General features: G+C 35.0%; 4 protein-coding genes, 2 long non-coding RNA genes and 1 pseudogene across 16 annotated transcripts; 4 read left to right on the forward strand and 3 right to left on the reverse strand.

Annotated features, from left to right (window-relative positions):
- Positions 1-21,176: 21,176 nt before the first annotated feature.
- On the forward strand, positions 21,177-25,200 carry LOC140176917 (nuclear pore complex protein NUP62-like). Of its 7 annotated transcripts, none has more exons than XM_072208486.1 (7): positions 21,177-21,414; positions 21,509-21,631; positions 21,755-21,832; positions 22,637-22,691; positions 22,846-22,933; positions 23,012-23,110; positions 23,575-23,828. In XM_072208486.1, exons 1-5 carry the CDS (start codon positions 21,406-21,408, stop codon positions 22,863-22,865), a joined length of 285 nt encoding a protein of 94 aa, XP_072064587.1. In that variant the 5' UTR covers positions 21,177-21,405; the 3' UTR covers positions 22,866-22,933; positions 23,012-23,110; positions 23,575-23,828. The 7 variants fall into 7 exon arrangements, with proteins under 7 accessions (XP_072064587.1, XP_072064588.1, XP_072064586.1 ...); XM_072208487.1 differs by lacking the exon at positions 23,575-23,828 and adding an exon at positions 24,442-25,200 and having other exon boundaries at positions 21,271-21,414; XM_072208485.1 differs by having other exon boundaries at positions 21,271-21,414; positions 23,540-23,828.
- Positions 25,201-28,535: 3,335 nt separating this feature from the next.
- LOC140176918 (uncharacterized) lies at positions 28,536-31,798 on the forward strand. The gene is made up of 4 exons (XM_072208491.1): positions 28,536-28,940; positions 29,567-29,702; positions 30,286-30,379; positions 31,405-31,798. The coding sequence occupies exons 1-4, from the start codon at positions 28,825-28,827 to the stop codon at positions 31,710-31,712; spliced, it is 654 nt and encodes a 217-aa protein (XP_072064592.1). The 5' UTR covers positions 28,536-28,824; the 3' UTR covers positions 31,713-31,798.
- Positions 31,076-35,014, reverse strand: LOC112729017 (nuclear pore complex protein NUP62). Of its 5 annotated transcripts, none has more exons than XM_029290459.2 (7): positions 34,784-35,014; positions 34,567-34,689; positions 34,372-34,449; positions 33,507-33,565; positions 33,262-33,349; positions 33,085-33,183; positions 31,076-31,721 (listed from the first exon to the last, which is right to left on the reverse strand). In XM_029290459.2, the coding sequence occupies exons 1-7, from the start codon at positions 34,790-34,792 to the stop codon at positions 31,668-31,670; spliced, it is 510 nt and encodes a 169-aa protein (XP_029146292.1). In that variant the 5' UTR covers positions 34,793-35,014; the 3' UTR covers positions 31,076-31,667. The 5 variants fall into 5 exon arrangements, with proteins under 5 accessions (XP_029146292.1, XP_029146294.1, XP_029146290.1 ...); XM_029290461.2 differs by lacking the exon at positions 31,076-31,721 and adding an exon at positions 32,352-32,558 and having other exon boundaries at positions 34,784-35,010; XM_029290457.2 differs by lacking the exon at positions 31,076-31,721 and adding an exon at positions 32,352-32,586 and having other exon boundaries at positions 34,784-35,010.
- Positions 35,015-53,566: 18,552 nt separating this feature from the next.
- On the reverse strand, positions 53,567-54,739 carry LOC140176919 (inositol transporter 1-like; annotated as a pseudogene).
- A 1,593-nt stretch (positions 54,740-56,332) lies between these two features.
- Positions 56,333-57,791, forward strand: LOC140173186 (uncharacterized). Its single transcript, XM_072209997.1, has 3 exons — positions 56,333-56,567; positions 57,237-57,345; positions 57,436-57,791. The coding sequence occupies exons 2-3, from the start codon at positions 57,267-57,269 to the stop codon at positions 57,789-57,791; spliced, it is 435 nt and encodes a 144-aa protein (XP_072066098.1). The 5' UTR covers positions 56,333-56,567; positions 57,237-57,266.
- A 608-nt stretch (positions 57,792-58,399) lies between these two features.
- Positions 58,400-60,328, forward strand: LOC140176920 (uncharacterized). The gene is made up of 3 exons (XR_011868164.1): positions 58,400-58,494; positions 58,621-58,753; positions 59,908-60,328. It is a non-coding gene; the product is annotated as an uncharacterized lncRNA (long non-coding RNA).
- Positions 60,329-63,898: 3,570 nt separating this feature from the next.
- LOC140176922 (uncharacterized) lies at positions 63,899-65,530 on the reverse strand. The gene is made up of 2 exons (XR_011868166.1): positions 65,410-65,530; positions 63,899-64,756 (listed from the first exon to the last, which is right to left on the reverse strand). It is a non-coding gene; the product is annotated as an uncharacterized lncRNA (long non-coding RNA).
- Between the last annotated feature and the right edge of the window lie 5,404 nt (positions 65,531-70,934).

Genomic DNA, 70,934 nt, shown 5'->3' on the forward strand with positions numbered 1-70,934 from the left:
AAAAACTTAGAAAATCCTAGAAAATCCTAGAAAACCCTAGAAAACCCTAAATTGCATCTGATATCTTACGTTCTTTTTGTCACTTAGAACTACTTCAACTGTCAGCACTTCAGTTGCTGCGATTGCTGCTCCCAAATTGCCATCTGAAATTACAAGGAAGACTGTGAAAGAGATATGTGATGCATTTCTATTCTTTCCTTGTTCCTTATTTTATGTGCATTTGGCTTAGAAAATTGAATTAATTGATAAGTTAAGAAAAGAATTGTACTTTTATTGAGTGTTAAACACGACTTACTGGAATATATTGAAAAGAATTAGAATATTACATAAATGATATAAACTTATTTCAAATGGATTTAGTATAAAACTTATTGAAAAGAATTGGAATATTAATGCTGCTCCTACACAGCTACCTCAATTTTATGTTGCATCAAGTCCTGGTAAGTGACCCAAACAAGCCAGCTAAGGATGTTACAAAATACAATTAATCAAAGTGCACAGAGAAGATAGAGAACATACAAAGTCCTTAAAATGAAGATTTTCATCACCAAGAAATCATGTTCTCCCTGCCAACAAAAAAGTAAACTAACAAGTATAAACTACAATCTATGCCAAAATGTATAAAAACTATAATATCTATAGTAAAATCGTTCAAAATTGAAGGAAGTCAAACAATTTAAGGGGCATAGAACAATAGTATGTTTCGTAACACACATTTCCATTTTTTTAAATTCAATTTAAGAAACTTTAATTCAGATATGAAATGAGTTAAATCAAAAGAGAAAACAAAACACTACCAGTATTGCTAGAGTATTCAAAACCACCAAACTGAGGAACCGAAGAAGGACATTCCGAAGGAAAAGTAATCGAAAGCCTTTGGAACAAAGAAGCGTGCAAATCCCTTCCTACACCACCACAGGTCGTGGACATTCTGCTTCCTCTCTCTTTCCACTTCACATCGAATTTCCCATTCTCTTCATCTTTCACAATTGAGAGATTCGGTAAGGTTTCTTCGAAGACCTGCAACATTGGCTTCCGGAGTTGTTCCTCATTGAAACACGATCGAACCAAACGAAGTTCCATCAACAATCGCTCGATGTCAACATCACGAACCACCCTAATTGCACTGATTTGACGCTCCACTGCCACAAACACACAGGTAGAGTTTTAATGAAAATAAATAGTGAAAACTTTATGCTGATCAAAAAATTTGTTATTTGATCTTGTTGTACCTTTGATTTCAAGCTCCTTGAATTGAGGTTGCTGCGTTTCGGTTTTAAGTTCCTTCAATTGAGTTGATTGTTTGACCATTTTCTTCGCTCTAGGCCTTGGAAATTTTGCCTTTAATATACTAAAAATAACCCTAAAAAAGCCTAAAAAATCCTGAAAAACCCTAAAAGATCCTAGAAAACCTTAGATAACCCTAGAAACTTTAGAAAAACACTAGAAAATCTTAGAAAAATCCTAGAAAACAATAGAAAACCCAAGAAAGTCCTAGAAAAACCTTAAAAAACCCTAAAAACCATAAAAAAAATTCTAGAAAAACCTAAAACCCTAGAAAATCCCAGAAAAAAACCTAGAAAACCCTAGAAAATTCTAGAAAACCCTAGAAAACACTAGAAAAACCCTAGAAAATCCTAGAAAAGTCTAAAATCACTAAAGAAACCTAGAAAACCCTAACAAACTATAGAAAATCCTAAAAACCCTAGAAAACCCTAGATAACCATAGAAAACCTTAGAAAACCCTAGATAACCCTAGAAAACCTTAGAAAACCCTAAAAAAATCTAAGTATCCTAACAAACCCTAGAAAATCCTAGAAAACCATAAAATACCCTAGAAAATCCTAGATAATCCTAGAAAATCCAAGAAAAATCCTAGAAAACCCTAGATAACACTAGAAAATTCTAGAAAAATCCAAGAAAACCCTAGAACACCCAAAAATCCTAGAAAAATACTACAAAGCCCAAAAAACACTAGAAAATCCTAAAATACCCTAAAAACTATAGAAAATTCTAAAAACCTTAGAAAATCCTATAAAATTCTAAAACCCCTAGAAAATCCTAGATAACCCTAGAAAACCCTAGAAAAATCTTGAAAACCCTAAAAAATCCTAAAAAATCCTAAAAAATACAAGAAACCCTTAGATAACCCTAGAAAACCGTAGAAAAACACTAAAAACCCTAAAAACCCTAGAAAAACCCTAAAAAACCCAAAAAAATCCTGAAAAACTCTAGAAAATCCTAGATAACCTTAGAAAACTTTAGAAAAACACTAGAAAACCCTCGAAAATACTAGAAAAACCTTAGAAAACTCTAGAAAACAATAGAAAAATCCTAGAAAACCCTAGAAAAATCTTGAAAACCCTAGAAAAATTCTAAAAACCATAAAAACCCTATAACAACCTAAAAGCCCTAGAAAACCCTGGAAAATCCTAGAAAAACCCTAAAATATCCTAGATAACCCTAGAAAACCCTTGAAAAAAACCCTAGAAAATCCTAGAAAAATCATAGAAAACCTTAGAAAAGCCAGAGAAAACCCTAGAAAATCCTAAAAAATATAGAAAACCCGAAAAAACCCTCGAAAATCCAAGATAACCCTAGAAAACCCTAGAAAACCTTAGATAACCCTAGAAAACTCTAGAAAATCCTAAAAAATCATAGAAAATCCTAAAAACTCTAGAAAAACTCTAAAAAAATCCTAAAAAACTGTAAAAAGTCCTAGAAGATTCTAGAAAACCCCAGAAAATCTTAGAAAGACTCCTAAAAAACCCTAGAAAACAATAGAAAAACCCTAGAAAAATCTGGAAAACCCTAAAAAAAAACCTAAAAACACTAAAAGTCATAAAAAGAATATGGTTGGTCTAACAAGCAGTCATCAATTGCATAGCCATAAAGGAGTCTCATTACATGAATAAAAGATAAATTGAGAATTGCAAACAATCATATGCAAGACACTTATTACATTATATTTAATGAAGATGGATTAGAGAACCTAAATGGTAAGGCAAACCGAAGCAAACTAAGGCCTTCATTCTTCCATTTGTCTTTAATTAAATTCAAATGACAAGCAAATTAAGGCCCCAAAATGTTAACTAGTTCATTCTTTTATAAAGCAGCAAGGTTTAATCATACATGATAAACCATTATTTTATGATTTATATTGTGTTCAAATGAGTGGTTTTATCAAGTCTTTCACCCACTTATTCATATGATTAGCATGATATTACAAGTCCTTCCCAAAGTTGTTCTATGGTTCAAAAACTTGCTTCCTAGAGATCTTTTAGTTGTGAATTTGTATTCTCTTTTATACCATTCGATGCTGTGATCTGTGTATTAAGTGTTTCAGGTTTCATAGGGCAGGAATGGCTTAGAGAATGGAGAGGAAGCTTGCAAAAATGGAAGGAACACAAGAAATTGAGGAGATGACCAGCGAGAAGCGACGCAGACGCCTGGCTCACGCGGCCGCGCGAAATGGATAAAATCATAGCAACGCAAACGCGTGACTGACGCGAGCGCGTGGACTGGTATCTGCACGAATGACGCGATCACGTGGACGACGCGGTCGCGTGACATGCGCGATCTGCAGAATTAACAGAAATCGCTGGGGGCGATTTCAGGCCATATTTTGACCCAATTTTCGGCCCAGAAACACAGACAAAAGCAAGGGAACATGCAGAGACTCAACACACATACACATTAGGATAGTTTTTAGTTTTTAGATATCGTTTTACTCCTCCTCTAGGTTTTCTCCACATTCATAGGATTTTAGATTTTTGCTTTTGCTTTGGATATTGAAGAGTCATCACCTCCGTGGAAGAACTATTCTAGTTTGTTTTCCCCATTCTCTTACTCTTTTTTAGCTACTTATTCCTTTTGCTTGGATATTTATGTTACAGTTAGATTTATCAATACAGTTTATCACTTTCCCCTTTATTAATTCCGAATCTTTATTTTATTAATCATGTCTTATTCTATTATTTCTGCAAGCGTTTTATTCATGTCAATGGAGTCAATGGAGTAGACCTCCCACTTGACATGGGGGTTGATTAAAAGGAAACCCCCGAGTTGGAAAGCTTAATTGGTAATTGGGCGTTGTTGGCCTGTTCTTTATTTACCAACGCTAAACCTTCCCAAGGGAGAGGGTTAGGACTCGTGAATAAGAGCTGGCTTAACTACTTGACTTCCCTTCATTCGTTGAGGGTTAACTAAGTGGAAACAACAACCTATTACTAATTAAGTGAACGCTCAAGTGAGTAATTAAACTGGAAGTTGTTGGCTAACTTTGTACTTACTAACGCTAAACCTCCCCAAAGGAGAGGACTAGGAGTTGCAAGTAAGAGTTGGCTCAATCACTTGACTTTTCCTTATTTAGTAAGGGTTAACTAAGTAAAAACAATGACCTTTCTAATACTACACCGGAGAGATTCCAACAAGGGTGGAGCTCCCAATTGATCATTCCCCCAGTCAAGGCCTTTTAATTAGAATATATAATCTTCGCGTAATTACAATCATTTATTTTCTGTCACTTAACTCTCAAAAATTCTTGGAAAATTCCTGATTAATGAATTAGCACCCTAGTCTGCAACTCGTTGGGAGACAACCTGGGATTCATACTCCCAGTATTTTTACTTTAAACTTTGTGACAACCCTTTTTAAAATTGATTAAGCGGATTTTAGTCGATTGAGAACTATACTCACAACGTTGTTTTCTCTAGAATTTCTTAATCGATCAATTTCCGCCACGTCAATTTTTGGCGCCGTTGCCGGGGAGTTGCAATAGTGTGCTACTTCTTGGTTGGGATTTATTTATCTGTATTCTATTTTATTGTGTTTTCGTTACCATGAGCTATGTGTTTCTTCCATTGAATGATGCGTTCACTGCCTGATCCGAGCTTAGCCGCTTTTGATCCTGAAATTGAATGAACTATTTCACGTATTAGGCGAGCTCGACGTCGGTTAGCCTCTGAGGGTGGTGGAGTGATTGTCATCGATTCACCAGCCTCATCTGAGGGCGACTCTGAACCGCCATTTGAGGAAGAAACAAACCCCTCTACTACTGATTCGGTTGATTCACGTGCAGGTAACATGGCAGCACCTAGAAGAGTTACTATCCAGGAAGCTGGAGCCCCAGATTTTACACTGCATCCGTATCAAGTGCATCACCCAGCGGTAGCTGCAGATTTTGAACTAAAGACTGCACTACTCAACTTGATGCCCAAGTTTTAAGGCTTGCCTGCTCAAGAGCCTATCAAGCACCTTAGGGATTTCCAGGCAGCCTGTTCTACTGTTAGGCGTAATGGTGCAGATGAAACTTCTATTCTATTAAAAGCCTTCCCGTTCTCTCTTGAGGAAAAGGCGAGAGAGTGGTACTACACTCAACCTGGAGTGACTGTTACTAACTGGGATACGCTTAGAAGAGAATTCTTGGAAAAATACTTTCCAGCTGAAGTTACTGATAGATTAAGAAAGGAAATTTCCATGATTATTCAAAGCAAATCCGAGACTCTCTACGAATATTGGGAGCGCTACAACAATCTCCTGGAAGCATGTCCCCACCACATGATTGACAAGTTAGTGTTGCTCGGCTACTTCACACAGGGCATGAAGCCTCAAGATAAGACCACATTGGAAGGTGCTAGCAATGGGTCTATGAAAAAGTACAAGACCACTGATGAAGCATGGCAATTGATCAGCGACTTAGCTGAATTCATTAGGAATCACAGGCATAAGCAAGGCCACTCAAAAGTTGTTGCAGAGGTATCCTCTAATAGGGAAACTACTGCTCTAACCCAGAGTATATGTGAGATGACCAACTTACTGAAGCAGATGCAGTTAAATCAACAACAAGCTCAACAAGCTCAGCCTCCCCCACCACAACAAGGCCAACAGTTGGTTTCACAAAGAGTATGCGGGATCTGTGCTGATTATAATCATTATACTGATGAATGTACGCAGCTCCAACAGGAAGACAACACTGTGGCAGCCACTTATAACTTCTATGACCGCCTAAATCAAGGATACAATCAAGGTGGCAACTATAATCAAAGTGACAACCACAACCATGGATGGCAGGACAATTCCAACCAAGGTTGGAGAGATAATTCTAACCATGGTTGGAGGGACAATTATAACAGAGGAGGCAGAGATAACAATGGAAACCAGAGGTGGAATAGCAATAACACCATCAGACAGCAGAATCAGAATCAACCTTACTGGGCACCTCACCAACGACAGCCTCAAGGATTACCGCACAACCAACAACAAGTTCCTCAGATCACTTATTCTAATTCTTCATCACACGACGAGATGCTCCGTTCTATTGCACAAGGACAGCAAGACATGCATACACAACTGAACTCTACTATAAATGGTCTAACTGCTACTTTACAAGCTCTCGTCTCTCGGTTAGATTCACCACCTAATTCCACTAATCAACCTTCAAGCTCCAATGGAATTCCTTCTCAAGCCCTACCTAATCCCAAGGGTGGCATCAAAGCCATCACTCTGAGGTCCGGAACCACATTGCAGGAGAGGAACCAAGAGGAGCCAAGTTCACCAGAACACGTCCCAGCTGAGGATGTGGTGGAAGTAGAAGATGCGGAAGAGGAAGAGGACATACGGGACATAGTTGAAGAAGAAGTAACTCAACCACAGGATGATACACCAAAGGATATAAAGGCTGAAAGCAACGCCCTCCCTATCCCCTTCCCACAACTTGCAAGGAAGCCTAGAAAGCAGATGGAACTTGATCCCAAGATAGTAGAAATATTCAAAAAGGTTGAGGTAACTGTTCTCCTTTTTTATGTTATTCAGCAAGTACCTAAATACATAAAGTTTCTAAAAGATTTGTGCATACATAAAGATAAACTTCATGAATTAGGAACCATTCCTTTAGGTAGCTCCATATCTGCTTTAATGGAAAATATACCTGAAAAATGTAGTGATCCAGGCCCATGTATGGTTATCTGTACCATTGGAGGCGTAATCTTTTCTGACTGCATGTGTGATTTAGGAGCGTGCATGAGTATTATGCCCTTGTTTATATATAATGCTTTGAGGCTACCTCCCTTAAAAAGGTCGGCAGCTCGTTTTGTGTTAGCAGCTAAAAGCATTATTACAGTGGTTGGAATTGCTGAAGATGTGTTAGTGAGCATTAAAGGGCTCACATTTTCCATTGACTTCTATATCTTGGAGATGCCCCAAAATGACTCAGGAAAGCCATCATCAATCCTGCTTGGGCGACCGTTCTTGAAAACTTTGAAGTTCAAGCTGGATGCCTTTTCGGGAACCTATTCTTTTGAGATAAATGGTAGGACAGTGAGCTTCAATCTGAATGAAGCTATGAAGCATCCTCTGGAAGATCATTCCATATTTCAATGCGACATTATTGATGAAATTGTAGCTGCAGTTCACCAGGAAGAAATGGAGGAGAAACACATGGAGAAGATCCAAGTGTGGGGACACCCCCTGAACATGCTAAAGATTCCTTGCCTTTCTCACCAGTCCCAGATAATCCAGAGCCCAGCCATGAGCAGAAAATGGAATTAAAGCCTCTTCCTTCACACCTCAAGTATGCTTACCTTGAGGACAAGCAGAAGTTTCCAGTTATCATTGCAAGAGAGCTCACTTCCCAACAAGAAGAACAACTACTTAGTGTATTGAGGACGTATAAGAAAGCAATTGGGTGGAGCTTGGCGGACATAATAGGAATCAGCCCTCAAGTTTGTCAACACAGAATATTCTTAGAAAAAAGAGCAAAGTATGTCCGTCAACCTCAAAGAAGATTGAATCCAACCATCCTAGAAGTTGTCAAGAAGGAAGTAACCATACTACTTGAAGCAGATATCATTTACCCCATTTCAGATAGCGAATGGGTCAGCCCAGTACAAGTGGTGCCCAAGAAGTCTGGGGTCACAACAATAAGAAACGAGCATGGAGAACTTCTAACAACAAGAGTGCAGAATTCATGGAGAGTCTGCATTGACTATAGGCATCTCAACCTAGCCACTCGCAAGGATCATTACCCCTTGCCATTCATTGATCAAATGCTTGACCGCCTGTCAGGTAAATCTCATTACAACTTTCTAGATAGTTATAAAGGTTATTTTCAAATCTATATAGCCCCTGAAGATTAGGAAAAGACTACTTTTACTTGTCCTTTTGGGACCTATGCTTATAAAAGAATGCCCTTTGGCTTATGCAATGCACCAGATACTTTCCAAAGGTGTATGATGAGTCTTTTCTCTGATCTCATTGAGAATTGTATGGAAGTTTTTATGGATGACTTTAGCGTCTATGGTGATTCATTTAGCCTTTGCTTGGATAGTTTATCTAGAGTATTAGAAAGGTGTGTTAGTTCAAACCTTGTTTTAAATTATGAAAAGTGTCATTTTATGGTAAAACAGGGAATTGTTCTAGGACATGTTGTTTCTGATACTGGTATCTCTGTGGATCCAGGAAAGGTGGATGTTATTTCTAGTTTACCTTACCCCTCCTCTGTGAGGGAAGTCCGTTCGTTCCTTGGCCCATGCAGGTTTTTACAGGAGATTCGTAAAGGACTTCAGTACGATAGCATTACCTTTATCCAGACTACTGCAGAAAGATATCGAGTTCAAGTTCAGTGAGGATTGTAAACAAGCATTTGATAAGCTGAAGACCGCCCTGACTCAAGCCCCAATTGTGAGAGGACCAGACTGGAATCAACCATTTGAAATCATGTGCGATGCCTCCAATCATGCAGTGGGAGCAGCACTAGCTCAGCATGACGGTAACGATCCTTTTGTAATTGCTTATGCATCTAAGACTTTAGATGGTGCTCAATCTAATTACACTACTACTGAAAAAGAGCTTCTAGCTATTGTTTTTGCTCTGGATAAATTTCGAGCCTATTTACTTGGTACTAAGGTAGTAGTGTACTCATACCATGCAGCTCTAAAATATTTATTGGCTAAAAAAGAGTATAAACCAAGGCTAATACGTTGGATACTGCTGCTGCAAGAATTTGATTTAGAAATTAAGGATAGGAGTGGTAACCAGAATTTAGTGGCAGACCACTTGAGTCGCCTTGAGCACATCAAGGATGACTCCATTCCTATCAATGACACTTTCCCATTTGATAGCTTACAGACAGTATCTGAAGTAGTTCCTTGGTATGAACCTGTAGATTATCTAGTTAGTCACACTTTCCCTCCAGATTTTACCAAGCATCAAAGAGACAAGGTGAAAAGTGAGTCTAAATATTATATATGGGATGACCCCTACTTGTGGAGGTGTGGTGCTGACCAGGTAATTAGAAGGTGTGTGCCTCAATCAGAATCCCAGTCCATTTTAGAGGCCTGCCACTCATCTGAGAGTGGAGGACATTTTGGCCCTCAAAGAACAGTTAGAAAAGTTTTAGACTGTGGTTTCTGGTGGCCTACTCTCTTTAAAGATGCTGCTAACCTTTGTAAATCTTGTTCCCCTTGCCAAAGGTTTGGTAATATATCCAAGAGGGATGAAATACCTCAACAAAGCATGCTTTTCTGTGAAATTTTTTATGTTTGGGGCATTGACTTCATGGGTCCATTTCCAAATTCTAATGGTCACCTTTATATACTGTTAGCTGTAGATTATGTTTCTAAATGGGTGGAAGCAATTCCTACCCGCACTGATGATGCTAACACAATTGTTTCCTTTGTTAGAAACCATATTATTCATCACTTTGGATCACCACAAGCAATCGTGAGCGATTAAGGCACTCACTTTTGTAACAGGAGACTAACAAGATTACTGAAGAAGCATGGGATAATTCATAAAGTATCAACAGCCTACCACCCCCAGATTAATGGGCAAGCCGAGGTATCTAACAGAGAGATAAAACGCATACTGCAGAAGATAGTCAAGCCTCATAGGAAGGACTGGAGCACCAGGCTCCAAGACACGCTGTGGGCATATCGGACAGCATACAAGACACCAATCGGGATGAGTCCTTTCCGCTTAGTTTATGGAAAGGCCTGTCACCTCCCAGTTGAGATAGAACACAAAGCCTTCTGGGCGGTGAAGGAATGCAACATGGATCTTGCAGAAGCCGGAGCTGAGAGGAAGTTGCAACTGCAAGAATTAGAAAACCTTCGACTAGAAGCTTATGAGAACTCCAGGCTGTACAAAGAGAAGGCGAAGGCTATGCATGATAAGAACATCAAGAGGATGGAGTTCCAACCTGGGGACTTAGTCCTCCTTTACAACTCCAGAATGAGGCTCATGCCAGGCAAGTTGAGGTCCAGATGGGACGGTCCCTATCGAGTAGAGAAGGCAGAGCCATACAGAGTCTTTCACTTGAGCCATCCTTCAAGCTCTGAGCTTATCAAGGTCAATAGACATCACTTGAAGTTATATCATGGCGAGAAGATGAAGAAAAAGAAGGAGCTAGAGATTTTCCTCCTGAAAGATCCACCCACAGCAGAAGACTGAGCTAGTGAAGCGTCCAACTTAAGGACGTTAAAGCAGAGTGCTGGGTGGGAGACAACCCACCATGGTATGATCTTTCCGTTTAAGTCTTAGTCCTCCTTTTAATGGCTCTTCTCATAACTTCTGCATATAGCCTACAATTGCATTAGCATCTGCATATTGCATTCTGCATAAAAAAAATGGTTGGCACGCGACAGCGTCGATGACGCGTCTGCGTCAGAGGAAAATTAGGAAAAAAAAGGAAATTAAACAGCAAGTTACGCGAGAATGTGGCTGGAGGCGTGCCTTAGGCACAAACACACCCACGCAAACGCGTCCCTGACGCGTCCGCGTCGTTTGCGAACCCAGCCCATCACGCGATCGCGTCACCCACGCGACCGCATGATCCCGCGAAATCGACGTAAAAAGGGTGTATGGTAGAATGTTAGGCTGAAATCGGGCTGGAACCATGCTTGTAGCACAAGCCCTACCACGCGAACGCGGACTCCACGCGTCCGCATCGTTTTTAAAATATAGCCATTCACGTGACCGCGTCACCCACGCGACCGCGTCACCCAAAAATTTGGCAAAAATGAATATCGAACAGAGTTGCGCGACCACAAGGCTGCTCTCGCGCTAGTAGCACGAATCACTTCACGCGAACGCATGACCCACGCGTCCGCGCCACTTCAAAAACACGCTACCCGCGCGAACGCGTGATCCACGCGACCGTGTCACCTACGCCGCACAGCTTCTCCAGATCCGGCCAAATATCTTATCTTTTCTTTTCCCAAATCCTAATCTTTTTTTCCTTCTTCTTTCGTTTTTCTCCCTTTCCTCCTTCTTTATTCTTTCTCATTTTTTTACTTACTCCCCCCCCCCCAATTCCTTCTCCTTCACCATCATCATCAAGGTTCTTTTCTTTTCTTCTTCTCTTATCTATTTTATTTTTATTTTCTTCTTCCCTCCTCTTATCTATGTTTTCCTTTTCTTTTCTTTTAAACCCTTTTTATTGGTGTTGCATATTTATTTGGGTATCTATTCTCTATATTTTGCTTGTGGATTATTAATGAATTGTTTGACAATTAATATTATTTCTTGAAAGGGTTGCTTGCATGTTCAAATTTAATACTTTCAACAACATATTTACCATGCATGCTACGTGTTTGTGAAAAAGCCCGTATGGCGTTATGGAATTTTTTAAATTACTTTATCCTACTACTCTACCGCCTACTTTTCACAAAACCCCTTTCCATATTTTATTAATTGAATTTAATTGTCAATACAAACAGATTGTTAGTTTGAAACACTTGATAACCAAATTAGGCAATTAATGCTTGATATATGCTACTCATGCCTTTGCCGGCATGCTAATAAACATCTTGCATTTGCCATACTATGCCCTAGCTATATTTCTATTAATGAACTGATTGCATGGAATCGCGACCATGTCTTTCGTTCTTTATTTTCCTTACCTGGGCATTGGTTATCACTTATAGTGTCCTCTCCATTGCTCTAACCCTTAGCTTTAAAAGTTACTTTCTTTTTCCCTTTTCAGGATGGCCACCAAGAAAAGAAAGGAGAAAATCAATCCCAAACCACCAGCAAGAAGAGGAACAAAATGAGCATTAGTGGCAGAGCCATCTTCAACAGCGGTAAAACCCTCAACAAAAAGAATCAAGAGGATTATTAAGGTGGATGAAAAAGAAAAAGCCTTCCGAGCAAAGGACATTGCAAGGTTTACTAACCGTTACTGCGAGCAGATGTTCCCCATTCTGGCAGAAAGGAATTATAATAATGAACACCTTCTCATCCTTCCATCCCAAATTGCCGAATTTGTTGAGCCCCGCATTGAGCGAAGACACTGGGGATTCCTACAGAGACAGCTACGGCAGGTTAATCTTTCATGGGTAGTTGAATTCTACTCCAACTTTCACACGCCAACACTGCAGTCTGTCTATGTCCATCAGAAGCAAGTCCCCATCACTGAAGAGGCTATTCAACAAGCTTTAGATCTTCCCCCCGCCCCAGCAGGCTTGGACGCATTTCAAAAAGCCGCACTCAAGCGCGAGACATACCAATTTGACTGGGACGCAGTTCTCAAAGTTATAGCTCAACCTGGTAGCAGTTGGATCTTTGGATACCATCGATCCAGACCTAAAGGGATCTCAGCTTCTGCACTTACCTTGGAGGCTCGAGTATGGGTACAAATTATGTCCCATTACGTCTTTCTGAGCACTCACGAATCCTCCTTCACTGCAGACATGGCTGTTCTACTCTGGTGTATCCTTACAGACCAACCTCTGAACTTACCAAGACACATCCGGCAGGCCATGGGCCACATACAAATTGCGGGCAACCTACCTTTCCCTGCCTTAGTTTCAGACCTAGTCTCTGCCGCCGGAGTATCCTCCAGAGCTGGGGACACCAAAGCCATGCTTCCACAGGATGATCAGTACGTCCCTAACGGAAAATATATCAGACTTATAGCAGCCACTACCAGCCAGCCTACAGAACCGGCTGACGACATTCCTCATTCCACACCACAAGCACCTTCAACAGATCAGCTGCTCCATCAGATACTTGAGAGGTTGGACCGGCAAGAACAGAAAGCAAAGCTAAGAGAGCGCCGTAACCAGCGCCGATTCACATACCTCAAGGAGCTGCTCACGGGAAACCACCCACCAAAAGAAGATCCGGACTCCACTTCATTTACCAGCACAAGGAGCCATGACGGTCCCGACTGTGGAGATACTGCTACCAGCCCACCTTTGTTCCTGACAGATGGCACCGAGGACGGTGCAAAGCCTTAAGTGTGGGGAGGTCGGTCAGTACCTGACTTCCGGAGGTAATTTCTCTTCCCTAACATCAATAAAGTAGGATATTTAGTTAGTTTTCTTTAGCATAGGATAGATTGTTTAGAAATAGGATTATTTGCATACATATTCTATTTAGTTGAAATATAATAAGTTTCTCTTAAGACCCTATTTTTGAAAATTTTCACTAATTTAAATCAAAACTTCTTATGTAAAATTTGTTTGAAGTTATATTTAGAACATAGTTTTTGAGCCTAAGAACACACAACCTGTGAGATTTGAGCTTATTTATATGGTTACACTATTTAACCATAAATATTTTATTCCTGTGTGTTTAACTTCTCTATGATTATAATCTTTATTTTGTTTCATCCTATATGTCCCATGTTTAATATGTTCTATACATGCATAGGATTGAGGCCATTATTTGTTTAGCTCACTTATCCCAAATAAGCCTACCCTTTAAATCACCTTTGTTAGCCATTTTGAGCCTTTTAATCCCATTTGTTCTATGTTTTACCACATTACTAGCCTTAAGCGGAAAAATAATTAAATACCCCAAATTGAATCTTTGGTTAGCTTAAGATAGAAATTGTGCGTTGATTAAGTATGGGAAGACTGTGGGAACATGGGATAATGAGGGAATGTATCATGTTTCTAATTTTGAATATTGGGAAATTTGGGTACCTACTCATGTAAAATAGAAAAATAAAAATCCCTATGCATTGATATGTTATTTTAGTTTCTGTGTCCTAAAAAAAATTTAAATAAAGGGACAAAAATCACCCCAATTCTAAGTCAAGTTAAGCTCCAAGATCAATGCATAGGTAATAAAAATCAAAAGAAAAGTTGATACATGAGTATGTAATACGAAAATGAAAAATTTCTGGGTAGCTAGGCGTGATTCTAAAGTTATAGAGAATGTATGTATACTAGGTGAGAGCTTAGGTTAGTCAAAGATTCATATTTTAGCTCACTTAGCCATATATATATATATCCTCACCTTTACCTTAGCCCCATTACAACCTTAAAAAGACCTCATGATGTTTGCATTGGCACTTTAAATATTGTTGATTGGTTAGGAGTAAAACAAAGTTTAGAAAGCATGATTAAAGAAGGATAGAGTGATTACCCTATACACTAGAGAGATTAGAGTGCACACACACCATCAGTGAGGGTTCAATGCTTGATTCTATGTTCCCTGCTTTCATGAGCTGTCTTCTTACAAATTTACTTGCTTTTACTGTATGATTCTAATTAGTGGAATCTGATCTATATTTGTCTTAGAGAACTTATTTGTTTTTAACCGAATGGACAAAATCATATAGTTACATTCAAATATATATATAGGTTGCATTGCATTACATTACATGAGTCTTACATGTCCCTATTCATTCATATTTATCTCCTTCAACTAAGCATGAGGACATGCTAATGTTTAAGTGTGGGGAGGTTGATAAACCATTATTTTATGATTTATATTGTGTTCAAATGAGTGGTTTTATCAAGTCTTTCACCCACTTATTTATATGATTAGCATGATATTACAAGTCCTTCCCAAAGTTGTTCTATGGTTGAAAAACTTGCTTCCTAGAGATCTTTTAGTTGTGAATTTTTATTCTCTTTTATACCATTCGATGCCGTGATCTGTGTATTAAGTGTTTCAGGTTTCATAGGGCAAGAATGGCTTAGAGAATGGAGAGGAAGCTTGCAAAAATGGAAGGAACACAAGAAATTGAGGAGATGACCAGTGAGAAGCGACGCGGACACCTGGCTCACGCGGCCGCGCGAAATGGAGAAAATCATAGCAACGCAAACGCGTGACTGACGCGAGCGCGTGGACTGGTATCTGCACGAATGAGGCGATCGCGTGGACGACGCGGTCGCGTGACATGTGCGATCTGCAGAATTAACAGAAATCGCTGGGGCGATTTCGGGCCATATTTTGACCCAGTTTTCGGCCCAGAAACACAGACAAAAGCAAGGGAACATGCAGAGACTCAACACACATACACATTAGGATAATTTTTAGTTTTTAGATCTCGTTTTACTCCTCCTCTAGGTTTTCTCTACATTCATAGGATTTCAGATTTTTGCTTTTGCTTTGGATATTGAAGAGTCATCACCTCCGTGGAAGAACTATTCTAGTTTGTTTCCCCATTCTCTTACTCTTTTAGCTACTTATTCCTTTTGCTTAGATATTTATGTTACAGTTAGATTTATCAATACAGTTTATCACTTTCCCCTTTATTAATTCCGAATCCTTATTTTATTAATCATGTCTTATTCTATTATTTCTGCAAGCGTTTTATTCATGTCAATGGAGTAGACCTCCCACTTGACATGCGGGTTGATTAAAAGGAAACCCCCGAGTTGGAAAGCTTAATCGGTAATTGGGCGTTGTTGGCCTGTTCTTTATTTACCAACGCTAAACTTCCTAGGGGAGAAGGTTAGGACTCATGAATAAGAGCTGGCTTAACTACTTGACTTCCCTTCATTCCTTGAGGGTTAACTAAGTGGAAACAATAACCTATTACTAATTAAGTGAACGCTCAAGTGAGTAATTAAACTGGAAGTTTTTGGCTAATTTTGTACTTACTAACGCTAAACCTCCCCAAATGAAGAGGACTAGGACTTGCAAGTAAGAGTTGGCTCAATCACTTGACTTTCCCTTATTTAGTAAGGGTTAACTAAGTGAAAACGATTACCTTTCTAATACTACACCTGAGAGATTCCAACAAGGGTGGAACTCCCAATTGATCATTCCCCCAGTCAAGGCCTTTTAATTAGAATATATAATCTTCGCGTAATTACAATCATTTATTTTCTGTCACTTAACTCTCAAAAATTCTTGGAAAATTCCTGATTAATGAATTAGCACCCTAGTCTGCAAACTCATTGGGAGACAACCTGGGATTCATACTCCCAGTATTTTTACTTTAAACTTTGTGACAACCCTTTCTAAAATTGATTAAGCGGATTTTAGTCGATTGAGAACTATACTCACAACACTGTTTTCTCTAGAATTTCTTAATCGGTCAATTTCCGCCACGTCAATACACAAGCAAATTAAGCCTCTATTTGGGAAGAACACATCACAAATATTAAAAAGCTCTCACTAAATTGAATAAAGTTTAATTACACTGTATTTTTATCTCATAAAGAGACAACCCAGAACTAACCTAATAAAAAAGATAGATGAACAAAGAAATTTAAAAATTCAACTAATCCATATTCTTAACTTATCAACTCATCAATATTCAATAATCAATTAATCAAAAATCAAGAGATGCACAGAAAAATAGAAGAAGAAACACGCCATCAATGTCCATTCAATTAAGCAAATTCTAGTGCCAAAGTTCTATCATTCCAGAAAATGACACAAAACAATCATACAAAATACCATAGTTTAAAAATAAATAAATTCAATTCACAGAGGAAGAGAAAGAAAAACAAATATTTAGATAAAATAAAATAAGAGACACAAATTTAGGTTCCAAAATGAGAAATGATAACAAATAGAAGATGAAGGAAGAGAATGCATACCTAATTTTCTGAAGGAAGGAGACATTCGTTGTAGTGCTGGCAGCAGAGTTTGAAGGCGGCAGCCGAGGCTGCTAGTGGATAGAATAGCGGCGGTGTGCGTAGAGAAAGCAAAAGGTTAAAGAGAGAGTACATAGTAGAGAGCAGATCGGCATCGAGCTCAAAGGTTGCAGCCTCAACAGCAACAGCAACAATGTACAATGAAGAGATCAAAGGGATGCTGGAGAAAGAAGTGGTTGCCGTTCTGGTCTATGACAGAGCGAGAGACTGAGGGGCTGTGGAAGAAGAAGATTGGAGATTTGAAAGTAGTGGGTATTGTTGGGTAAGCAAGGAGAAAATGGGATGTCATAGTCGTTGGGATATTTTTTGGGGGATTTGTCACTCATGTATTAATTTGAAATCTTTAGATTTTTCATTTTTGTTAAATAGTTTATTAGTTTAACAATATTTCTTTATAATTAAAGATAAAATTTAAAATATGATTAAAAATCAAATATTTAAAATTTAAACAATAAAATTTAAGAAGCTAAATTGGAATAATTTAAAATAGTTTAAATACTTTAACAATAAACTATGTCAAAATATGATAAATTAGAGGATGAGAGATTCAGTGTGACTAACTTACATCATATATATGTATATATTATAAAAATATGTTATAGGTGGGTATTAACCCAAAGACCTCTCACTTGGTGCAAAATCCTAGAAAAATCCTAAATAACCCTAAAAAATCCTAGAAAACCCTAAAATATCTTGGAAAACCATAGAAAACACACAAAAAAATAATAGAAAACCCTAGAAAACTTTAGAAAAACACTAGAAAACACTAGAAATGCCTAGAAAAACCCTGGAAAATAATAGAAAAATCCTAAAAAAAATCTAAAAAACCATGAAAATCCTAAAAACCATAGAAAAATCCTAAAAAACCTAGAAAACCCTAGAAAATCTCAGAAAATTCTAGAAAACCCTAGATAAGACTAGAAAAACCTACAAAAATCCTAGAAGATCCTAGAAAACCCTAAAAAACACTAAAGAACCCTAGAAAACCCTAAAAAATACAAAAAAAAACCCAAGAAAATCCTAAAAACCCTAGAAAATCCTAAATAACCCTAGAAAACTCTAGAAAACCCTAAAAAAACCTAAGTATCCTAACAAATCCTAAAAAACTCTAGAAAATCTAAGAAAAACCCTAAAAACTCTAGAAAACCCTAGATAATCCTAAAAAATTCTACAAAATCCTAGAAAACCCTAAAAAATCCTAGAAAAATCCTAGAAAACCCTAAAAAATCCTAGAAAAACTCTATAAAACCCTAAAAATCCTAAAAACCCTAGATAACCTTACAAAAATCTAGAAAACCCTAGAAACCCCTAAAAAATCCATGAAAATTCTAGAAAACCCTAGAAAAACCCTAAAAACCCTAAAAAATTCTAAAAATCCTAGAAAATTCTAGAAAAAACCTAGAAAACCCTAGGTAACCTTAGAAAACCAAAGAAAACCCTAGAAAGACCCTAGAAAATCCTAGATAACCTTAGAAAATTCTAGAAAACCTTAGATAACCCTAGAAAACCTTAGAAAATTCTAGAAAACTCTAAAAAATCCTAGAAAACCCTAGATATTCCTGAAAAATCCTAAAAACCCTAGAAAATTCTAGGTAACCCTAGAAAATCCTAAAAAAATCTAGAAAACCCTAGAAACCCCTAAAAACCCTAGAAAACCTTAGATCACCCTAGAAAACCCTAAAAAAATCCTTAAAATAATAGAAATCCTAAAACCCCCAAAAAAATCCTAGAAAACCCTAGAAAATCTTAGAAAAATCCTAGAAAATCCTAAAAAATCCTAGAAAAATACTAGAAAAACGTAGAAAACAATAGAAAGCCCTAGAAAATCCTAGAAACATCTAGAAAATCCTAGAAAAATCTTAAAAAATCCTAAAAATCATAAAACACTAGAAAACCCTAAATACGCTAGAAAACCCAAGAAAAACCTATAAAACCTAAGAAAAAACCTAGAAAACCCAAGAAAACCCTAAAAAGCCCTAGAAAACCTTCGATAACCCTAGAAAATCCTAGATAACCCTAGAAAACCCTAGAAAACCCTAAAAAACTCTGGAAAACCTTATAAAACCCTAGAAAAATGAACAAGATATAGCAATCGTTTCAATTAGAACATTTGCTTTATACCATATATAGCTTCCATGTTATTTTCCTTGTAAACACCAAGAGGTGATCCATGGACAGAGAAGCATCTCGCCAGGTTTCGGCGGCCTAAGGGTCTTTGGTGTTATCCCAACAGATAAGCGTTGACTACTCACCTGCAAAAGGTAACAAAGCCAAATCAATCACAGCTGTTTAAAAAATAGCCTCAGCAATGAATACTAGAGTTCATAAAGTCATCCATAAAAAACAGATGGTAAAAAATAAAAGGAGGAAATACAGACATTGGGAGTCTAAAGACCTTCTTGACTTGTGAGAGTTTGAGCTTCACATGGCTCCTCAAAAACCTATGTAACAAATATTCGATCAATTCATATTATCACAATACATTGCAATCACTAATTAGTTGTTATTTGCAACCTGATTAAGTTAGTCATAATAGATTTAGCAGCGTATGCAAAGAAACTAGTAATAGAGGTAAGTTCTCTTCCATCTGTACATGAAACGATCCTAAATGAATAACAACATTTCTCATTCAAATCAATTCATGGATGCTTCAGCACATGATGGAAATGAGAATGGAAGTGCTATATTAATGCTGCTCTTACACAGCTATTCCAATTTTATGTCGCATCAAGTCCTACGTAAGTGACCCAAACAAGCCAGCTAAGGATGTTACAAAATACAATTAATCAAAGTGCACAGAGAAGATAGAGAACATACAAAGTCCTTAAAATGAAGATTCTCATCACCAAGAAATCATGTTCTCTCTGTCAACAAAGAAGTAAACTAACAGGTATAAACTACAATCTATGCCAAATGTATAAGAACTATAATATCTATAGTAAAATCGTTCAAAATTGAAGGAAGTCAAACAATTTAAGGGGCATAGAACAATAGTATGTTTCGTAACACACATTTCCATTTTTTTAATTCAATTTAAGAAACTTTAATTCAGATATGAAATGAGTTAAATCGAAAGAGAAAACAAAACACTACCAGTATTGCTAGAGTATTCAAAACCACCAAACTGAGGAACCGAAGAAGGACATTTCGAAGGAAAAGCAATCGAAAGCCTTTGGAATAGAGAAGCGTGCAAATCTCTTCCTACACCACCACAGGTCGTGGACATTCTGCTCCCTCTCTCTTTCTACTTCACATCGAATTTCCCATTCCCTTCTTCTTTTACAATTGAGAGATTCGGTAAGGTTTCTTCGAAGACCTGCAGCATTGGCTTCCAGAGCTGTTCCTCACTGAAACACGATCGAACCAAACGAAGTTCCATCAACAATCGCTCGATGTCAACATCACGAACTACCCTAATTGCACTGATTTGATGCTCCACTGCCACAAACACACAGGTAGAGTTTTAATGAAAATAAATAGTGAAAACTTTATGCTGATCAAGAAATTTGTTATTTGATTTCGTTGTACCTTCGATTTCAAGCTCTTTGAATTGAGGTTGCTGCGTTTCGGTTTTAAGTTCCTTCAATTAAGTTGATTGTTTGACCATTTTTTTCGCTCTACGCCTTGGAAATTTTGCCTTTAATATACTAAAATTAACCCTAGAAAGCCCTATAAAAATCCTAGAAAATAATAGAAAAACCCTAGAAAACAAAAAAAAAACCCTAGAAATACCTTAAAAAATCCTAAAAACCATAAAAAAAACTTTAGAAAACCCTAAAACCCTAGAACACCTTTGAAACCCCTAGAAAACACTAGAAAATCCTAAAATCACTAAAGAACTCTAGAAAACCCTAAAAACCATAAAAAAATCATTGAAAATCCTAAAAAATTTTAGATAACCCTAGAAAACTTTGGAAAAGTTCTAAAAAACCGTAGAAAATCCTAGAAATTCTAGAAAAACTCTAAAAAAATCCTAAAAAACCATAAAAAGTCCTAGAAGATTTTGGAAAACCCTAGAAAATCTTAGAAAAATTCCTAAAAAAACCTAGAAAACAATAGAAAAACTATAGAAAAATCTGGAAAACCCTAAAAAGATCTAAAAAACACTAAAAATTATAAAAAATTCCTAAAAAGCCCTAAAAAAAAACTTAAAAAAATCCTAGAAAACCCTAGACAACCCTAAAAAATTCTACAAAATTCTAAAAAATCATAAGTTGCATCTGATATCTTATGTTCTTTTTGTCACCTAAAACTTCTTCAATTGTCAGCACTTCAATTGCTGCTGTTGCTGAAACCAAATTGCCATGTGAAATTACAGAGAGAAGACTGTGGAAGAGATACGTGATGCATTCCTATTCTTTTCCATATTCCCTATTTTATGTGCATTTGGCTTAGAAAATTGAATTAATTGATAAATTAAGAAAAAATTTGCATTTTTATTGAGTGTTAAACACGACTTCCTGGAATATATCGAAAAGAATTGGAATATTGCATAAATGATATAAATTATATGTTCAAATCATTGTGTAAAGCCCTTATTTAACTGATATCGATTCCAGTGATGATAGAGGTCGGGTATTTCCAACAGAGTTGTTTATAGAATTCTGAACTAGATATTTCTTTCTTTTGCCCTGACCATTTTGGGATCCTGTAATCTTCTGTAGATTATCAAAGAGTGGAATACTGAGTTGCAAGAGCGTACTGGAAAATTTAGGAAACAGGCTAATGCTATAGCTGAGCGGGATCGTAGAATTTTGAAGAATCGTGATGTTCTATTGAGGCTTGAGGTTTCTCTCTCTGCTGATAATCTTTTTCTTTTTCTACTTTTTTTTTTCTATTGTACGCTACATGAAACAGCTTACATTTACCAATTATTTCTCTATGGCTTATATAAAATGTTTTTAATTTAGATCGAAGCGGCAAAAGTAGTTGAGACACAGTCAAACATGGAGCGGCAATTGGAGTTAATTGAGACTCATCAACAGGAGGTATTTTGAGAAGTTCTTTTTCCCATTTCTAAACAGTTTTTGGCGAGCTGCATTTAATGTGTGTTTGGCCTACTATTTATTTTAGTTGTTGTGATGTGCTGTTCATACAAGATTTTGCATGTGATTTTTTCTAGTTCTTTTATCTTCAGCAACTAGGATCTTTGTTTTTTTTTTTTTTTTTTGGTAAATTTCTCTAACATTAGGGCTCGAAACTAGCTTCTCTTCTGTTTGAAGTTAATTTTACTTAAGCATCTTTGCATTTTTATCGTATGAAGGAATTAGTTGTTTGCTTGTCTTTTTGTCATCAAGCTCATGGAGGATGGATCGACACAATCTACAAAGCTGATACTAATTATATAAAAATATATTACTTCCTGTTTGTATATTTGCATATTGGGAATTAACATACTAGTAAGAAGCTATAAATTTCATGGTTTTTACAAACTCAACAAGCAGGCAACATTTATTGATTTCAATCAGATCGTTGACATAAAGTGAATTAAACCTAGGTAGCTTGATTATTGAAGCAATTAGAATTTAGAAATAGAAAAGATTGAAATTGATAGACTCAAAATCGGAACATTTAATTTTCATTATGCTAGAAGAGTTTAGTCACTTCATCTAACTTTTATCTGGTTATCCAAATTGTTTTCTCTACATCTGAAGAGTAAGTTACTATGCTTATATAAAAATATTTTCATATTGATTTTATCATTTAACAGTTTCATCGCCCAAAAAGATAAAAAAGGAATTGAAATGAGTTGTGTTCTGAATGAATTCTTTTGTTGTCATTCCTGTATTTAGGTTGACAAGGCTTTACAAAGCATGGAGGAAGATGAAGCTGCTTCTACAAGAGAATGTTAGTTAATCCTAGTTTGTTTGGTGATTAAGTAGTATCTGGGTCCAGTGAAGGCTATTAGTAATTTTTGTTGTAATATGAATTGTAATTTTGATACCAGTACCTCTCATTCTGTCATTTCTTTGATTTATTTTTCCAATACATTGATTTGCAGGTATGAGCAGTCTGAACTGATAGAAAGGGAACTAGAGCAGATGACAGAACAGATCAAATTCATCATCCAATCTCTTAACTCAAACCAGGTAAAGGTTGTCAGTTTCAGTTGATTTGTTATTACACACAGAACTTAAAAGCGATGCTTACTTTATTGTGACATTCAGGGTGGAGAGCTTGATGCACTTGATGGAATGACTCCATTAGATGCAGTAGTTCGAATTCTAAACAATCAACTAACCTCTCTGATGTGGATAGATGAAAAGGTCAGTATTTTCCACCATGCCATTGTTTGGTGGAACTTTTTGTTGCTTCTACTTGTTAGGTATGCTTATTATTGGGTGTGTTCATTTGGGAGTGAAGTCAAGCTAACACCCTTATAATAGGTTGGATACTATACGCACCTGAACTTAGTTAAAAGCTTAGGTATTAGTTAAGATCATTCATGCTCTTTAATCCGACGGGATTGAAGTTCGATGTGCATATAAGTATTGTCTTCCCAGTATTTGGAATTTATAATAAATTTTCTCCGAAAAACAAAACAAACAAAGATCTGTAAACATGATTCCTCGACTCAAATATTCTCTAATTGTGGTTATGGTGTGTTTTTTTCGGAAGAGAAGGTGGATTCCTTGAAAACCTAATTTGCGCCTGTTTCTTCTGTCCTGTGTTTTTGCCTTATAACTGAATACAAGTGCTGTGATTTTGATCAATCCTTCTCGGGCTGAAGAATTTTCATCCCGCATTCAGAAGCTTGCTAACCAAGGTTCTGCTTCAGATCGTGAACTGACGGGTCCAAGAATCTGGATGTCCTGATATGTCGATCTTGTAAGGACCTGTTCAAAATTTAGATGAAATTCCAGCAGATAAACACACGGATTTGTGAGAGGAGGTTATTGTGCCTTTTGTGTGAGATTTGAGATGTATTGTTTGAGTGATTGTTACCATTAAATTTTCTGTTGGCCTAAATATTATTTTTTTACATATACTGTTTTTAATAGAAAAAAAATATAAGTACATTTAATATCTAAATAGGTAATGAACAAAATAATTAAAAGAATGAGAGACAAGCTTTTTCTTTTGAAAAGCTTATGTTCTTTCCTCAACATTTGTTATCATAGTATTCTTGACTATACATGAGGAAAACTCAAGAAAATCTTACATAATGTGGTCAAAAGAGATTTACGTATAAACAACTTCATTTGTAGACATATGATAGGACTCAACAACATCGATTGATCCATGTAACTAACTCAACCTAATGAGATAAAGTTGCTTTGTTGTAATATTTTTCGTTCGAACATCCAAATAAAGGCTTTTAGTTCATTCAAATAAACTAAATATCATTTAATGTTAGAATCATTAGTGGTTTAGTCTCCAGTTTATTTTAAAGTTTTTAATTCAAGAAGTATCTAAACTGAATATATTTTTGTTAGTTGTTTCAATTATCTTCAAAATCTAGCGATCTGCAAATACGAGTCTGTATCTTGCAGAATGCATTTTCTGGTTGATTGACACAGCAACTTAATATTTGTATTATAAAATCAAATACAATGAGAAAGCTAATACATACACTCTCAAATGTCTCGGTGCGCAGACTAGTGTCTTATGTACAAGAAATAGGTGTGACATGAATGAGGCAAAAGATTGATGTACGAGATGTCGAGATTATCCAAACAAATCGAAACAACCACCAATGAAACAGAGGATTACAATGCAGAGACGACCTGAGTTTCTCGTGCAGCACTGCCGGATCTACGTGTTGCTACTTCGGAGAATGAAAGAAATCATTTATCAGTGACTGGAAGTTTTCTATCAGTTCCCAGACTTTTCCTTTTATGAGCTGTAGTATCCAGCTTAACAGATACATGGCGAGCTCATTTTCTTCAGAATTCTGAGGCGTCTTGTTCTCATCTAGATGAAAGAATACAACGTGGAATGAGTCAGTTGGTTAGAGGCTGAAGCAATCTAGGATTTCAATATTTCATGAAACAGACATTGGCATTTGGCAATATTGGTGTCGTTCGTTCAACATAGCTTCTTTGTGACAGTTTTCACTTAGCCACCACTAGTAATTATTATTGTTATTATTATTCAAAATACTCAAATGCCATGCCAATGACTCACTAGTCAAGTGGCAAAGTCAACTAGAAAAGAAGGTGTGCATGGATAAACATCCAGTGGGGAAACAAACTGTTTTGATGCGTGGCTCCCTAAGTTATGAGTAAACACTCTTTATAGGTTATATCAAGAGGCCAGAAGGATTGGTTTCCGCTATGTTGGTAAACCCAGCAAAGGTAATATAAAGAAAAATGTCAAAAGTAAAAAAGAAAGAGAAGTATTTGGAAGTCAGCAACTTTTAGTATTTTTGACTATCATTTGACAAGCACAAATACTAAATTGTCTTTAACAAATAAATTTTACTAGTTCATGTGTTTAAAACTCTAAAAAATGTGGGGACAAACTATTGATTCATGTGTGTAAAACTCTAATAAATATAGATATAAATTATATGCTTTTTGTATGCAAAACTTTTATAAATATGGGGACGCCTTTCAAGTACTGGCAAAAAATGATAATATTTGCTATCCATATAGCATTGCTAAAAAAGAAATACTCAACTGCAATTGCTAGCCGCTGCATCTTAGTGATTTAATTTTGTTTAGCTTCTTCATTTTATAAAATAAGAGGGGGTCTTGGAGCAACTACGAGTTCTCTTCGTGGCGGCGAAGGCAAAGGGATGGAGTCCCATTGAGAAGAATGAACAAAGTGAGGATCTCGACGATCCACCGAAGGGGTTTTTTGTTTTGAGATTCGGTTTTGGTTTTGGGTCAAAGTCAAAAGCAAAATGTATGCTCTTGTTTGAATTTTTTTTTAAATAACGTCACATTCCGTCTCTTCGCACCATCCTCCTATTTCTTCTAATTGGTTGTCGTTCAGACCTACCTACTAGGCATTCACAGCGCGCCGTCGATCCGTCTACACAGATCTCCGCCGCTGCCAGAAGGAGAGCCGTCGCGAGGTGCGCATTCGGCTGCAAGTACTATTGTATTGCTTTACACGTGTAGCCGCCGCAACCGCTCTCTCGCAATCCTATGCCACTGCCACCGCTGTATCGCGACTTCAATGTCCCCCGCAGCTATTGTTTAGTTATTTGTTTCTTATCAACCAAGTCGTATGTTCATTTTATTATGTATGTGAATGGTTCTTTTCATTCTAAAGTGAATATTTATTTAGGTATACCATTGGTATTTTACTTGATTTGCTTGATTCTACATGTACATGCTTCGCAGGTTTCTTTTGTTATGTGGTTTGGATTAGATTTAGTTTAATTTTGCTTGAATTCAAGTTGGGTTTGAGTTACGCCATTTAAGCATGGTGCACGGGTGGTATTTTGGTCCAACTTGTTAGTTGTTTCTTATCAACTAAGACGGATGTTCATTTTACTATATATGCGGATGGTTCTTTTCACTAAGATATGAATATTTATTTAGGTCATACCATTTAGGTGAACGAAGCAACCCGGCACGCGACGGAAGTGCCGAAGACATGACGCAGCGGCGTGGAAGAAAGGCCAGAGGTGCAGCGTTGGAGCAGCGGCGGAACAAAGCCTCTGGCTCGGCGACGATGCAACATCACTTCCTAGGCTTTGAAATGGGCAGAGTAGCAGTGCGCGAAGAATGGGGAGAAGACGCGACTGCGCGGCGATGACACAGCGGCAGTGGTGTGGCGTCCGAGCAACGGCGAAACTGCAATTCTCTTAGTGGGTTAGCAACGGCAGGCGAGGGTGGCATTAGAAAGCTTCGTTTTCAGCAATAGGGAAGGCGGCGATGAGGTGATGCGGTGAAAAAACATAGTTGACATTAGGGGTAGGTGAAAACAGGATTCAGGTTAAGAAAGAAGGTAAAATGAAAAAGTAAAATTAAAAATTCGGTGGAGTAATTATATTGGATATTATTTTTATGTTTAGTAGGTAGTAAATTGTTTACGTTGTTCATAATTTTTGTTGTCTACATAAATATATGATATTATCTGTGATAATTAATTTATGGCATCATTTATATTCACTTGTGACATAAAATTTAAAAAATATTTGTGTATTTATTTCCATTCAAACTTTAATTATGTGTTGATTGATTAATGTATAATTTGATGTGTTAAAAATATATAAATAGTTTGTCTAAAAAGGATAATTTGTCCCAAAAAAATGTTTGATTATGATATTTAGAGTATTTTATCATATAAAAAGTATGACGGTCTTCCTTCTCCTCCTCTTCTTCCTCTTTTTTCATCTTTTTTTTTCATCATTGTCATTATCACCACCATCATACAACCGCATCCATTTCCTCTTCCTCATTCTCTTCCTGTTTTTTTTTTATTTGAATTTTTTTGATCTTTTCCTTCATTTTCTTCTTCCTCCTCCATCATCATTATCGTCATCACCAACAACACCAACATTTTGCTAACATTTTTATTGATTTTGATTCTCTATGGTGATCGAATGAACCGAAAATATTATCAAAACAAAACCATTGTATAATACCAAATGAACCGAAAATGGTCCATTATATAAATTCGAATTCAGAAACACCTTCATCTCGAATGAACCGAAAATATTATCAAAACAAAACCATTGTATAATACTAAATGAACCGATAATTGTCCATTATATAAATTCAAATTCGATGATAACGATAACGACGATACGTATTAGAAGAAGACAATGACGATAACGATGATAATGATGATGATGATGGATGAGAAAGATAAAAAGGAAGAAGAAGACGAAATTCCAATAGGAGGAGGAGGAGGAGGAGGAGGAGGAAGTGTTGTTGGTGACGACGGTAACGAAATTGAAAAATAATAAAGAAAAAAGAGGAGAAGAAGAAGAAGACATAGCATCCGGAGTGAAGAAGAAGAAGAATAACGTGAATTTGCGAAGAAGAAGAAATGCAAGGGGGAAGAAAACGGAAAAAAACGTGTAACTTAAATCACTTGGATGAACTTTGATGTAAAATTCCTTGAATGTGGAGAATTACTCAAAATACATCTTTTGATGGTTATTAAAAGAGCATTTTTAATACATGATTTTAGTTTAATTTATTTTGAGTATTATAAAATATTACATTAGAATTTATAGAATTATATGTTATAAATAATAGAATAAAATAATAAATAAATTCTTAAAAATTTATACTTTGAAAAATTAATTCTTAAAGAAAAAATACCAATAAAGATTTTTAGGATAGTAGATGTGGACACATTACTTTTAAATTAGTCTCTATGATTAAAGTAGAAGCTCTTAATTTAAACTAATATATCCACCTTTATTATCTTGGAGAATTTTATTGATACTTTTTTTTCTTTAAAAATAATCTGTCCGAAATATAAATCTTCAAAATGTATTTGTCACTTTAAATAATAAAAAGGATTTTTAAAATTTAATTAATATATGTGCTAAGAACAAATTTTAATATTATTAATTAAAAAAATTTGTATAAAAAATATAAAATTTAAATTTTTAATATATTTATAATTTATTTTTTAAAGTAAAAAATTTAATTTTTTTATTATTCTTACTCAGTGTTACTAAAACTGAATTAATATAGTACACCATAATTAACCAGTGTACCATAAGCCTGTCAAATGACACCAACCGATAGTCACCAAAAAAAAAAAATGACACCAACCGATGCACCCAAACCGTAGCATCCATAGATAACAATTAACAAGATTATAGGTGAAAAGAGAGTAAGCAGCGACAATCATTGCTCACCTCAACAACCTTGAATCTGGAAATTCAGTCTGTGATGGGTGGTGGAACCATGCCTCAGCGTCGTTAAGCTCAAATCTGGAAAAGCTTTCTCCTCCGCCGCCAACTTCATCTTCATTTTCTTCTCCTAATAATCTCAAGCCTCCAAACGCAAACACTGCTTTATCTACTTCTATCTCTCACAGCAATGAACCTAGTAGAGAGCTTATGCCGGTGGATCCGAAAGAAGTTGCCAAAAAAGCCAACAGTAGTCTCTATGATCACGTCTTTGAAACGGTTCCATCTCAACGGGAAGTTGAGGATCCCATATCAGCTCTTCTAAAGTGAGTTCTACATAGTTCTCAATTTCTTATTCTTACCTAATGTTTGCATTCTGGGAGTTTCTTTTGTTACTTGAGCTGCTTTTACATAATTTGAACTTGTTAGTTCTGGATATTGCTTATTTTTGGAAATATTTGTGGGGAAATTACCATGGCTTAGGTTTCGAGTATGGTCAGACATGTTGATGGATAATTTACTAATTTTCCAGTGTTCTGGGGATTTAAATTTGAAGATTTTAGTCATTAAATTGGTTCCCGTTTTAATCTTAAACAACAAATGAAATACCAAATCGGTCAGAATATCATATGGTACACTTTGCTACTTAACAAGTTTTTATTCTCTAAAAATTCTTGAAAACTAATTCCGTGTTTTTTTGTAGTCTTGAAGGAGTAGTATGTCTTATGATAAGATCTAGCTAAGGAGGGATGAATTTGTTTGGAAATAAACAAAAATTCCAATTTATTTAGTCTATTTCCTACCTGGACTATTTTGTGTATTTCCCGGTCAAAAGACTTAGACTGTACTTCTTCATGTGGTTTCAATTTTTCTAGAATTAGTGTATTACTGACTTGCGCAAACTACCATAACGATTAAAATCTCAAGTATCCTTTTCAAATTGATTTGTCAGTTTTATAGAAGCGGTATCATCCTCGAGCTCAAATCGACAAATCACAAGCTCTTCTGATTCGAGGATATTTATGTCTGAGGGATATAAACGATTATATGATGCAATCCAGTTGCTGCAAACTGATCCATCAATTAAGGTTCCATTTTGAAGTTTTACAACATTTGAAAGTTTTTTTATGCTTCTCAAAGTGAAACAGTACAAATTTACATAGTGGTAACTACGTATATAACCATAATCCAACATGGATATGATTATGAAAATGAGAATAATTTTAGATTTTTAGGCAATTGGGTAATTTTCTACCCGGTGTAATTCAGTTTTACAAAATCATCATGTACGACAAAAAAAAAAACAGCTTGATCAATATACAATAAGTAATAGATATTGAAAATAAATAAATAAAATGAATATGGCTTCATTCCTTTGCGTTCTGTAAAATTATTTTTTTAAATTGTCAATTTTATGAAATTAGTTTCTATAATAATTATCTTGTTTTATGGGTGATAAATTTGTTATTTTAAAGACATACTTTTATGGGTTCTTACTTTTCCACATCTTGGAATTTTTTCATTTATATACAGATCATCTCATTATAATTAACGCTATTTGCGATTATTTTCTTCAAAATTTGTTATTATTTATGCATTTATTATTAAAATTTTTATGACCTCTGTTAGATTTGTTCGTTAACTTTGTATGGGACTACAATTTCCTAGTAGAGATTAGTGGTGTCGCTGTCATCTGATAAAGCTATTTGGGATGCTGTCATGAGCCATGTGCAGCATCAAAAGCTCCTAGAGATGCCTGATTCAGGTCTTTATTTCTACTTATATGCATATTTATTTTATAAAATGAAACTCAACCCTGTGCACAAATATTCCGCTTTATGCAAATTCCAGGAAAGTGTATAATGTATTTTAAATTTTTAACTGATAAACGGATTAGGGACTGATTTCACAGTTTGAATTTGACCTCAAAATCACACGGAGAGAACTCGTAGTTGCTCCAAGACCCCCTCTTATTTTATAAAATGAAGAAGCTAAACAAAATTAAATCACTAAGATGCAGCGGCTAGCAAGTACAGTTGAGTATTTCTTTTTTAGCAATGCTGGATGGATAGCAAATATTATTATTTTTTGCCAGTACTTGAAAGGCAATAATTTATACCCATATTTATAAAAGTTTTGCATAAATTAGTAAAATTTATTTGTCAAAGATAATTTAGTATTTGTGCTTGTCAAATGATAGTCAAAAATACTAAAAGTTGCTGACTTCCAAATACTTCTCTTTCTTTTTTACTTTTGACATTTTTCTTTATATTACCTTTGGTGGGTTTACCAACATAGCGGAAACCAATCCTTCTGGCCTCTTGATATAACCTATAAAGAGTGTTTACTCATTTGTGCATGCAGCAACCCATTGGCCAGCGGCAAACCCTTAAATGGAACTCAGTACCGCGACGGATTAATCCTTGACCTGTCGGGTTAGGGGATACCGTGGGAAACCAAAAAAAAAAAAGAGTGTTTACTCATAACTTAGGGAGCCACGCATCAAAACAGTTTGTTTTCCCACTGGATGTTTATCCATGCACACCTTCTTTTCTAGTTGACTTTGCCACTTGACTAGTGAGTCATTGGCATGGCATTTGAGTATTTTGAATAATAATAACAATAATAATTACTAGTGGTGGCTAAGTGAAAACTGTCACAAAGAAGCTATGTTGAACGAACGACACCAATATTGCCAAATGCCAATGTCTGTTTCATGAAATATTGAAATCCTAGATTGCTTCAACCTCTAACCAACTGACTCATTCCACGTTGTATTCTTTCATCTAGATGAGAACAAGACACCTCAGAATTCTGAAGAAAATGAGCTCGCCATGTATCTGTTAAGCTGGATACTACAGCTCATAAAAGGAAAAGTCTGGGAATTGATAGAAAACTTCCAGTCACTGATAAATGATTTCTTTCATTCTCCGAAGACGCAACACGTAGATCCGGCAGTGCTGCACGAGAAACTCAGGTCGTCTCTGCATTGCAATCCTCTGTTCCATTGGTGGTTGTTTCGATTTGTTTGGATAATCTCGACATATCGTACATCAATCTTTTGCCTCATTCATGTCACACCTATTTCTTGTACATAAGACACTAGTCTGCGCACCGAGACATTTGAGAGTGTATGTATTAGCTTTCTCATTGTATTTGATTTTATAATACAAATATTGAGTAAGTTGCTGTGTCAATCAACCAGAAAATGCATTCTGCAAGATACAGACTCGTATTTGCAGATCGCTAGATTTTGAAGATAATTGAAACAACTAACAAAAATATATTCAGTTTAGACTTTAGATACTTCTTGAATTAAAAGCTTTAAAATAAACTGGAGACTAAACCACTAATGATTCTAACATTAAATGATATTTAGTTTATTTGAATGAACTAAAAGCCTTTATTTGGATGGCCGAACGAAAAATATTACAACAAAGCAACTTTATCTCATTAGGTAGAGTTAGTTACATGGATCAATCGATGTTGTTGAGTCCTATCATATGTCTACAAATGAAGTTGTTTATACGTAAATCTCTTTTGACCACATTATGTAAGATTTTCTTGAGTTTTCCTCATGTATAGTCAAGAATACTATGATAACAAATGTTGAGGAAAGAACATAAGCTTTTCAAAAGAAAAAGCTTGTCTCTCATTCTTTTAATTATTTTGTTCATTACCTATTTAGATATTAAATGTATTTATATTTTTTTTTCTATTCTTTTAAAAACAGTATATGTAAAAAAAATAATATTTAGGCCAGCAGAAAATTTAATGGTAACAATCACTCAAACAATTCATCTCAAATCTCACACAAAAGGCACAATAACCTCCTCTCACAAATCCGTGTGTTTATCTGCTGGAATTTCATCTAAATTTTGAACAGGTCCTTACAAGATCGACATATCAGGACATCCAGATTCTTGGACCCGTCAGTTCACGATCTGAAGCAGAACCTTGGTTAGCAAGCTTCTGAATGCGGGATGAAAATTCTTCAGCCCGAGAAGGATTGATCAAAATCACAGCACTTGTATTCAGTTATAAGGCAAAAACACAGGACAGAAGAAACAGGCGCAAATTAGGTTTTCAAGGAATCCACCCCCCCCCCCTTCCCTTCCGAAAAAACACACCATAACCACAATTAGAGAATATTTGAGTCGAGGAATCATGTTAACAGATCTTTGTTTGTTTTGTTTTTCGGAGAAAATTTATTATAAATTCCAAATACTGGGAAGACAATACTTATATGCACATCGAACTTCAATCCCGTCAGATTAAAGAGCATGAATGATCTTAACTAATACCTAAGCTTTTAACTAAGTTCAGGTGCGTATAGTATCCAACCTATTTTAAGGGTGTTAGCTTGACTTCACTCCCAAACGAACACACCCAATAATAATACTAAGCATACCTAACAAGTAGAAGCAACAAAAAGTTCCACCAAACAATGGCATGGTGGAAAATACTGACCTTTTCATCTATCCACATCAGAGAGGTTAGTTGATTGTTTAGGATTCGAACTACTGCATCTAATGGAGTCATTCCATCAAGTGCATCAAGCTCTCCACCCTGAATGTCACAATAAAGTAAGCATCGCTTTTAAGTTCTGTGTGCAATAACAAATCAACTGAAACTGACAACCTTTACCTGGTTTGAGTTAAGAGATTGGATCATGAATTTGATCTGTTCTGTCATCTGCTCTAGTTCCCTTTCTATCAGTTCAGACTGCTCATACCTGCAAATCAATGTATTGGAAAAATAAATCAAAGAAATGACAGAATGAGAGGTACTGGTGTCAAAATTACAATTCATATTACAAAAAAAATTACTAATAATAGCCTTCACTGGACCCAGATACTACTTAATCACCAAACAAACTAGGATTAACTAACATTGCATCTCTTGTAGAAGCAGCTTCATCTTCCTCCATGCTTTGTAAAGCCTTGTCAACCTAAATACAGGAATGACAACAAAAGAATTCATTCAGAACACAACTCATTTCAATTCCTTTTTTATCTTTTTGGGTGATGAAACTGTTAAATGATAAAATCAATATGAAAATATTTTTATATAAGCATAGTAACTTACTCTTCAGATGTAGAGAAAACAATTTGGATAACCAGATAAAAGTTAGATGAAGTGACTAAACTCTTCTAGCATAATGAAAATTAAATGTTCCGATTTTGAGTCTATCAATTTCAATCTTTTCTATTTCTAAATTCTAATTGCTTCAATAATCAAGCTACCTAGGTTTAATTCACTTTATGTCAACGATCTGATTGAAATCAATAAATGTTGCCTGCTTGTTGAGTTTGTAAAAACTATGAAATTTATAGCTTCTTACTAGTATGTTAATTCCCAATATGCAAATATACAACAGGAAGTAATATATTTTTATATAATTAGTATCAGCTTTGTAGATTGTGTCGATCCATCCTCCATGAGCTTGATGACAAAAAGACAAGCAAACAACTAATTCCTTCATACGATAAAAATGCAAAGATGCTTAAGTAAAATTAACTTCAAACAGAAGAGAAGCTAGTTTCGAGCCCCAATGTTAGAGAAATTTACCAAAAAGAAAAAACAAAGATCCTAGTTGCTGAAGATAAAAGAACTAGAAAAAATCACATGCAAAATCTTGTATGAACAGCACATCACAACAACTAAAATTTTTTTGGTGACTGCAAAAAAAAAAAAAAAAAAAAAAAAAAAAAAAAAAAACTGTTTAGAAACGGGAAAAAGAACTTCTCAAAATACCTCCTGTTGATGAGTCTCAATTAACTCCAATTGCCGCTCCATGTTTGACTGTGTCTCAACTACTTTTGCCACCTCGATCTAAATTAAAAACATTTTATATAAGCTATAGAGAAATAATTGGTAAATGTAAGCTGTTTCATAGAGCGTACTATAGAAAAAAAAAAGTAGAAAAAGATTATTAGCAGAGAGAGAAACCTCAAGCCTCAATAGAACATCACGATTCTGCAAAATTCTGCGATCCCACTCAGCTATAGCATTAGCCTGTTTCCTAAATTTTCCAGTACGCTCTTGCAACTCAGTATTCCACTCTTTGATAATCTACAGAAGATTACAGGATCCCAAAATGGTCAGGGCAAAAGAAAGAAATATCTAGTTCAGAATTCTATAAACAACTCTGTTGGAAATACCCGACCTCTATCATCACTGGAATCGATATCAGTTAAATAAAGGCTTTACACAATTATTTGAACATATAATTTATATCATTTATGCAATATTCCAATTCTTTTCAATATATTCCAGTAAGTCGTGTTTAACACTCAATAAAAATGCAGTTCTTTTCTTAATTTATCAATTAATTCAATTTTCTAAGCCAAATGCACACAAAATAGGGAATATGGAAAAGAATAGGAATGCATCACGTACCTCTTCCACAGTCTTCTCTGTAATTTCACATGGCAATTTGGGAGCGGCAACAGCAGCAAGTTCTAGGTGACAAAAAGAACGTAAGATATCATATATAACTTAGGATTTTCTAGGATTTTCTAAAATTTTAAAGTTTTTTAAGATTTTTCTAAGCTTTTCTATGATTTTTTAGGTTTTTCTAGGTTTTTTTTAGGATTTTCTATGAGTTTTTTATGATTTTTAGTGTTTTTTAGATTTTTTTTTAGGGTTTTTCAGATTTTTCTATGGTTTTTCTATTGTTTTCTAGGGGTTTTTAGCAATTTTTTTAAGATTTTTTAGGATTTTCCAAAATCTTCTAGGACTTTTTATGGGTTTTAGGATTTTTTTTAGAGTTTTTCTAGAGTTTTTTGGATTTTCTACGGTTTTTTAGAACTTTTCTAGAGTTTTCTAAGGTTATCTAAAGTTTTCTAGGGTTTTCTAAATTTTTCTATTGTTTTCTAGGGTTATCTAGGATTTTTTAGGATTTTTTATGGTTTTTCTAAGGTTTTCTATGGTTTTTCTAGGATTTTCTAGGATTTTTTAGGGTTTTCTAGGATTTTCTAGGGGTTTTAGGGCGTTATAGGGTTTTTTTTATGGTTTTTAGGGTTTTCTAGGGTTCTTTAGTGATTTTAGGGTTTTCTAGGATTTTCTAGGGGTTTCAAGGGTGTTCTAGGGTTTTAGCGTTTTTTAAAATTTTTTTTATGCTTTTTAGGGTTTTTTAAGGTTTTTCTAGGATTTTCTTAGGTTTTTCTAGGGTTTTTCTATTATTTTCTAGGATTTTTCTAGAGTTTTTTAGGGTTAATTTTAGTATATTAAAGGCAAAATTTTCAAGGCGTAGAGCAAAGAAAATGGTCAAACAATCAACTTAATTGAAGGAACTTAAAACCGAAATGCAGCAACCTCAATTCAAAGAGCTTGAAATCGAAGGTACAGCAAAATCAAATAACAAATTTCTTGATCAGCATAAAGTTTTCACTATTTATTTTCATTAAAACTCTACCTGTGTGTTTGTGGTAGTGGAGCGTCAAATCAGTGCAATTAGAGTGGTTCGTGATGTTGACATCGAGCAATTGTTGATGGAACTTCGTTTGGTTCGATCGTGTTTCAGTGAGGAACAGCTCTGGAAGCCAATACTGCAGGTCTTTAAAGAAACCTTAACTAATCTCTCAATTGTGAAAGATGAAGGGAAATGAGGAATTTGATGTGAAATGGAAAGAGAGAGGGAGCAGAGTGTCCACGACCTGTGGTGGTGTAGGAAGAGATTTGCACGCTACTCTATTCCAGAGGCTTTCGATTGCTTTTCCTTCGGAATATCCTTCTTCGATTCCTCAGTTTGGTGGTTTTGAATACTCTAGCAATACTGGTAGTGTTTTGTTTTCTCTTTCGATTTAACTCATTTCATATCTGAATTAAAGTTTCTTAAATTGAATTAAAAAAAAATGGAAATGTGTGTTACGAAACATACTATTGTTCTATGCCCCTTAAAATGTTTGACTTCCTTCAATTTTGAACGATTTTACTATAGATATTATAGTTCTTATACATTTTGGCATAGATTGTAATTTATACCTGTTAGTTTACTTCTTTGTTGATAGGGAGAACATGATTTTTTGGTGATGAGAATCTTCATTTTAAGGACTTTTTATGTTCTCTATCTTCTCTGTGCACTTTGATTAATTGTATTTTGTAACATCCTTAGTTGGCTTGTTTAGGTCACTTATGCAGGACTTGATGCGACATAAAATTGGGGTAGCTGTGTAGGAGCAGCATTAATATAGCACTTCCATTCTTATTTCCATCATGTGCTGAAGCATCCATGAATTGATTTGAATGAGAAATGTTGCTATTCATTTAGGATCGTTTCATGTACAGATGGAAGAGAACTTACCTCTATTACTAGTTTCTTTGCATACGCTGCTAAATCTATTATGACTAACTTAATCAGGTTGCAAATAACAACTAATTAGTGATTACAATGTATTGTGATAATATGAATTGATTGAATATTTGTTACATAGGTTTTTGAGGAGCCATGTGAAGCTCAGACTCTCACAAGTCAAGAAGGTCTTCAGACTCCTAATGTCTGTATTTTCTCCTTTTATTTTTTACCATCTGTTTTTTATGGATGACTTTATGAACTCTAGTATTCATTGCTGAGGCTATTTTTGAAACAGCTGTGATTGATTTGGCTTTGTTACCTTTTGCAGGTGAGTAGTCAGCGCTTGTCTGTTGGGATGACACCCAAGACCCTTAGGCTGCCGAAACCTGGCGAGATGCTTCTCTGTCTATGGATCACCTCTTGGTGTTTATAAGGAAAATAACATGGAAGCTATATATGGTATAAAGCAAATGTTCTAATTGAAACTATTGCTATATCTTGTTCATTTTTCTAGGGTTTTCTAGGGTTATTCAAGGATTTCCACAGTTTTTTAGGGTTTTCTAGGGTTATCTAGGATTTTCTAGGGTTATCTAAGGTTTTATAGGTCTTTTTAGGGTTTTATTAGGTTTTTTCTAGGGTTTTATAGGCTTTTATAGGTTTTTATAGGTTATCTAGGGTTTTATAGGTTTTTTCTAGGGTTATTCAAGGATTTCTAGAGTTTTTTGGGTTTTTTAGGGTTATTTATGATTTTCTAGGGTTATCTAAGGTTTTATAGGCCTTTTTAGGGTTTTCTTAGGTTTTTTCTAGGGTTTTATAAGTTTTTCTTCGGTTTTCTAGTGTATTTAGGATTTTCTAGAATTTTTATGATTTTTAAGGTTTTTTAAGATTTTTCTAGGATTTTCTAGATTTTTCCATGGCTTTCTATTATTTTCTAGGTTTTTCTAGTATTTTTCTAGGATTTTCTAGGTTTTTTTTCTAAGATTTTCTAGGGTTTTCTAGGAATTTTAGGGGTTTTTAGGGTTTTCTAGGGTGATCTAAGGTTTTCTAGGATTTTTAGGGGTTTTTAGGGTTTTCTAAATTTTTTTAAGGTTTTCTAGGGTTACCTAGAATTTTCTAGGGTTTTTTAGGATTTTTCAGAGTTATCTAGGTTTTCTATGATTTTTTAGGGTTTTCTACGATTTTTATAGGGTTTTCTAGGGTTATCTAAGGTTTTCTAGAATTTTCTAAGGTTATCTAGGATTTTCTAGGGTTTTTAAGATTTTTTATGGTTTTTAGGGTTTTTAGGGTTTTTCTAGGGATTTCTAGAATTTTCATGGATTTTTTAGGGTCTTTAGGATTCTTAAGGTTTTTAGGGTTTTGTAGAGTTTTTCTAGGAGTTTTTAGGGTTTTCTAGGATTTTTCTAGGATTTTTAGGGTTATTTTAGGGTTTTCTAGAGTTTTCTAGGTTTTTTCTAAGGTTATCTAGGGTTTTCTAAGGTTTTTTAGGATTTTCTAGGGTTATCTAGGGTTTTTCTAGAATTTTTTTAGTGTTATCTAGGGTTTTCTGGGATTTTCTTGGGTTTTCTAGGATCTTCTAGGATTTTCTAGGATTTTTAGGTTTTTCTAGGGTTATCTAGGGTTTTTTAGAGTTTTTTAGGATTTTTCTAGGGTTTTTTAGGGTTTCTAAGGTTTTCTAGGATTGTCTTGGTTTTTCTAGGGTTTTCTACGATTTTCTAGGGTTTTTAGTTTTTTTAGGGTTTTTTTTTATGGTTTTTAGGATTTTTTAGGATTTTTCTAGGGTTTTCTAGATATTTTTAGGGTTTTCTAGGATTTTTCTATTGCTTTCTAGGGTTTTTCTAGGGTTTTCTAGGGTTTTCTAAAGTTTTCTAGGGTTATCTAGGGTTTTCTAGGATTTTGTAGGGTTTTGTAGGATTTTTCTAGGATTTTGTAGAATTTTTTAGGATTATCTAGGGTTTTCTAGAATTTTTAGGGTTTTTCTTAGATTTTCTCGGGTTTTTTAGGGTTTGTTAGGATATTTCAGTTTTTTTAAGATTTTCTAGAGTTTTGTAGGGTTATCTAGGGTTTTCCTGAATTTTTTAGGATTTTTCAGGATTTTTTTGGGTTTTCTAGGTTTAATTTTAGTATATTAAAGGAAAAATTTCCAAGGCGTAGAGCGAAGAAAATGGTCAAACAATCAACTCAATTGAAGGCACTTAAAACCGAAACGCAGCAACCTTAATTCAAGGAGCTTGAAATCGAAGGTACAGCAAAATCAAATAACAAATTTCTTGATCAGCATAAAGTTTTCACTATTTATTTTCATTAAAACTCTATCTGTGTGTTTGTGGCAGTGGAGCGTCAAATCAGTGCAATTAGGGTGTGTCGTGATGTTGACATCGAGCGATTGTTGATGGAACTTCGTTTGGTTCGAATGTGTTTCAGTGAGGAACAGCTCTGGAAGCCAATGCTACAGGTCTTCGAAGAAACCTTACCAAATCTCTCAATTGTGAAAGATGAAGTGAACGGGAAATTCGATGTGAAGTGAAAAGAGAGAGGGAGCAGAGTGTCCACGACCTGTGGTGGTGTAGGAAGAAATTTGCACGCTTCTCTGTTCCAGAGGCTTTCGATAGCTTTTACTTCGAAATATTCTTCTTCGATTCCTCAGTTTGGTGGTTTTGAAAACTCTAGCAATACTGGTAGTGTTTTGTTTTCTCTTTCGATTTAACTCATTTCATATCTGAATTAAAGTTTCTTAAATTGAATTAAAAAAAATGAAAATGTGTGATACGAAACATACTATTGTTCTATGCCCCTTAAATTGTTTGACTTCCTTCAATTTTAAACGATTTTACTATAGATATTATAGTTCTTATACATTTTGGCATAGATTATAGTTTATACTTGTTAGTTTACTTCTTTGTTGACAGGGAGAACATGATTTCTTGGTGATCATTTTAAGGACTTTGTATGTTCTCTATCTTCTCTGTGCACTTTGATTAATTGTATTTTGTAACATCCTTAGCTGGCTTGTTTGGGTCACTTACGCAAGACTTGATGCGACATAAAATTGGGGTAGCTGTGTAGGAGCAGCATTAATATAACACTTCCATTCTCATTTCCATCATATGCTGAAGCATCCATGAATTGATTTGAATGAGAAATGTTGTTATTCATTTAGGATCGTTTCATGTACAGATGGAAGAGAACTTACCTCTATTACTTGTTTCTTTGCATACGTTGCTAAATCTATTATGACTAACTTAATCTGCTTGCAAATAACAACTAATTAGTAATTGCAATGTATTGTGATAATATGAATTGATCGAATATTTGTTACATAGGTTTTTGAGGAGCCATGTGAAGCTCAGACTCTCACAAGTCAAGAAGGTCTTTAGACTCCCAATGTCTGTATTTTCTCCTTTTATTTTTTACCTTCTGTTTTTTATGGATGACTTTATGAACTCTAGTATTCATTGTTGAGGCTATTTTTTAAACAGCTGTGATAGATTTGGCGTTGTTACCTTTTGCAGGTGAGTAGTCAGCACTTGTCTGTTGGGATGACACCCAAGACCTTTAGGCTGCCGAAACCTGGCGAGACGCTTCTCTGTCTATGGATCATCTCTTGGTGTTTACAAGGAAAATAACATGGAAGCTATATATGGTATAAAGCATATGTTCTAATTGAAACTATTGCTATATCTTGTTCATTTTTCTAGGGTTTTCTAGGGTTATCCAAGGTTTTCCAGAGTTTTTTAGGGTTTTCTAGGGTTATCTAGGATTTTCTAGGGATATCTAAGATTTTCTAGGGCTTTTTAGGGTTTTCTTAGGTTTTTTCTAGGGTTTTATAGGTTTTTCTTAGGTTTTCTAGCGTATTTAGGGTTTTCTAGCATTTTTATCGTTTTTAGGATTTTTTAAGATTTTTTTAGGATTTTCTAGATTTTTCTAGGGCTTTCTATTGTTTTCTAGGTTTTTCTAGTGTTTTTCTAGGATTTTCTAGAATTTTCTAGAGTTTTTCTAAGATTTTCTAGGGTTTTCTAGGAATTTTAGGGGTTTTTAGGGTTTTCTAGGATTTTTAGGATTTTTTAAGGTTTTCTAGGGTGATCTAGGATTTTCTAGGGTTTTTAGGGGTTTTTAGGGTTTTCTAAATTTTTTTAGGGTTTTCTAGGGTTACCTAGAATTTTCTAGGGTTTTTTAGAATTTTTCAGGGTTATCTGGGTTTTCTAGGATTTTTTAGGATTTTCTAGGATTTTTATAGGGTTTTCTAGGGTTATCTAAGGTTTTCTAGAATTTTCTAAGGTTATCTAGGATTTTCTAGGGGTCTTTCTAGGGTTTTCTTTGGTTTTCTAGGGTTACCTAGGGTTTTCTAGGTTTTTTCTAGAATTTTCTAGGGTTTTTAAGATTTTTTATGGTTTTTAGGATTTTTCTAGGGGTTTCTAGAATTTTTATGGATTTTTTAGGGTTTTTAGGGTTTTTAGGATTCTTAGGGTCTTTAGGGTTTTGTAAAGTTTTTCTAGGAGTTTTTAGGGTTTTCTAGGATTTTTTTAGGATTTTTTTGGGTTATTCTAGGGATTTCTAGAGTTTTTTAGGTTTTTTTTAGGGTTTTCTAAGGATATCTAGGATTTTCTAGGGTTTTCTAAGGTTTTTTAGGATTTTCTAGGGTTATCTAGGGTTTTTCTAGGATTTTTCTAGTATTATCTAGAGTTTTCTAGGATTTTCTTGGGTTTTCTAGGATCTTCTAGGATTTTCTAGGATTTTAAGGTTTTTCTAGGGTTATCTAGGATTTTCTAGAGTTTTTTAGGATTTTTCTAGGGTTTTCTAAGGTTTCTAAGGTTTTCTAGAATTGTCTAGGTTTTTCTAGGGTTTTCTACGATTTTCGAGGGTTTTTAGTTTTTTAGGGTATTTTTTTAGGGTTTTTTAGGATTTTTCTAGGATTTTCTAGATATTTCTAGGGTTTTCTAAGATTTTTCTATTGTTTTCTAAGATTTTTCTAGGGTTTTCTGGAAATTTTCTAAAGTTTTCTAGGGTTATCAAGGGTTTTCTAGGGTTTTGTAGGGTTTTCTAGGATTTTTCTAGGATTTTGTAGAATTTTTTAGGATTATCTAGGATTTTCTAGAGTTTTTCGGGTTTTTCTTAGATTTTCTCGGGTTTTTTAGGGTTTGTTAGGATACTTCGGTTTTTTAGGATTTTCTAGAGTTTTCTAGGGTTTTCCTGGATTTTTTAGAATTTTACAGGATTTTTTAGGGTTTTCTAGGGGTTAATTTTAGTATATTAAAGTCAAAATTTCCAACGCGTAGAACGAAGAAAGTGGGCAAATAATCAACTCAATTGAAGGAACTTAAAACCGAAACGCATCAACCTCAATTCAAGGAGCTTGAAATCGAAGGTACAGCAAAATCAAATAACAAATTTCTTGATCAGCATAAAGTTTTCACTATTTATTTTCATTAAAACTCTATCTGTGTGTTTGTGGCAGTGGAGCGTCAAATTAGTGCAATTAGGGTGGTTCGTGATGTTGACATCGAGCGATTGTTGATGGAACTTCGTTTGGTTCGGTCGTGTTTCAGTGAGGAACTGCTCCGGAAGCCAATGCTGCAGGTCCTCGAAGAAACCTTACCGAATCTCTCAATTGTGAAAGATGAAGGGAATGGGAAATTCGATGTGAAGTGGAAAGAGAGAAGGAGCAAAATGTCCACGACCTGTGGTGGTGTAGGAAGAAATTTGCTCGCTTTTCTGTTCCAGAGGCTTTCGATTGCTTTTCCTTCGGAATGTCCTTCTTCGGTTCCTCATTTTGGTGGTTTTGAATACTCTAGCAATACTGGTAGTGTTTTGTTTTCTCTTTCGATTTAACTCATTTCATATCTGAATTAAAGTTTCTTAAATTGAATTAAAAAAAATGAAAATGTGTGATACGAAACATACTATTGTTCTATGCCCCTTAAATTGTTTGACTTCCTTCAATTTTAAACGATTTTACTATAGATATTATAGTTCTTATACATTTTGGCATAGATTATAGTTTATACTTGTTAGTTTACTTCTTTGTTGACAGGGAGAACATGATTTCTTGGTGATCATTTTAAGGACTTTGTATGTTCTCTATCTTCTCTGTGCACTTTGATTAATTGTATTTTGTAACATCCTTAGCTGGCTTGTTTGGGTCACTTACGCAAGACTTGATGCGACATAAAATTGGGGTAGCTGTGTAGGAGCAGCATTAATATAACACTTCCATTCTCATTTCCATCATATGCTGAAGCATCCATGAATTGATTTGAATGAGAAATGTTGTTATTCATTTAGGATCGTTTCATGTACAGATGGAAGAGAACTTACCTCTATTACTTGTTTCTTTGCATACGTTGCTAAATCTATTATGACTAACTTAATCTGCTTGCAAATAACAACTAATTAGTAATTGCAATGTATTGTGATAATATGAATTGATCGAATATTTGTTACATAGGTTTTTGAGGAGCCATGTGAAGCTCAAACTCTCACAAGTCAAGAAGGTCTTTAGACTCCCAATGTCTGTATTTTCTCCTTTTATTTTTTACCTTCTGTTTTTTATGGATGACTTTATGAACTCTAGTATTCATTGTTGAGGCTATTTTTTAAATAGCTGTGATAGATTTGGCGTTGTTACCTTTTGCAGGTGAGTAGTCAGCACTTGTCTGTTGGGATGACACCCAAGACCTTTAGGCTGCCGAAACCTGGCGAGACGCTTCTCTGTCCATGGATCATCTCTTGGTGTTTATAAGGAAAATAACATGGAAGCTATATATGGTATAAAGCATATGTTCTAATTGAAACTATTGCTATATCTTGTTCATTTTTCTAGGGTTTTCTAGGGTTATCCAAGGTTTTCCAGAGTTTTTTAGGGTTTTCTAGGGTTATCTAGGATTTTCTAGGGTTATCTAAGATTTTCTAGGGCTTTTTAGGGTTTTCTTAGGTTTTTTCTAGGGTTTTATAGGTTTTTCTTAGCTTTTCTAGCGTATTTAGGGTTTTCTAGCATTTTTATCGTTTTTAGGGTTTTTTAAGATTTTTTTAGGATTTTCTAGATTTTTCTAGGGCTTTCTATTGTTTTCTAGGTTTTTCTAGTGTTTTTCTAGGATTTTCTAGAATTTTCTAGGGTTTTTCTAAGATTTTCTAGGAATTTTAGGGGTTTTTAGGGTTTTCTAGGATTTTTAGGATTTTTTAAGGTTTTCTAGGGTGATCTAGGTTTTTCTAGGGTTTTTAGGGGTTTTTAGGGTTTTCTAAATTTTTTTTAGGGTTTTCTAGGGTTACCTAGAATTTTCTAGGGTTTTTTAGAATTTTTCAGGGTTATCTGGGTTTTCTAGGATTTTTTAGGATTTTCTAGGATTTTTATAGGGTTTTCTAGGGTTATCTAAGGTTTTCTAGAATTTTCTAAGGTTATCTAGGATTTTCTAGGGGTCTTTCTAGGGTTTTCTTTGGTTTTCTAGGGTTACCTAGGGTTTTCTAGGTTTTTTCTAGGATTTTCTAGGGTTTTTAAGATTTTTTATGGTTTTTAGGATTTTTCTAGGGGTTTCTAGAATTTTTATGGATTTTTTTAGGGTTTTTAGGGTTTTTAGGATTCTTAGGGTCTTTAGGGTTTTGTAAAGTTTTTCTAGGAGTTTTTAGGGTTTTCTAGGATTTTTTAAGGATTTTTTTGGGTTATTCTAGGGATTTCTAGAGTTTTTTAGGTTTTTTTTAGGGTTTTCTAAGGATATCTAGGATTTTCTAGGGTTTTCTAAGGTTTTTTAGGATTTTCTAGGGTTTTTCTAGGATTTTTCTAGTATTATCTAGAGTTTTCTAGGATTTTCTTGGGTTTTCTAGGATCTTCTAGGATTTTCTAGGATTTTTAGGTTTTTCTAGGGTTATCTAGGATTTTCTAGAGTTTTTTAGGATTTTTCTAGGGTTTTCTAGGGTTTCTAAGGTTTTCTAGGATTGTCTAGGTTTTTCTAGGGTTTTCTACGATTTTCGAGGGTTTTTAGTTTTTTAGGGTATTTTTTTATGGTTTTTAGGGTTTTTTAGGATTTTTCTAGGATTTTCTAGATATTTCTAGGGTTTTCTAAGATTTTTCTATTGTTTTCTAGGATTTTTCTAGGGTTTTCTGGAAATTTTCTAAATTTTTCTAGGGTTATCAAGGGTTTTCTAGGGTTTTGTAGGGTTTTCTAGGATTTTCTAGGATTTTGTAGAATTTTTTAGGATTTTCTAGAGTTTTTCGGGTTTTTCTTAGATTTTCTCGGGTTTTTTAGGGTTTGTTAGGATACTTCGGTTTTTTTTAGGATTTTCTAGAGTTTTCTAGGGTTTTCCTGTATTTTTTAGAATTTTACAGGATTTTTTAGGGTTTTCTAGGGGTTAATTTTAGTATATTAAAGTCAAAATTTCCAACGCGTAGAACGAAGAAAGTGGGCAAATAATCAACTCAATTGAAGGAACTTAAAACCGAAACGCATCAACCTCAATTCAAGGAGCTTGAAATCGAAGGTACAGCAAAATCAAATAACAAATTTCTTGATCAGCATAAAGTTTTCACTATTTATTTTCATTAAAACTCTATCTGTGTGTTTGTGGCAGTGGAGCGTCAAATTAGTGCAATTAGGGTGGTTCGTGATGTTGACATCGAGCGATTGTTGATGGAACTTCGTTTGGTTCGGTCGTGTTTCAGTGAGGAACTGCTCCGGAAGCCAATGCTGCAGGTCCTCGAAGAAACCTTACCGAATCTCTCAATTGTGAAAGATGAAGGGAATGGGAAATTCGATGTGAAGTGGAAAGAGAGAAGGAGCAAAATGTCCACGACCTGTGGTGGTGTAGGAAGAAATTTGCACGCTTTTCTGTTCCAGAGGCTTTCGATTGCTTTTCCTTCGGAATGTCCTTCTTCGGTTCCTCATTTTGGTGGTTTTGAATACTCTAGCAATACTGGTAGTGTTTTGTTTTCTCTTTTGATTTAACTCATTTCATATCTGAATTAAAGTTTCTTAAATTGAATAAAAAAAATGGAAATGTGTGATACGAAACATACTATTGTTCTATGCCCCTTAAATTGTTTGACTTCCTTCAATTTTAAACGATTTTACTATAGATATTATAGTTCTTATACATTTCGGCATAGATTATAGTTTATACTTGTTAGTTTACTTCTTTGTTGACAGGGAGAACATGATTTCTTGGTGATGAAAATCTTTATTTTAAAGACTTTGTATGTTCTCTATCTTCTCTGTGCACTTTAATTAATTGTATTTTGCAACATCCTTAGCTGGCTTGTTTGGGTCACTTACGCAGGACTTGGTGCGACATAAAATTGGGGTAGCTGTGTAGGAGCAGCATTAATATAGCACTTCTATTCTCATTTCCATCATGTGTTGAAGCATCCATGAATTGATTTGAATGAGAAATGTTGTTATTCATTTAGGATCGTTTCATGTACAGATGGAAGAGAACTTACCTCTATTACTTGTTTCTTTGCATACGTTGCTAAATCTATTATGACTAACTTAATCTGCTTGCAAATAACAACTAATTAGTAATTTTAATGTATTGTGATAATATGAATTGATTGAATATTTGTTACATAGATTTTTGAGGAGCCATGTGAAGCTCAGACTCTCACAAGTCAAGAAGGTCTTCAGACTCCCATTGTCTGTATTTTCTCCTTTTATTTTTTACCTTTTATTTTTTATGGATGACTTTATGAACTCTAGTATTCATTGTTGAGGCTATTTTTTAAACAGCTGTGATTGATTTGGCTTTGTTACCTTTTGCAGGTGAGTAGTCAGCACTTGTCTGTTGGGATGACACCCAAGACCTTTAGGCTACCGAAACCTGGCGAGACGCTTCTCTGTCCATGGATCACCTCCTGGTGTTTACAAGGAAAATAACATGGAAGCTATATATGGTATAAAGCAAAGGTTCTAATTGAAACTATTGCTATATCTTGTTCATTTTTCTAGGGTTTTCTAGGGTTATCTAAAGTTTTCCAAAGTTTTTTAGGATTTTCTAGGGTTTTCTATGGTTATCTTGGATTTTCTAGGGTTATCTAAGGTTTTATAAGGCTTTTTAGGGTTTTCTAGGATTTTCTAGGTTTTTCTTGGGTTTTCTAGCGTATTTAGGGTTTTCTAGCGTTTTTATGGTTTTTAGGGTTTTTTAAGATTTTTCTAGGATTTTCTATATGTTTTTAGGGTTTTCTAGTGTTTTCTACGATTTTTAGGATTTTCTAGAATTTTTAGGGGGTTTTTAGGGGTTTCTAGGATTTTTAGGATTTTTTAGGGTTTTCTAGGGTGATCTAGGGTTTTCTAGGATTTTTAGAAGTTTCTAGGGATTTCTAGATTTTTTTAGGGTTTTCTATGTTACCTAGAATTTTCTAGGACTGTTTAGGATTTTTCAGGGTTATCTAGGGTTTTCTAGGATTTTTTAGGGTTTTGTAGGTTTTTCTAGGATTTTTTAGGGTTTTCTAAGGTTTTCTAAAATTTTCTAAGGTTATCTAGGATTTTCTAGGATTTTTCTAGAGTTTTCTTTGATTTTCTAGGGTTATATAGTGTTTTCTAGGTTTTTCTAGGATTTTCTAGGATTTTTAGGATTTTTTATGATTTTTAGGATTTTTAGGGTTTTCTAGAATTTTCTTGGATTTTTTAGGGGTTTATAGGGTTTTCTAGATTTTTCTAGGGTTATCTAGGATTTTAAGGATTTTCTAGAGTTTTTCTAGGAGTTTTTAGGGTTTTCTAGGATTTTTCTAGAATTTTTAGAGTGATTTTAGGGTTTTCTAGAGTTTTCTAGGTTTTTTCTAGAATTTTCTAAGGTTATCTAGGGTTTTCTAGGGTTTTCTAGAGTTTTTTAGGATCTTCTAGGGTTATCTAGTGTTTTTCTAGTGTTATCTAGGATTTTCTCGGATTTTCTAGGGTTTTCAAGGATCTTCTAGAATTTTCTAGAATTTTTAAGTTTTTCTAGGGTTATCTAGGGTTTTCTAGGGTTTTTTAGGATTTTTCTAGGGTTTTCTATTATTTTCTAGGGTTTTTAGTTTTTTTTAGGTTTTTTATGGTTTTTAGGGTTTTTTTAGGATTTTTCTAGGGTTTTCTAGATTTTTCTAGGATTTTCTAGGGTTTTTCTTTTGTTTTCTAGGGTTTTTCTAGGATTTTCTAGGGTTTTTTTTAAGTTTTCTAGGGTTATCTAAGGTTTTCTAGGGTTTTGTAGGGTTTTCTAGGATTCTTCTTGGATTTTCTAGATTTTTTTAGGATTATCTAGGATTTTCTAGAGTTTTTAGGGTTTTTTTTGGATTTTCTAGAGTTTTTTAGGGTTTGTTAGGATACTTCGGTTTTTTTTAGGATTTTCTAGGGTTTTTAGGATTTTTTAGGGTATTCTAGGGTTCTTTAGTGTTTTTTAGAATTCTCTAGGATTTTCTAGGTTTTTTCTAATTTTTTTAGTGTTATCTAGAGTTTTCTAGGATTTTCTAGGATTTTCTAAGTTTTTTAGGATTTTTATAGGGTTTTTTAGTGTTTACTAGGTTTTTTCTAGGGTTTTCTAGGGCTTTAGGGTTTTCTAAGGTTTTTTTATGGTTTTTAAGATTTTCAGGATTTTTTTAGATTTTCTAGGATTTTTCTATTGTTTTCCAGGGTTTTTCTAGGGGTTTCTAGTGTTTTCTAGTGTTTTTCTAAAGTTTTCTAGGATTTTTTTTTGTATTTTCTAGGGTTTTTCAGGATATTTTAAGATTTTCTAAGATTTTTTTAGCATTTTTTAGAATTTTTCTAGGATTTTGCACCAAGTGAGAGGTCCTTGGTTTAATACCCACCTATAACATATTTTTATAACATATACATATATAAGATGTAAGTTAGTCACACTCAATCTCTCATCCTCTAATTTATCATATTTTGACATAGTTTATTGTTAAAGTATTCAAACTATTTTAAATTATTCCAATTTAGCCACTTAAATTTTATTGTTTAAATTTTAAATATTTAATTTTTAATCATATTTTTAATTTTATCTTTAAATATAAAAAAAAATATTGTTAAACTAATGAACTATTAACAAAAATGAAAAATCTAAAGATTTCAAATTAATACATGAGTGACAAACCCCCCAAAAAATACCCCAACGACTATGACATCCCATTTTCTCTTTGTTTACCCAACAATACCCACTACTTTTAAATCCCCAATCTTCTTCTTCCACAGCCCCTCAGTCTCCCACTCTGTCATAGACCATAACGGCAGCCACTTCTTTCTTCAGCATCCCTCCGATCTCTTCATTGTACATTGTTGCTATTGCTGTTGAGGCTGCAACCTTTGAGCTCGATGCCGATCTGCTCTCTACTATGTACTCTCTTTCCAACTTTTTACTTTCTCTACGCACACCGCCGTTGTTCTATCCACTAGCAGTCTCGGCCGCCGCCTGCAAACTCTGCTGCCAGCACTACAACGAATGTCTCCTTCCGTCAGAAAATTAGGTATGCGTTCTCTTTCTTCATCTTCTATTTGTTGTCATTTCTCATTTTGGAACCTAAATTTGTGTCTCTTATTTTATTTTATCTAAATATTTGTTTTTTTCTCTTCCTCTATGAATTGAATTTATTTATTTTTAAACTATGGTATTTTATATGATTGTTTTGTGTTATTTTCTGGAATGATAGAACTTTGGCACTAGAATTTGCTTAATGGAATGGATATTGATGGCGTGTTTCTTCTTCTATTTTTTTGTGCATCTCTTAATTTTTGATTAATTGATTATTGAATATTGATGAGTTGATCAGTTAAGAATATGGATTAGTTGGATTTTTAAATTTCTTTGTTCATCTATCTTTTTTATTAGGTTAGTTGTGGGTTGTCTTTTTATAAGATAAAAATACAGTGTAATTAAACTTTATTCAATTCAGTGAGAGCTTTTTAATATTTGTGATGTGTTCTTTCGAAATAGAGGCTTAATTTGCTTGTGTATGATTAAACCTTGCTGCTTTATAAAAGAATGAACTAGTTAACATTTTGGGGCCTTAATTTGCTTGTCATTTGAATTTAATTAAAGACAAATGGAAGAATGAAGGCCTTAGTTTGCTTCGGTTTGCCTTACCATTTAGGTTCACTAATCCATCTTCATTAAATACAATGTAATAAGTGTCTTGCATATGATTGTTTGCGATTCTCAATTTATCTTTTATTCATGTAATGAGACTCCTTTATGGCTATGCAATTGATGACTGCTTGTTAAACTAACCATATTCTTGTCTTTTATTATTGTCTATGTTAATTTGTTAATTGAAATATATCAGATCACACAGAATATTATTATTCATTGAAAAAGTTAAGAAGTTGAAGAAACACAATCTCTGGGATAACTTTTGTCCCATTTTAGATTAAAAAAAAATAATAGTTTACAATCAAAAGATGTCAAGAAAGAAAATGGGTTAAGCAAAAAAAGAGAAAGAAATAAAAAAAGAAAGAAAGAAGAAAGAAAAGTTGAGATATGCATTGATATAAAGGGCATCTAAAAACATATTGTGATGACTAAAAGATATCTCTATATATGTATCATGTTGCTAAATGCTACAAAGGGAATGGACATATAACCTAAGATGGAGGAAAAATAATGAAGGATGTTGTGAGGAAATATTGAGTGATTGCTTTGGGAGATGACAAAAAGCTATCCACCTGCTGTATTTTTGGTCTATTAAGTAATAATGTAGATTAAAATGACGATAGGTGAAAACTTTTAACATGGATGTCGCAAATTATATTATGTAGGATATTTGTGTCTTTATTTGTGGTCTATTGTAGACATAGTTATCAAACTCGGCTTGACTCCGGTCACCTGGCCGAGCCACTCGTTGAACCGATTGTGCAACAAACCCGGTCGAATCCCGGTTCGACTCGACGGGTTTTTGTGAAACCCAGTAACCCGACTAGTTAATTTAACCCGGTCTGGCATCATTTCATAACCCCCTCCTCCCCTTTCCCTTTCGATGAAACCATATGCCCAAATGCCAAATCTGATACTCTTGACTCTGAGAGTCTGAGTAGAACCCCCCAACCTAGCTAGTCTCTGTGCTCTCTCCATCTCTAGCTCGGCAGTCAGAACCCAGTACTCAATAGTCCATCTCTCGTCTCTCCCCTCACCTCGACAGTCGTCACTTTCAGTCTCTCACGGCCTCACCTCGTCGCTTTCTCAGTCTCTCACCTCGTCCACTCACCTTGGTCGTCGTCACGATCCCATGCCCCTGCGCTCGCTTCGCTGGCGACAGAAGCAAATGGAACCGCATCTGGTCCCTCGGGTGGTGGTAGTGGTCATCTTCTTGCTTTTCACGGTCTCTGTCTCACACCTGGTCTTGATCTCTCCCTTCCCTACGCTCTTCATCGCCGGTAACAGAGGCAACAGATCCTGGTGGGCTGGTCTTCGTTGTCGTCTTCTTGCTTTGAGCCTTGCCGTCAGATTCCTTCGTGCAACCCGATTTGGTGAGTTCCCCCTGTTCTTTCTGTTTCAATTTTGTTGCTGCATCACTGCACTTTGATTTTGTTGCCAAAATAATTTGTTGCTGAAAGTTGAACGTGATGCTAAAATTTGTTACTGATTATCATGAACCTTGAATTTGTTAGTGAGTTTTCCCTGTTTTTTCTGTTTCAATTTTCTTGTTTTTTTGTTGCTATCTGAAAGTTATCATAGTTATCATAGCTGAATTTGTTGCTAGAACTCTAGAAGTAGAATTTGTTTTCAGCTGTAAGTTGAATTTGATGCTGAACCTATCATAAATGTGGTTGTTGCTGGAAGTAGAATTTGTTACTGGATAATTGACTTGAGTTGAATTTGTTACTGAACTTTCTTGTTGTGTTGCTTAAAAAATGCTAAATCTTTTGTTGTTGTATGTTAAGCAATGTTTTGAAAATTAGACCGAACTGGCCGGTCGAACCAGTTCATCAGACAACCGGCAAAAAAAAGATCCGATCTAGAGTGTAAAACCATTCAATCCAAAACCGTTAGTAAATCGCTTAATCGGCCGGTAATCAGCCGGTTGGACTGGACCGGGAACCGACCGGTTCTTTTAAACGCTATGTTTTGAGCCTTTTTTTTTAAAAGGAAACCAACGCGTAAACGCTCACCCTCACCCACCCCCTTCCCCCAAGCGAAATTCAGAATTGAAAAGCAAAGCTTGCAAGTTCAAAAAATAGGGTTCTGGGTCCTGCCGCGCCGTCCGTTGTTCTCGGCGCCTCCGCGGCCTCTTCCTTTTTCCTGTTTCGAACCCAGCCACTCTCTCGGCACATCGTCTGGTTGAGGGTTAGAGCTGCTTGCCGTCTATTCGTCGGCGTCGTCTCCCCGGTCGCCGTCGTCTGTTCGTCGCTCTACTCTTCGTCGGAGGTTAGTGGCACTGCTTTCAGGCTTACAGGGTTTTTCACTTCTTCGGTTCTTGCTTTTATGCTCTGTTTAGTGATTTACTGATTCTAAATGTGGATTGAAATTAAATGGTTGATTTTGTGTTGTTAAAATAGATTTTTTACTCTGCTGCTGCTCTTTTTAATTTCCGAGAAAGTGGTGAAGTGGAGAAGAAGGAATAACAGTGGTCGTCGCCTGGTGGCCGTCCTGCTCGCCGTCGTCTACTCGCTGTCGCGCTCAACTGCTCAGATCGAAGGTCGGTGCACATTGCTATTGCTTGTTCTTCTTTTTTTATGCTCTGTTCAGAAGTGAGAACGAAGGGTTTAGGGTTTTACTACTGTTAATGCTATTGTTGAATGATTAACTCTGCTGTTATTGCTGTGCTGTACTCTGTTTGGTTTTTTTTCTATGCTGTATTGAAATAATTATACTGAAACTTTGATAATTCTTTGTTAATTATGTTAAAATTTTGATCAATCTGCTGTCTGCTGAAAATGTTACTAATCTTTGTTAAAATTGTGGTGAGGTGTGAGCTTTTATTTGTTCAATGTAATCACTTTATTAAAATGATACTAAAGCATGAGCTTTTATATGAATGATTGAGTCTTCTCTATTGTATTGAACTGAATTTATTTATTAAATTTTTTAGTTAAATTCTGCCAAGTTGTATCTTGTTTTGAACTGATTAAAATGAATGATGGAATTTTTATTGTTGAATTTTTGTTGTTAAATCTTGTTTCCATTGAAAAAAAGAAACTAAAAGGAGTAGAAAGCTTCCACAAACTATAGAATATTAAGTTAATTCCCACAAAAAAACATATGCAAATGTCATGAGTTATGCAAAAATAGCATAAACAACTTACATGAATTCCATGTATTGAAGTTTATTAATGATCATGTTTCACAGCAATAGTATAAGCAAATATCAATGCTTCTACAAATTATTAACTGTTAATATCTATTTTTGTACAATTGTTCTCTCTGTTTTAGATGTTGAGTATTGCTAATTTTCAAAATATCAGTGCTCAACCTCTGCATATTTGGTCTATGTTCACTTATCTTTTCAATCATTTGGTTGCCAAAGAAATGAAGAATCAAGGAGTTTTAATCAAGGTTAAAAAAACCGGACCGGTCATCAAACCGCTCTAGTCACTGGTTCACTGGTTTAACCGGTGATTCAACCGAAAAAACCGTTTTATAATAGAATAATAAATAAATTATAAATACACATCCAAAAAAATAATTATAGTCTAATATAAATCTTAAAATATCTTCAAAATTTAAAACACTACATAAAATATTTCATCAGTCACTGATTCTCAGAAGTTGAGATTGAGTATTTCCCTTCATATATAACAACTCATGAACTGAATTGAATGCTTCAATACTACTACTGATATTGAATGTTGACTCGAACAATATTCAAAACGAATGGAATAAGTAACATGAATACATTACAACATATAACAAATTGACTGCTAATGCATTGTGCAAAAAAGGTTGCATGCATTCTAATCAGAGTAGAACTAGGATCCATTTGCATACTTAAGATTGAAGAAGGCTCTGAGTGCGAGGATTCTTACCCCAAGCTCTATCCTTCCATAAAATCTCCACTTCATCAAACGTCAACCCTTTGGTTTCAGGAACAAAAACAAGCACAAACAGAAACACAAGCACAGCTATGCCTGCAATGATCAAGAAAGTAGGACCAATTCCTGCACCTTGAGCAACTGATAGAAATGACTCTGCTACAATCAAATTGGAAACCCAATTGACAGTTGCAGACATGCCGCCGTAAATTCCTCGATATTGTTCGGGATATATCTCTGAGTTTACTGTCCAAGGCACAGTCCCCATCCCCGGTGAGAAGAATGCAATATACAGGGCCAATCCTAGAACCGCAAGCCATCCATACAAAGCATTTTCAGATGATTGCTTGAAAAATGAAATGGATAGGATGATCAGTGATACTATTACTCCTGCTAAGCTATAGAGGGACAGTTTTCTTTGCCCTGCGTGGTCGATAAGGTAAATGCCAAGAATGGTGCCGCAAGCATTCAAGCCACAACTATGAGGGATAGAAGAAGAGCTAACTCATTAGAGCGGAAGCCAGCCATTTGCACAATCGTTGGGCTGTAGTACATTACTGTGTTAATGCCTGTAAACTGATGAAAAGCCTGCACAATCAACCATCATATGCTTGGTAAAGAATAACTAGTTTATTTGAGAAACACTCAGGAGCCATTCAAGTATTCAACACAACACCTTATCTGCCTACAACATTCAGCCATTCAACACAATACAATTCTGCCTACAGCATTCACCCATTCAACTTTTTTTTAAATAGAGTAAATATCCACTTTCCAGCCTTGACAAAACACCGAAACAGAGTAACAAAGCAAAACACAAAAACATGAATGTATGAAACAGAACATTATGCGAAGACGAAGATTATGAAGACGAAGTAAGAGGCCAGCGAAGACGACGCGTTCTGGAATCAGAACCATACATTCTAACATAGAAGATGAAACAGAGAAGATGAAAGTATGAAACAGAGGAGTCACTCACCTGGGTGCTGACGAAGCGAAGACCAGCGAAGACGAAGCAAAAGGTCAGCGAAGACGAAGCAAGAGACTAGGCGACCGCGGTGGCGCTGACGACCTGAGAACCCCGGCAACGGCGGTGGCTACTGGGCTGGGATTTAGGAATGCTTCAGAGCTAGGGTTCACGAGACGAGACTGAGACGAATGAATGTGGGATGGAGGGCTGCCGGTGTTGACTGTTGAGGACCGCGCGATGAGAGGGCTACTGCTTGCTGGTGTTGAGAAGATGAAGACGATGGAGATGGAGGGCTACTGGGCAGGGAACCAGGCGACGATGGAGGGTTACTGGGGCTGAGGTCCAGGCGATGGCGGTGGCGCTGACGACCTGTGACCGCGGGGACGAAGGATGGCGACAGGGGGGCTATGGTTCAGGGCGGCTAGGGTTATCCATTGGAGATGATTCAGATGAATCATGAATGAATGGGGTCGGGGGAAGAAAGGGGGGGTGGGGTGCTCCGGGTGCTCCACGAGCGAGTCGGGTCGGGTTCATTTTTTTATTTTTTTAAAAATCATAAAACGGCATCGTTTAGCGTAACCGGCCGGTCACCGGTTCGGTCCAATCGGCCGGTTTTTGGCCGGTTCACCGGTTCTTGAGCGGTTCTTCTGTGCACAGTTTTCAGATGAGGACCGGACCGTTTGCAGCGCCGGTTCGTGGTTAAACCGGTCGAATCGGCCGGTCCGGTCCATTTTTCAGAACCTTGGTTTTAATTTTTATTTGTTTTTTTAATGAGCTTCAAGTCAATAAAATTATTGAATGTGACCTCTATGATGTATTGCACATAAGATGAGGAAAATGTTGATCAAGCTCCAAATTTGTCCTATGAAGATATAGATGTCGATTTTAAGATCACTTGGACTTGATTATCGATTATGTTATCTTTTGCTTGCTCTTGTTTATTTAAATAGAGAAAGTATTTTGTACTAGAAACTAGTTTATTATCTCTTTTTACATTATTAGTTGTCAAAAATTAACATTTGATTATTATTAATATGTTTGTAAAGACTTGCATTTTAAGTTTTAGTATGTAATTTTAATTTCATTTATATAATTTTATATTTTTTAAATTATGACCGGGTCAACCAGGTGAATCAGTAACTCACTAGTTGAACCAGTGACCCGGTGAACCGGTCATATGACCGGGTGAATTATCGGTTCGGTTCTGATAACCATAGTTGTAAAAACCGGTGAACTGGACCCATAACCAGTCCGGACGAGTGGTATGACCGGATAAGGAAGGGAACCGTTGAGAACCGGGTTGAACCGGCTGGTTTTGCTGAAAACCGGAAAACCGGCGGTTTCTGATTAACCGACCGGTTCGAAAACGTTTTTTTTTATTCCTTTTCCAAAACGACGTCGTTTTGGTTTATTTTAAAAAAAAAAGAAAAAAAAAAAGAAAGGTCCTCGTAATTACGGACCCCAGCCCCAAACCCCACCCCCAGTTCCACTTTTCCCCTCCCCCCAACCCTAATGTGCGAACTGCTAACCCTCTCCGCCTCACCTCATTCTACGTCACTCACCCAGCCACCGCCGCCAGCCGCCCGCCGTCGTCCTCTTCGTCTCACCGCCGGTCAGAACTCTGAAGTCTGAAGGAACCAACGAAGTAGGAACAGGACAGAGACAGACCCGCGGCTGTCTCTCATCGCCGTCGCCGCACCGTCGCCCTCGCCGTTGCTGCGCCGTCGATCTCGCCGTTGCCTCGCTCTTCTGCTCTGTCAAACAGGTTAGCTCCAGTTCTCCTCTGTAGCCTGTTCTGCACTTCTTGCTGTTACAGTGTTATGCATATTTATGCTTGTTGAAATTTCTGGGATGAATATGCTTGTTGAAACTTGAAAGCTTGAATCTGTTATGAATAATGTTAATCTATTATTGTTCTGTTATGATTTATGAATATGCTTGTCTTGCTGAATAGGGAATTTAACTGTTTAAGATTGCTTGTTGACTAATGCTTGTCTAGGATGAATATGCTTGTGCTGTGAATTTAACTATTTAAGATTGCTGTGAATTTAACTATTTAAGCCTTTAAGGTTGCTGTCTTGCTGAATAGGGAATACTGGAATAGGAATTAAGGCAACTAACAATATGTATTTTGAATGTTTATCTTTGTATTAGTTATATTTAGACTTTGAAACTTGGTTGTTTTTAAAATGTTGGTGAAGAACTAACAATATGTATTTTGAATTTATTAAGTTTATGACTATTTTTAGTATTTTATATTTTTTATTTATGTGAAACCGGTTTTATTGGTTCAACCAGTGGTTTATCGGTTGAACCAATAAACCAGTGAACCAGTAACCTGACCGGTTCGATCATCGGTTCGGTTTTTACAACTATGCTGATAACTATGATTGTAGCCATTTTTTCTTACTATATTATTTTTAGTATATTAAAGGCAAAATTTCCAAGGCGTATATCGAAGAAAATGGTCAAACAGTCAACTCAATTGAAGGAACTTAAAACCCAAACGCAGAAACCTCAATTCAAGGAGCTTGAAATCGAAGGTACAGCAAGATCAAATAACAAATTTCTTGATCAGCATAAAGTTTTCACTATTTATTTTCATTAAAACTCTACCTGTGTGTTTGTGGCAGTGGAGCGTCAAATCAGTGCAATTAGGGTGGTTCGTGATGTTGACATCGAGCGATTGTTGATGGAACTTCGTTTGGTTCGGTCGTGTTTCAGTGAGGAACAGCTCCGGAAGCCAATGCTGCAGGTCTTCGAAGAAACCTTACCGAATCTCTCAATTGTGAAAGATGAAGGGAATGGGAAATTCGATGTGAAGTGGAAAGAGAGAGGGAGCAAAATGTCCACGACCTGTGGTGGTGTAGGAAGAGATTTGCACGCTTCTCTGTTCCAGAGGCTTTCGATTGCTTTTCCTTCGGAATGTCCTTCTTCGGTTCCTCAGTTTGGTGGTTTTGAATACTCTAGCAATACTGGTAATGTTTAGTTTTCTCTTTCGATTTAACTCATTTCATATCTGAATTAAAGTTTCTTAAATTGAATTAAAAAATGGAAATGTGTGATACGAAACATACTATTGTTCTATGCCCCTTAAATTGTTTGGCTTCCTTCAATTTTGAACGATTTTACTATAGATATTATAGTTCTTATACATTTTGGCATAGATTGTAGTTGATACCTATTAGTTTACTTCTTTGTTGGCAGGGAGAACAGGATTTCTTGGTGATAAAAATCTTCATTTTAAGGACTTTGTATGTTCTCTATCTTCTCTATGCACTTTGATTAATTGTATTTTGTAACATCCTAGCTGGCTTGTTTGGGTCACTTACGCAGGACTTGATGCGACATAAAATTGGGGTAGCTGTGTAAGAGCAGCATTAATATAGCACTTCCATTCTCATTTCCATCATGTGCTGAAACATCCATGAATTGATTTGAATGAGAAATGTTGCTATTCATTTAGGATTGTTTCATGTACAGATGGAAGAGAACTTACCTCTATTACTAGTTTCTTTGCATATGCTGCTAAATCTATTATGACTAACTTAAACAGCTTGCAAATAACAACTAATTAGTGATTGCAATGTATTGTGATAATATGAATTGATTGAATGTCTGTTACATAGGTTTTTGAGGAGCCATGTGAAGCTCAGACTCTCACAAGTCAAGAAGGTCTTCAGACTCCCAATGTCTGTATTTTCTCCCTTTATTTTTTACCTTATATTTTTTATGGATGACTTTATGAACTCTAGTATTCATTGTTGAGGCTATTTTTTAAACAGCTGTGATTGATTTGGCTTTATTGCCTTTTGCAGGTGAGTAGTCAGCGCTTGTCTGTTGGGATGACACCCAAAACCCTTAGGCTGCCGAAACCTGGCGAGATGCTTCTCTCTGTCCATGGATCACCTCTTGGTGTTTACAAGGAAAATAACATGGAAGCTATATATGGTATGAAGCAAATGTTCTATTTGAAACTAATGCTATATCTTGTTCATTTAGTTTCTTGTTGCATTAAGAGAAGGCGACAACTCTTTTTGTTTAACATCTGCATACTTTCCCAAACATAAACTTCCAAGATGGTACTCGAAAGTTTATGCCGCTAATAAAAATAACCTGGAAAGATAACAAATAAGCTCCAAGAGATTTAAAAAGTGAGAAAACTAACTGGATATTAGTTATATTTTTTCATAAAATACTTTAGATATTAGATTTCGATGCGATTTTTTGTAAGTATTATTAGAAAAATGAGACTTTGTCATAGTTAAAATTTGGTGATTTGTCAAGGAATTTTTTCAATGTGTTTTGTGAATGATTGAATTTAAAATAAAATGCACAAGTTGTTTGCTAAATACAAAATTCCTTTATCATTTATGTAAAAAAAAATATGATATTTTTGTTAATTTTGTCATGTTTTTAAATCTTTTGAGACTTCTTTGTCATTCATAGAAATCTTATTTGGTTATTTTTCATAGCGATATGAGTTTTTTGGTGCAATTTCGGTAGTTTACCTTGTTCCTAATAGCATGTGAGCTATTTTTAGCTCAATTTGTTAGTTACTTTATAAGCTAAGCTCTTGAGCCGGTGAGCTACTGAGCTTGAGCTAAAAATTTGAGCTCATTTATTAAATGAGTCAAACTTAACTTTGCTATGTTCCATGAGCAGGGTTGTATATTCATTTATCGGTTCACATAGATATGTAGATGCCTGAGACCTTGGCATAATATCACCTATATCATTGTATATTATCAACAATAATATATAATATCTCAATTATTTGCATAATGTGTCTTGTAGATTAAATATGTTGAAAATAAGTATGTACTTATAGCCAAAAGCTTAATTAATATCTAAGGGTTAATGTTTAAAATAGTCTTTGAAATTTTACTCGTGCATCAAGATTCCATAATAAGATTAAGCTCGATAATAAATTAGTCAAACCATGAGTTGAGCTAAATATTATCAAGCTGAGTTTGAGCATTGTCAATTTTGGGGTTGACTTTGCGTAATTTCAACCCTTGATTTTGTTTTTGTTCTTTCACACTGAATGAAAATCCTGGAATCTTCCAGAATACTCTAGTTATGATATCTATTATTATCTGCAGAGTCAGAAGAAGGTTAAATGCCTGCTAAAGCTATTATGCGCACTAACAGTACCATTCTCTTCATCTCCTTAGAGGATGGCCATGTAAATTTGGTGTCCCCTAGTTCATCATTTTTCATTTAATGTTCTACAGTTTTAGATGAATGCCATTGACTAATTAGATCAAAGAAATGCAAGTATTGGTTTTCAGTTGCTAGACCATTCTACAAAGTTGCTTATACCCTATAGTTTCAAATTCAGTGTTGGTTTATACTTGGGGAAGCATAATTGTTAGATTATTACATAGTTACATTGAGGTTCAGTTATTTAGTTAGTAATGAGAATTATTCTCCTAAATATGTTGTTAGGATTGGTTTCATTCTGTTAAGAGTAGTACAAACTACTTAAAATGAGTATGTAAGTGATAGCTATGATTGATTGTATCGGTCAACCTCATTTTAAATTTATGCTTAGATTTTTCTCCCAGCCTACTCAATGTCTCAGCCTCCATGCCTACTCAATTTGTCTGAGCCTCCATGCATTCCATTGGCTATTGACATTTGTTAACCCTTCGTGTTATAAATTTTAATAATTTGAATTGTGTATTCTCTTTGCTAATAGATGTTTTATATTGTTATGAAAACCATCATGTAATATTTAATTTGAAAGTAATAGCAGAAGCAATAGAATAATAGCAAGCGGCATACAATCCCATAAAAAAAGAAAAGAAAAAGGTAGACTTAAGTTGATTGTGCAATAAATCTTTCTCCTTTTTCACCCTATCGACGTTTGCAATGTAGCATTTGGATTAAATACATTTGAGATTTTTCGTTTGCACCGGAAAAGTTTTTGAGATTTTAAATACATTATAAATATCTTTAAGATTAAAAAAATTGTATTTTTATCATTTCAACAAATATTTATCGTCAAAACTAAAGTAACGTTGTTTTGTCTAATTCAAGTTATTCAAGATATGATGTGTAACTCGACAGAGAGGGGATAGGAACCATGTGGTGCAATTTTTTTAATCTTAGAGATTTTTATAGTGCAATTAAAATTTTGGTGATTTTTTTTTATGCAAGCAGCCAATTTTACTGACTACTTTAGAGTTTAATAGAGTTTACGTCGTAATATTTTTTCTTATGTTGCAAATAGTTGGTGTTTTTTTATCTTGAAGCAGTTGGTGTTTAATCCATGGCCTGACTATTGGCATACTTTTTGCTCAAAGATAAAGTCTCTGTATTATATTTAGTGGGAAGTATATAAAAATAAGTTATATGTCAGGATCCTGTTTAGTTGAAGATAAATATAGAAATTGAAATAAACAAAATTACTAAAATATCTTTACTAATAAAAAAAATTAAAATTAGAATAAAATTTTCATTCGGTTATCCCACACATTGAAAACAAAAGAAACAAAGAAGAGAGAGCAGAGACAACAAAAAGATAGAGAAAAAAGGAAGGAAAAAGAAAAAAGAGGGGAGGGAGAGACGACGCCAATGGTAGGGGTGTTCGTGCAGTTTGGATCAGTTTTGAGTCAAACATTCACTTGATTCGAATACTAATTTTACTTGCGGTGTGGTTTGGATGGAATTAGATTTTGCGGTTTTGTAAATAACAAAATTAAATATAATAAGTTTCAACATCAAATTTTAAATAACCAACAACAACATAACGAATCTCAATAGTATAACGAAAAATCAACAATAACATAATAGAAATAAAATTTATAAGTTGGTAAAAATAAATAAATAATTTTTTTTAATTCATAAAATATTCATTAAATAATAATAAGGTAAATACCAAATCGGTATCCAAAAAATTCTGGTGCTGATAAAATGGTACCTGACTTTTGTTATTGACAAAATGGTCTCTAGAAGATTTTAAAATTTGACAAGCGTGTCTCCGAACTCGCCGGAGCAAATCTCCTATAAGTACAATGTTGACGTGGCCACCATATTTTAGTGACCTGGAAAATAACTCCCAAACCCTAATCCTTCCCACACTCCTCGCTCCCCCCTCCCAATCGCAGCCCCCCTTCCTTCTCCTTCCCCATCGCAGCCCCCCCTCAGGAAGACTAGCAGACTAGCTGCATCCTCAAGGGAGACACCAGGTGGAAGGGAGGACTGCGATGGGAAGGGAGAAGGAGGGGTGAGTGTCCGTTGGGGAGGAAGGGATTAGGGGTTTGGGGGTGGTTTGTCAGATCACCAAAATACAGTGGCTACGTTAGCATTATGCTTGCTGAAGATTTGCTCCGGTAAGCTTGGGGACATGCTTGTCAAATTTTAAAATCTCTTAGGGACCATTTTGTCAATAACAAAAATCAGATACCATCTTGTCAGCGCTAGAATCTTTCAGGTACCGATTTAGTATTTACCTCAATAATAATAATACATGAATAAGATAAAAATGTATAACAAATTGAACATATTACACGTAAATTTTTAAATATAATAATAAAAAGTTATATTATATCACATTGTGTGGTTTGGATTGGATTGAATTAGTTTTAAGAGGTAGATTTAGAATCCGATTCAATCCATGCGGTTTGCCAAGAATAATATCCAATCAAATCCAAATTAATGCAGTTTTAATTGGTTTCGGTTTGGATTGGATAAGCAGTTTGATTTGGATCGGTTTAGATTTGAACACCCATTCCATTGGAGTCACTATTACTACTACGGTTGTTGGAAGAAGACAAAGGAGAGGGGGAGAGGATTCGAGAAGAATCGAAGAGAGAGAGAGAGAGAGAGAGTGCGCACATAGCAGGAGAGAGAATACAAAGGAGAGAGATGCTCGTCAAAAGAAGAGGAAGGCAGTGACAACGCCAGAGAGAGAGAGAGAGAGAGAGAGAGAGAGAGCACTATTGGGAAGGCAGGAATGCAGGGAAGGAGGAGTCTCCACCGTTTTCATGTGATCATCAAACTCGGCCGCCAGAACTGCCCAGAAACCACCGTTTTGAATGAGGGCATTTTCGAGATTAAATATTAGTAAAGTTTCAATGTTTGTCTTTAGAAATTTCAGTGCAGAGACAGAGACAGAAAGACTGAAACTGAGAGACAGAGACTAAGAGACAGAGATTGAAATAAATCTCAATATTCTGTTTGGTGCAAAGTAGGAGACATAAATTGAAACAAGAATGAAGCTCTAATTTAATTTGTACAAAGGATAAAATTGAAATTAATTAATTGAAATGAGGATATTTTAGGTATAAAATGTTACTAAAGTTTCAGTATCCATCTCTAAAAATTTTAGTCATCTGTGTCCCTACTTTTTGGAGGTACTGAAATACTAAAATTTTAGGGACAGAGACAGAAATTTTAGTACCAGTCTCTGAACCAACAAACATGATACCGAGTCTCAATCTCTCAGTCTTTGTCTCAATACCTTAAAACAAACGCTACCTAAGTACTAATTGCCTAGTCTCAGTCTTCGTCTCTAGAAACAAACACAACTTTCGGAATCCAATTAAAAAAAAAAATATAACAACCTTCAGGATCCAATTGAAAAAAAAAATATAAGAACTTATTTATAAATTTAATAAATATGGACCAATTAAACTTAAAATAATATATTTATGTATAAAATATATAATTTAAAAATAATAATTTTGTTATTTTTAATCAATTAACCGTTAAAAAATAAGACTAATTTAACTTAACTAATTGTTAGATTGATTTTTTCAATTTTTGATCGGTTCATTGCTAAACGATTTTTATCTTGAATCGAACCGATGATTTGGTGATCGATTTCTAATTAACCGAACTGATTTTCAGTTTAGTTCCCAGAACAACAGCTTAAACGGGTTAGTGCATTTATTCTTTATTTTTTATCTACATAGGCAATTTTTAATTAAAAAACAAAAATAATGATTAAAAATTAGAAAGAAGTTGTGCGTATGAGCGTATCAGATTCTCCTGAGGTAACTGATACATAACATTCACCTGACAACTGATACATAGATGATACTGGTAACATAAAAGAGGTCGAATAAAATAGGGCACACTGAACCATTGCAACATATGTTCATATTTAATAGCCACACTGGTCAAGTATACACAATTTGCTTGTCTATATAAAAAGCTAAAAGTAGAGGGTTAACCGCAGTAGCTTACGCTGTTTCCTCTTCAACATTACGATGCTTGGAGAAGCATCTCAAATGGCAAAGGGATATATAGCGATGGTACAAGAATACAAGAGTATTTGGGAAGGAATGCAAAGATTTGAAACAACATATACAACTTATCTTATATTTACAATAGCTCCAATGAATATGTGCATTTGCAGATAGCCCAAAATAGAAATGACTTAGAAGAGCATTCACACAATGAAGCCAAAACTATTCCTGTGGATGACATAACCCACCATAATTGAATAAAAATTAATTACGAAATCATAGATGAGAATTTCGTAAATGGCATAAAACTTTTATTCATTTGTTACTGTTTAGGGTGGGGGGTTATCATGTTATATCATTGCCATTTAAAGGAAATTATTTCTGCTGCAGTACCTACATTTTGGGATGCAGGTACTCGTCCACACTGAGAGGTTTAGGACCGCCATACCAATCGATTAGAAATATATCTTCTATTTCTAATTTGAAGACTTGAAAGTTGTGACCCTCAGTTCAACCTGTTAAAGAATACCAAAATTAAAATAGCAGAAATAAGTTTTTTTTAGCAAGAATCAAATATATAATGAGGAGAAAGCTGGTCATTGAAAATTTGCAACTAGTCAAATATCCGACATAAAACACATAGGATTCTAATCTAATTTAATGATTTTCAGGTATTACCCTTCATCTCAGAGTGCTTGGAAAACAAGGAAATTCTTGCAAATTCGGCTTCCTCGGAATCATCAACCAATTTAAGCTGAAACACAAGAGACAGCTATCAAAATCCAAGTTACTTATCATCAAAGGAAGCACAAAATTTCTTTATGATTTTCCCTTTCCTCAAATAAAGTTGTTTAAAACTTTGAACATAACGTATTATACAAGAGCACAAGAAAACAAGTTGGCATTTACAAATCAATGAACTACAGACTTTTAAATATGACCACAAATGTTCTTCAGAAACCAGACCTTGCACCTATATGAAGGATATTTTTGTAAAAATCTGCATCAATTTATATAGTGTGGTTCACATTATCTCTTATAATTGATAGGAAAGAAGTATATGAGTAAAAAGGGTAGCATTGTCCATTATAATGTCATTCTTTTGCTTTTCCTTTTGAAGAAATAATCCACAAGCTGGAGATTCAATGAAAAATTTATACAGAAGGACTAAGATCCATAGATATTGCTACATCATTAGTTGGCCACTAGACGTAATGTTAATTTTATTTTCGCCCGAAACATCATGTTCAACTAGTCTGGAGGTGGAAAACAACCAAAGAGAAAAACCTAGCATGAAGGAAGACTGAAAATTTGAAGAACAAAAAGACCAAGATCAACTAATGGAAAACCATAGCGGCAACACCTACATGAATATATTCAACCAGAATTTCATTTTTTTTCACACACCTATCCAGTTAGAGTAATTTTTGAACACGTAGTGTTCTCTGGGTCAAGGTTACCGCAGGTCCCGAGAGGGTATTCATTAACTGTGAACGAGGCTCTTTCATCTTTTAATGCATTTCTTGCTGTTGGAGTGTTGGATCAAGAGTTGTCAAGTAAAAGTATAGGATGCCACTGCCTTCATTGGGAGGTCCATCGCTAAATGATACCACATTCCTTCATATAGATAATAAGATTTAATTACTTTGAATACTGGAAATTATTAAATTACACAATGCAAATCCAATGGTCAAATAATGTTGAACGTAATAAAAATTATTCCTTAACAAAAATATACGTTTCGAAGGAGGTGGAAACTCAGGTGCAGTCGACTTCACGTGAAGTTGATACCTGAGAACCATTAGATGATTTAACTGATTTGACTAAATTTTTATCTAACAGCTCTGAGGTATCAACTTCACGTGAAGGAATAGATAATTTAGAAGGTTGATCAAACTGAAGGCAAAAGAAATATAGCAAATAGCAATTGAGATTAGCATTTATTTTACCATTTCGTTTTCATTGGCCTCATACAACGAATAGTATGCAGTTGTGCAAAGATGAAATAACAACTATTCTTTTCCAAGAAATCGACAATCTCAGCCTTTTCAAAATCACTTGGTAAAAAGCAATTTTCCTGAATTCAGCCAGATAAAAGTAGGAAATGCTTACCCAAAGGAAGCTCCATCTAGATCAGTTGAGATAGTACTGCAAAGAATCAAAGAGATGCGCTTGAGAAACATAATTTGAACTTTAGACTTCGAAACCAAATAGTTAAATGATAGAGAACTGACTAGACATAACACATCGAACACGGTTAAGCAACTGCCCAATACACATAATGCAATTCCCTTGATCTCAGTGTGAAAATGGTCAAGTATTTTGAGGTATCATCATAAATTTTATCCTGATTCAGTTTTGCATCAACATAAAAGACGATGACATATGAAAAACCAGAAACCAAAACATCATTGATTTTCAATTTAAGGTAGTTAATGCACATCATCTATGGTTTATGTTTGTCATTATTCATAAGTCACTGCACATCCTTCCACTTTATCCTCCTACAGTAAATCATCTCGTAACACAAAGCCATTGTAAATTAAGGCGACAATTACATAAAGGTATGTGCATCATGGATGGTAGGAGTGAAAAATCTAATGAAGAAGGCAAGATGTAAAAATTGTCACTCTGTAGTATAAGAATTCCCCCTAGTGGGGTGAATTCAAACATGATTCATGATAAGAAACAATGGAATCGTTTGATCTGTTAGAATATAATTAGGATCAATTAGCATTAATGATCAAACATCATTGTCATTCGCTGCTTACTTATTCTCATGAAGAAATGATATAGTTTTCGCTCTCTTTCGGTAGTTCCGCCTGCGTTTTCTCGTGGCAGTTCCGTCTGCGCTTAATATCCTATAATATCCTATAATAAATATTCAGATATGTTAAATAATGCTAATTGATCCTAATTATATTCTAACATGATCCATATAACTGATCCTTTTCCACCTTTACAGCTAGGGAAATACTTAATAAGTTCAATTTCATCACAAAGCAATGAAGTATTCATTAGAACGATAACAGATAATCCACAAGATTACAAGAAACCAACGTTCTAACATAAATAATCAACACAAACCAATAGCGAAGATCAAACTACCACAATATCATTAACCATCAAGTACTTCCTCCATTTCAAATTAATCATCACTGTCACTCTTTTGGCAAATTAGAAAACCAATGTATTCATAAACAGAGTTGAAGTCAACAATTAATTTGAGATTGAGGGAGTAAAATTGCAATTAAACAGGGAAAACCAAGTATGGAGTTATGAGCTGCAGTCATACTAAGTGAGAATAAAACTAAAACACAAATTAACCATCCCATAACTTATCAAGTGAAATAAAATATAACAATTCTATGCGAACAAGTAATTTTTGTAATCAAGTATAACCGAATTTTTTTTCTTCTTACGTGTCTCTTTTAGACCAACTTGGGTAAACTTAGTTAGATAAGTTAATAATGTAACATCACCGCATGCAAAAACCCATAGAATATGAAAAAATTAGTATGTTGGTACTGGTTCCAAAGAGTTGTTTGCCTCTAAAAGTTCTGAAATAGAAATTCATGGAGAAGTAAGTAGTGTACTTATATCAAAATTAAAGGAGGGAGGAAAAGAGTGTATATTTCAAGACACCTCATGAGCGGATATTATATACGCTTTTTGGCATCATTTTCATATAGTTTTTAACATGTTTTGTTTAATTTCTATAAAGTTTTTATAGGTTTTAGTGTTAAATTCACATTTTGGATTCTATTTTGATTTTGTGTGTTTTTATGCAATTTCAGGTATTTTTTTGCTGAAATTGAGGAGTTGGAGCGAAAGTCTGATTCAGAGACAGAGAAAGCACTGCAGATGCTGTCTGGATCTGACCTTCTTTACTCGAAAGAGCTTTTCTGGAGCTACAGAAGTCCAAATGGAGTGTTTTCAATGGCTATGAAAAGCTGACTTCCAGAGCTTTCCAGAAATATATAATAGTGCATACTTTATTTCAGATTAGAAGGCCCAAAACTGGCGTCCAACGCCAGCATCCTGCCCCTTTCCAGGCGTCTAGCGCCCAAGGAGAAGAGACCAGCGTCCAAACACCCAGAGAGGACCCCATAGCCAGCTTTCAATGCCCTAGAGGCTTCATAGCATGTGGATCTCATCAAGGCTCAGCCCAAACACTCACCAAGTGGGTCCCAGAAGTGGATTTTAGCACTAAAAGACTGTTTTACCCTTCTTATGTAATCCTTAGTCATTACTCATTAGTTTAGTATTTAAGGGATTAGATTTATACTATTTAGGGAACATCTATATCTCTTCCAGCATATTTCAAATTTATCATTGTATTTCCTATCAGTATGAGTTTCTAAACCTCCTAGGTGAGGGGAGGAGCCCTGCTGAATCCTATGAATTAATAAAAGTATTACTGTTTCTCTTCAATCTGTGTTTGATTTAATTCTAAGATGTATATTCATTCTTCAACATGATGAACGGGATGAACCATGACAATTATCTTCGTTCTTCATACTAAGACCGCATGCCTGACAACCACCCGTGTTCTTCTTGGGTTCGTGGGAATACGTGACTGGAAAGCATCGAATTACTAGCTTGATTATACATCTCTTAGACGGTTAATCTACGACTTCATTGGGGACTTCTCAAGACACCAGTTCAGTCGAGGTATGGGGAGATTAGGGTCTCTGTGGTAGAGGCTAGAACCAAGGCGTAGCATCCTCTGATCCGGAAGATTCGACATTGTCTGTGGCATTTTGAGTAGGATCACCAAAGAGAATGAATTGCAGGAGCTTCACCCTCGTTCAGATTGGATGACCGCTGACCCGGTGTTTGATCTGAAGCAGAGGAGATTGGCGACCACGGCCGTACGGCGTTGATCACATACAACCTGCCATAGAAGAAATCATTCACAATTAAAGAAGACAGTAAGACCAGAGTTAATCTAGAAGGACAAAGCAACTCCAAGCCTTAACCATCTAAGATTTAAGATTATCATTGTAAACATATCAACCTAGTTCAGATCTCATAAATCCAACAACTCTTCTATCCGCCTGACTAAGACCTGCAAGATAACCATAGCTTGCTTCAAACCACAATCCTTGTGGGATCGACCCTGACTCGCTCAGGTATTACTTAGACAACCCAGTGCACTTGCTGGTACAGTTGTACGAAGTGTGGGGATTCGTGCACCAAGTCTTTGGCGCCGTTGCCGGAAATTGTTCGAGTTTGGACAACTGACGGATTATCTTGTTCCATAGATTAGGTATTATCTTTAATTTTGTTAGAGTCTGTTATTTTATTTTATTCTTCTTTTTTTCGAAAAAATCAAAAAAAAATTCAATTTTTTTTTTCTTTTCTTTGTTTAATCTTTTTTTTTTGTTTGAGTCTTTTGTTTATGTTCTTTGTTGAATTTTCGAAATTCTTTGAGTCTTTCTTTCTAAAAAAATTTCAAAAATAGTTTCTTTGTTTAAATCTTGTATCAATCTTTAAGTTTGGTGTCTTCTTGTGTCTTTTATTTGAAATTTTTGAAAATTTTGTTCTTGGTTTTCAAAAATTTTAAGTTTGGTGCCTTTTGCATGTTCTTGTGTTCTTTGAATTTTTTGAGTTTTATTCTTGGTGTTCTTCTTGATCTTCAAAGTGTTCTTGTTTTTCTTTTTGTTATGATCTTAAAAATTTTAAGTTTGGTGTCTTTTTGGTGTTTGTCTTCAAATTTTCGAAAATTTAGGGTTCTAAATCTAAAAATTTTAAGTTTTGTGTCTTTTACTTGTTTTTCTCTTTCTTCGTTAAATTCAAAAATAAAAAATATCTTTTCTATCTTTATTTTAATTAATTTTTGAAATTTTCATTAAAAATTCATATTTTAATTTTAAATTTTTATCTTATCTTATCCTAGTTTTAAATTTCAAAATCAAATCTTTTCAAAAAATCATATCTTTTTCAATTCTTATCTTATCTTTTTATCTTTTCTTAAAAATTCAAAATTTAAAATTCAAAAATCTTATCTTATCTTATCTCAATTTCAAATTTTAAAATTAAACCTTTTCAAAAATCAAATCTTTTTTAAATCTTTATCTTATCTTATTGACTTTTTCAAAATTTAAAATTTAAAATTCAAATTTCAAAAATTCAAATTTCAATTTCAACATTCAAAATTTGAAATTTAATTTTTAAATTTCAAATTTTAAATTCAAATCTTTTTGAATTAAAACTTATCTTTTCTTAACTTCCTTATCTTATCTTTCTTACCTAAATTATCTTCTTTTTAATTCAAAACCTTTTCTATCTTGTCTTCTTTTAAATTTTAATTTTAAAAACTTTTCAAATTTTTTCAATTCTTACCTTATCTTGTTGACTTTTTCAATTATTTTTAAATTCAAATCTTTTCTAATCTTCTATCTTATCTTGTTTTCAAATCTTTTAGTTACTTATCTTCTCTCTTCTTTTTCAAAACTTCCTAACTAATTCTTCTCTCTCCTAATTTTTGAAAATCCTTCTTCTATTTCTCTATCTTCTTTTTCAAAATTCATTAACTAATTTTCCATTCCTTTTTGATTAATTAACCTTTATTTTCGAATTGCATTAATAAATAAAACAAAAACAAAATTATTTAAATTCTTGTTTATCTTTTCTATTTCTAATTCTTCTTCTCTCTACTTCTATTTGTTCGAATTATTCTTCCTCCTTCCTCTATCTTCATTCTTCTCTCTTCCTCTTCTTTCTTCACATCTCACAGGGAGTCCTCTATTCTTAAACATAGAGCTCCCATTCTTTTCTGTCCTTGGTTTCTTCTTTTCTTATTTATGACCAGGAACAGGGATAAAGAACCCCTCTTTAATCTTGATCATGAACTTGAGAGGACTTTAAGGAGAAGCTTACAACAAATTAGAGCACAATACTCCAGAGGGAACCTCACAGAGTTATTT

Source organism: Arachis hypogaea, chromosome 12, assembly GCF_003086295.3.
Source record: "Arachis hypogaea cultivar Tifrunner chromosome 12, arahy.Tifrunner.gnm2.J5K5, whole genome shotgun sequence".
NCBI lineage: Eukaryota > Viridiplantae > Streptophyta > Magnoliopsida > Fabales > Fabaceae > Arachis > Arachis hypogaea.

Excerpts from the sequence above, each read along its gene's own strand:
- LOC140176917 (XM_072208486.1), top strand. Across the intron at positions 21,632-21,754 it reads ATGTTCTATTGAGGCTTGAG|ATCGAAGCGGCAAAAGTAGT; the intron begins GTTTCTCTCTCT and ends TTTTTAATTTAG. Across the intron at positions 22,692-22,845 it reads AGCTGCTTCTACAAGAGAAT|GTATGAGCAGTCTGAACTGA; the intron begins GTTAGTTAATCC and ends ATTGATTTGCAG.
- LOC112729017 (XM_029290457.2), bottom strand. Across the intron at positions 34,450-34,566 it reads ATGTTCTATTGAGGCTTGAG|ATCGAGGTGGCAAAAGTAGT; the intron begins GTTTCTCTCTCT and ends TTTTTAATTTAG. Across the intron at positions 33,184-33,261 it reads AATCTCTTAACTCAAACCAG|GGTGGAGAGCTTGATGCACT; the intron begins GTAAAGGTTGTC and ends TGTGACATTCAG.
- LOC140176918 (XM_072208491.1), top strand. The coding sequence starts at position 28,825 with ATGCCGGTGGATCCGAAAGAAGTTGCCAAAAAAGCCAACAGTAGTCTC. Across the intron at positions 28,941-29,566 it reads CCCATATCAGCTCTTCTAAA|TTTTATAGAAGCGGTATCAT; the intron begins GTGAGTTCTACA and ends TTGATTTGTCAG. Across the intron at positions 30,380-31,404 it reads CCTAGAGATGCCTGATTCAG|ATGAGAACAAGACACCTCAG; the intron begins GTCTTTATTTCT and ends TCTTTCATCTAG.
- LOC140173186 (XM_072209997.1), top strand. The coding sequence starts at position 57,267 with ATGGTCAAACAGTCAACTCAATTGAAGGAACTTAAAACCCAAACGCAG. Across the intron at positions 57,346-57,435 it reads CAAGGAGCTTGAAATCGAAG|TGGAGCGTCAAATCAGTGCA; the intron begins GTACAGCAAGAT and ends TGTTTGTGGCAG.